The sequence below is a fragment of the Zingiber officinale genome, chromosome 2A, assembly GCF_018446385.1.
Source record: "Zingiber officinale cultivar Zhangliang chromosome 2A, Zo_v1.1, whole genome shotgun sequence".
NCBI classification, from domain to species: Eukaryota; Viridiplantae; Streptophyta; class Magnoliopsida; order Zingiberales; family Zingiberaceae; genus Zingiber; species Zingiber officinale.
Genome location: NC_055988.1, coordinates 120064895 through 120136983, shown reverse-complemented (window position 1 = coordinate 120136983; position 72089 = coordinate 120064895). Strand labels below are relative to the sequence as shown.

The window sequence follows — 72089 nt, the reverse complement described above, 5'->3', positions numbered from 1 at the left end:
ATTCTTGAAAAACAGCGAGCCGTTTACAACAAATCTGGACTTGGATTTAAAACTAAAAATAAAATACAAATCATATTTATCGCTAGTTAATAGAAATAATAGAAAAATTATCCAAGCATGGGTGCCAAAATCCAACTTGGTTAATCAAGTTGGAAATGGTCACTATTGGGTCCCCAAGGATCAAGTCTATTACCTTGATAGACCATATCTAGGCTATGATCCAGGGGGAGCTAATAGAAAAATAATATTAAGAACATAATTTAAATTCAAAATAAATTTAAAATTCAAAATTCAAAATAAATTTAAAATTCAAAATTCAAAATAAATCAAAATTCAAAATTCGAAATTAATCTAAAACTCAAAATTCAAAATTCAAAATTCGAAATTAATCTAAACTCAAAATTCAAAATTCGAAATCAATCCAAAACTTAAAATTCAAAATTCAAAATTAATCTAAAACTCAAATTTAAAAATTCGAAATAAATCTAAAACTCAAAATTCGGAATTAAAATTTAAAATTCAAAAATCAAATAGAAGGAGGGTCCAGAATAGCTGGCAACTCCGAAATCTATTTACCCGACAGGGTAACCTAACTTAATCTACCCAAAATGGGTAAACAAGAGTAGATTACCCTGATGGGTAAATAAGGATAGATTAAAAAAGGGTTAAATTTTAACTTGAAGCACAGTACTGGTGAAGTTTTTGGATGATAGTACGTTAGGGAAACTTGGGCATCGCATGTCTAGGAAGATATGGCTTCGACCTGGTGCATTTGGCCAAGTGGAACTGACTGAAGCTACCCTTAAATGGATCCTAACTAGTTAGACCAAGGTTTAGTATTAAATTCAATGGGTAGGACTATTTGGAAAACCTCGAAGACATGGTTACTTTAATGAGTTCCTTGTGACTCACCATAGCCCAGAAGTTTATCCAAAGAATGCTTACTTGTTGAACCCAAAGCTAAACCTGAATCTAACACAAAGTTAAACATAATCCTAAAATTGAACCTCAATTCATCTCACAAAAACCTAGGTTTACCTTGATTGTGTTTGTAAAACATAGAACGGTGTGAGATGCATAGGGTACAGCCTGGACTCGAGAATGCTTATTTCTGTGCATCAATATGAGTCTGGGCGTTAAATACGTGATTAAAAGTAATCAAATCAAGTCTTCCAACCTTAGTCAAATCTAACTGGATCAATTGACTTGACTTGACTAACCAAGTGAACACTGTTGCCCTCTAGGCAATCAGCAAGTAGCTAAACGGTTAGACAGTTGGTGAATGAAATAATAAGTTTAAGCATGTCTGTACTTAAGGGATCTGATACCTGATCAAAACAAATCTTGACTCATGCTTGGACTTTAGGGCTCTGATACCTTACTAAAATAAATGGCAAGCTATTAAAAAATAAGGTTATCGCTTCTCCTTTGCCTTAAGTATTCTTGAAATTCATTTCAAAAACATGCCTTAAGCGGCTTTCTCAAAAACTTTCTCCAAATTTAAAACTTTCAAATGTCCTCTACTTTGAAAATTTTTATTCTTGTTAGAAAGGTATTTAAGCTGAAACTTTTTCGAAAATTCGTTAAGTTAAAAACTTTGAAATTTTTTTAAGTTAAAAATTTTCCTTGGAAATTTTCTTTAAAAATCTGAAAATTTTGTTTGAAAATTTCTGAAGTTGAAAATTTTGTTAGAAAATTTCTAAAATTGAAAATTTTATTAGAAAATTTCTGAAGTTGAAAAATTTCTAAGTTGAAAATTTTGCTTGAAAATTTCTGAAGTTGAAAATTTTGTTTGAAAATTTCTGAAGTTGAAAATTGTGTTTTGAAAATTTTCCTGTGAAAATTTTGGAAACTCCTCAAAATACACTAAGTTAAAAAGTGCTCCTTTTGCTATATCTCTTCAAGCAAAATCAATTCTAAGGTGTTGCCCTTCACTTGCTCCTTGCCTAAGTTAAAATGTTTTCTGCTAAATTCTGTCTTGAAAAGTTAAATTTTTCAAAACTAGCTCATTTTTTATATATGGCAAAGGGGGGGAGTAGAGAAATTCAAAGAAATATTTTAAAGGGAACTTATATTAAGGGGGAGCTATTGGCTATTAGTAAAAAATTCAAAGAGAATAACTTATATTAAGGGGGAGCTATGTTTATCTGAACTTGTATTAAGGGGGAGCTATTGGCTATTAGTAAAAAATTCAAAGAGAATAACTTATATTAAGGGGGAGCTATGTTTATCTGACTATCACGCTTATCTTGGTTCTTGTGCTTATACATAACTACATTTTTTTACTTAACATTGAATTTCGGTTGCCATTATCAAAAAGGGGGAGATTGTTGGTGCGGGAAGCATCCGACAATCGAACCTTAGTTTTGATAATGGCAAAGGATTCAAAGTTAAGTTAGTGTGTGATCTAACATGTCTGAATGAGTGTTTCAGGAAAGTCCTAGCTGCGGTTAGGCAGGAGAAAAACCCTAAGGGGTGATAACCTTAGGTCCTAGGGGGCGGTAACCCTAGGTGGAGGAAAACCCTAAGGGGCGGTAACCTTAGGTCCTAGGGGGCGGTAACCCTAGGTGGAGGAAAACCCTAAGGGGCGGTAACCCTAGGTGGAGAAAAACCCTAGGGGGCGGTAACCCTAGGTCCTAGGGGTGGTAACCCTAGGCGGAAAGTCCAATCGGTCTGGAGGACCGGACTGGCATCAGGTAATCTCTCCTGAGGGGAGTAGGTGAGGACGCGTTCCCCGTAGAGGGAACAGTAGGCGTCGGGTCGACCTAGGGTTTCCGGTTGGGAATTCGAAGTCAGAGTCGGGCAGTCCGAAGACTGTCAGTTATTCCTTACTATGTTTTATCAGATTCTAACACTGTCTTGCAGGGTATATTGCTCGGACTAACCTTTGTTTGCAGGTAAGGAACCTGTTGGAAAAAGGTGGTCCGGGCGCCCGGGATGGATCCGGGCGCCCGGAGGTCCGAGCGCCCGGAACAGGTCCGGGCGCCCGGGATGGATCCGGGCGCCCGGAGGTCCGAGCGCCCGGAACAGGTCCGGGCGCCCGGGACCAACTTTTATCCCCTGCGCGACTTCGCGACGTGGAGCAACCTGGTTGGCTGGCCACGTCACACTCAAGGCGCCCGGAAAGGTCCCAGGCGCCCTGAACCTCATATAAAAGGAGAGTTGAGGAGCAGCTTCAAAGTACAACGAATTCTAAGCTTTCTTCTGTGAAGTGTTGCCAACGAGACGACCTTGAAGTGCTACTACTCGACGTCGACAACCCAAAGCTCAGACTCTTCGATCTTTTGTTGTCGGTATTAGTTTACTTATTGCATTAATTGTAATTCAAATTGTAATCTTTCCGATATATAGTTGTTGCCCACCGAAAGCGGTCAAGGACCGCGGGCCTTCGAGTAGGAGTCGCCATAGGCTCCGAACGAAGTAAAACACCTGCGTCTTTGTGTGTTTGAGTTTACTTTCCGCTGCGTTTCTATTCTGTGTTATAAATCGTTAAAATAGCCATGAGCACTATTCACCCCCCTCTAGCGCTTTCGATCCATCAGTTACATCCCAACAACTCGATACCAGTCGACTGTTAAAAGTACCAGTCGACTGCTTCACACTGGTCGAGCGAACAAAAGCATTCTATTTGCTCCCAGTCGACTACACCAGTCAACTGTATTTTTACTAGTCGATTGCTACAGTAACTGCTATAGTAAAACCCTAACCCTAGGATTTTACCCTGAGCACAATCTCTCATGCACTCGTACTCTCACGACTCACTTGGCGCTTCATTGCAGCCTTGACCTCTAGCCTTCAAGCCTACTTCCTTTAACTCTTGTCCCTCGGATGCATCCAATCCCGTGGCTCGCCCCCAATGTCATCCTTCACGTATGCCTCGAAGTCGCTTCCCTCGACCCTTATCCTTGCTGCCTTGTCCACGATCCCTCGGATGCTCCATCCTTCACCAGACCCGAAGCCATCAAGCTGAGTCATATCTATATCTTGTAAACCTGCACACTCACATACGTATATCAAATAATAAGAATGAACCTAACTTAAATCCTTTGCCCAAACACCAAAACACATGGTCACACAAACCATTGGGATTGCTCCAACAATGATGTCCTTGAACTGTTCTACCGTCTGTGTAAGTGTAAAGCACCAAATTTCCTCAATTAGAGTCCTAAAAGTAATTTAAAAATATTTAAAAATACAATAGAAATATTCTAGGGATTTTTAGAAATTTTTAGAGTATTTTTATGTAATTTTTGGAGGTCGTTTGGTATTTTTACTAAACTAAGGAAGTTTCGACAAAAAATATCCAAGCCGAGAATTGAACCCACGACCTTTAACTCGGTCAAAACCCAGCTGACCAGGTGTGCAAACGGATTTTTCTATTTAGAAAAGGTAGCGAATTTATTTAAGATAGTTAACAGAATATTAGATTATAAAAGGAATAAGTTGATCTTGGATTTGTCTGTTTAGAAAAGGTAGCGAATTTATTTAAGATAGTTAACAGAATATTATAAAAGGGATAAGTTGATGTTGGATTTGTCTTTTTAGAAAAAGTAGCAAATTTATTTAAGATAGTTAACAGAATATTGGATTATAAAAGGGATAAGTTGATGTTGGATTTGTCTGTTTAGAAAAGGTAGCGAATTTATTTAAGGAGTTAACAGAAATATTAAGTTATAAAAAGGAATAAGTTGATGCTCTGTTTTCCCGTGACTTAAATCATTCTCTCCTTCTCTTCTACGTACGATGGCGGAGCTCGGGCAAAAAACGAAAGGGAGTTAGGGCATCATCTCCGGTGGCCGGCCAAGGTCCTAGAAGCCCTTTTTGTTCGGTTGTGAGTCCAAGAAGCAAGGTAAGTGCTTCTCACCTGCAGTAGGAGTAGTTTCGGACCTTTGTTCTTCTTGAATTCGAAGCATAAGAAGCGCTTATAGTGCAGATTTTTAATTAAGCCTATAGTGCAGATTTTAATTAAGCTTATAATGCAGATTTTTATGTAGAGCTTATATTGCAGATTTTAATTAAGCGCTAATAGTGCAGATTTTTAATTAAGCCTATAGTACAAATTTTAATTAAGCTTATAATGCAGATTTTTATGTAGGCTTATAGTGTAGATTTTAATTAAGCTTATAGTGCAGATTTTTAATTAAGCCTATAGTGCAGATTTTAATTAAGCTAATAATGCAGATTTTTATGTAAGCTTATAGTGCAGATTTTAATTATGCCTATAGTGTAGATTTTAATTAAGCTTATAGTGCAGATTTTTAATTAAGCTTATAGTGCAGATTTTAATTAAGTTTATAGGTGCAGATTTTAATTAAGCCTATAGTGTAGATTTTAATTAAGCTTATAATGCAGATTTTTATGTAGAGCTTATATTGCATATTTTAATTAAGCGCTTATAGTGTAGATTTTTAATTAAGCCTATAGTACAGATTTTAATTAAGATTATAGTGCAGATTTTTATGTAGGCTTATAGTGCAGATTTTAATTAAGCTTATAGTGCAGATTTTATGTTTGCATAGTATGCAGAAATAGTGTAGCATAGAATGCAAAATCTTGATTAGAATAGTATGCAGAATTTTGATTAGCATAATATGCAGATTTTTGTTTATGCATTTCAAAGTTAGAATTTGTTTAAACATTTCAGTTTTTAAAGAAGCATTCTTTTATTAGAGGTATTAACAAGTATAAGAAAGATAAAGAAAAGAAAGAAAAAGGCCAAGGCCTTAAGTAGATCCCAAAGTCAAGACTTTAGGGATTTTGGCACACAAGGTGCTCGTTAAAATGTCGAGGCATTATATATTAGAAGTATTAAAAGATAACAAGTATTTTACTTTTATCAGTGGCACTGTGCTGGACTCTCAGTTGTCCTTGGGTTGGGCTCCCATAGTCATTCCTAGGTTTAGATAACCTAGTAGTAACAGCACGGCCGACGGTCGACGATCCGAGGGTCGCCAAATGGGCCGCCAAATGGGTCGGGTCGTTACAATAGTAAACTCTACTAGATTCGGGACCAGCTATCTCGGGTCTAGTTAGGGATGCGCACATAGAAAATACAGTTGTCGGGCCCAAGAGAAGTTGATTATTATTTTGAAGTATTAAAGTATAAGTTTTCAAACAAAAGAAATAAGCTTCAGATAAGTTTAAAATTCAGCAAGTTTAGTTTTCTTATATACTGACATGTTGTTTAGATTTGCTTACATGTTTAGTATTTTAGTATGCTATGTTTCGTTTGCTATTAGATGAGCATTCAGTTTCTAGATTTCTTTCAGCTTACATGCATACTCGAGTTTTGTGAGTTAGATAGCGCTTACTAAGCAATTTTGCTTATAGATGCATTTCCTCTTACTGCAGATAAAGGAAAGGAAAAGCTATAGTAAAGGAAGGCGACAATGAGGTGCGGATGGATGTGTGATGCCTGGACTATAGAAGCCTTGGGATTTAGCATAAGAATTTATTAACAAAGAGTTGAGTAGAATGTATTAGATGAGTCATTTAGTCTTTCATTGTTAGTTAATTGTATGTTTTGAGTTCTCCGAGAGTTTTAGGAATTACTATCAACATGTGTGCAATGTTAGTTAAGTAAAGTTAGTAGTCCAGTAGCGCTCCGCCCAGTAGCGCTCCGCCCTCACAGTCCAGTAGTGAGGAGGGTGGAGTGTTACAGTAAGCATTGACAAATCTCACCCAAGACTCTCCCTGAAACAACTCAGTTCTCATGAGTGTGTTCATTATTAGCCCTGAACATGCGTGGTTCTATGAGAAGTTCTAAGAATTATGCCTTCAATTCTCTTAGAAGCGGCCCCACTTCTTTCTCACATAGATGATCCCTCAAGAGTAACCAACTACTCTTCTTGATCATTAAATGTTCATCGGCTTACCTTGGTCCGGTCACTGTTTCATTGGGTTATCCCTATTGGTTGGTCCTAGGAAGATCGTACCGGTTCCACTGTACAAAAATTTTGTACAAGTGTCGAACCTTTCCTAAACAACCTATCGTGTTCTTTAGAAATTAAATTAGGAATCGCAAACGGAACTTAATATTATTGATTCCAAATTTAACTTATCTGTTCTTAATGGTTTAGATTTGGATCGCAAGCGGAACTTAACACTATTGATCCAAATCCACCTATGTTATAAAGTTGATTAAATATTTATTCTAAAATCAGCTCCCAGGTCAAACATGGCGAGGCACTAGGCCTTCTTGGATATGGGATCATCCACCACTGCCTCGACAAAGCCTTTAATAGAAATTCAATATTTAATTTCCTAAAATAACATTAGGTTTAACCAAAATGAATAATCAAATCATAAATTTGAAAAAATTTTAAAAACACAACTTCGAATATCTAATTCGAAAATCTAGAATCATATGTTTCTTGTATTTGGAATTCATACAAAGAAAAAACTATCATGATGCGGAAAATAATTACTAGTTATACCTTTCTTTTTATGCAACGACCTCTTGATCTTCTACCATATTCCTCTTCTTATCTCGGACGTCGTGTGGACGATGATCTACCGAGACAAGAACCACCCAAGCTCCTTCTTCTCCAAGCTAGTTTCGACCACCACAAAAACTCCAAGAGATGTGAGGTTCGACCACCACCACCAAGCTCCAAGGGATACTAGAAACAAAGTCTCCTATCTCTCCTTCTTCTCCAAGCAAAATCCAGCCACCAAGCTTTCTTCAAGAGGATGATGCCACCGGCCACTTGAGAGGAAGAATAGGGGAAGAGGAGAAAAGAAATCCGGCCACATCATGGAAGAGAGGAGAAGAGAAGAATAGAATAGAGTTCATAGCCATGAAGACACCCCTACCCCCTCTTTTATAATCCTTGGTCTTGACAAATAAGAAAATTTTAAATAAAAACTTCCTTATTACTTTGACATGAAAAGGAAATTTTAATTTGATTTAAAATCAAAATCCTTTTCTTAAACTATATGGCCGGCCACTCTAAAACTCCAAACAAGGAAAATTTTAATCACGCGAATTAAAACTTCCTAATTTTTTCCGGAAATTTTAAATAAAAATTTCTCTAACAATTTTTTCCCTTCATGGTTGGTTATAAAAGGAAATTTTATTAATTAAAAACTTTCTTTTAAACATGTGGTTGATTTCGAAAAAGGAAAGTTATCGCTAAAATTAAAATCTCCTTTCAATCTACAAATAAGGAAAGATATCTAATCTTTCTCTTAATCTTTTATAGAAGACTATAAAGGAAATATTTAATTTTAAAACTCTCTTTTTAAATCATGAACATGGTTACAAAAAAGGAAAGTTTATCAAAATTAAAATCTTCCTATCAATCTACAAATAAGGAAAGATATTGAATCTCTTCTTAATCTTTTGTAGAAAGCTATAAAAGGAAATATTTAAATTTTAAACTTTCTTTTAAAACCATGGAATCCACATAAGAAAAATTTTTAAAATAAAAATCCTTTTATTTTTCTTAGGGTCGGCCACATCATGCTTGGGCTCCAAGCATTGGTCGGCCCCTAACTTGACTCATCCTTTCTTCTTTAGTTGGCCCAAGCTTGGGTTCCAAGCTTGCTTGGCCGGCCCCATTAGGATGGGTAAGAAAGTGGGTAAGGGTGGGTATAATACTTTATAAATAAGAGGCTACGATAGGGACCGAGAGGAGGAATTGGTTTTGGTCTCTCGATGAAATTAAGCTTCCCATGTTCGCCCCGAACACCCAACTTAATTTCATCAATAATAATTCATTCCACTAAAGAATTATTATTGAACTACCGTACCAATCCCAAATTACATTTTGGGCTCCTTCTTATTATGAGTGTGTTAGTCTCCCTGTGTTTAAGATGCTGAATGTCCACTAATTAAATGAGTTACTGACAACTATTTTTAATTAATATCTTAGTCCAAGAGTAGTACCACTCAACCTTATCGTCATGTCGGACTAAGTCCACCTGTAGGGTTTAACATGACAATCCTTATGAGCTCCGCTTGGGGACATTATCAACCTAGATTACTAGGACATAGTTTCCTTCTATAATCAACAACACACACTATAAGTAATATCATTTTCCAACTTATCGGACCTTTTGATTTATCGAGCTAAATCTCACCCTTTGATAAGTCAAAGAAATAAATACTAAATATATATACTTGTTATTATATTAGGATTAAGAGCACACACTTCCATAATAACTAAGGTCTTGTTCTTTTATTAAGTTAGTATAAAAAAAAACTTGCCTTAAATGGTTCTGCTCAATACACTCAGAGTGTACTAGTGTAATTTATCAATCAAGATAAACTAACACGTAATTACACTACGACTATTCCAATGGTTTATTCCTTTCCATCTTAGTCGCGAGCTACTGTTTATAATTTATAAAGAACCGATAACATGATCTTTTGTGTGTGACACCACACACCATGTTATCTACAATATAAATTAATTGAACAACTACACTTAACATAAATGTAGATATTTTTGACCAATGTGATTCTTTATTTCAAAATAAATGTTTACAAAAGCTAGACTTTTAATATACACTCTAACAATCCCCCAAAGTGTATCTAGTTAGTCTAAATTAGTTGTCCCTTTAAACCTAGTTCTTGGGATCTCCAGTTAGTATAGGTTGAGCATCCTCTCCACTGATCACTGACAACGGCATCAAACTCATTCCTCGTGATGAGCTTGCAACTAACTCTCGATTTAATCCTTTGGTTACTGAATTTGCTAAGTTATCCTTTGACTTCATATAGTCAACAGTGATAACTCCCGTTAAGAGTAGTTGTTTAATGGTATTATGTCTACGATGTATATGTCTAGACTTACTATTATACATATGACTCTGTGCCTGACTAATTGATGATTGACTATCGCAATGTATACAAATTACCGACATAGGTTTTGACTATCTCGAAATATCTTCTAAGAATTGTTGTAGTCATTCAGCCTCTTCACTATATTTATCAAGAGCTATAAACTTAGATTTCCTCATGGATCTAGTTATTGTTAGGACCAAAAGTAGCTAGAGGGGGGGTGAATAGCTCGTCGCGTGCTCGTTGCTCGGCGTTGCTTGGCGTTGCTTGTTTCTTCAAGAATATGCAGCGGAAAATACAGAAACAAATGCAACAACGCTAACACTAGGATTTTACATGGTATCCACCTCACAAGAGGTGACTAATCCAAGGATCCACACCAACGCACACACCCTCCACTATGAATAACACTCCTTTATGGTAACTACCAAAGGCAGAGAAGCCCTACAACACTCTCAATACAAGAAGAAGAAAGGGAAATACAAGTTAAGCAAAAGCTTACAAGATGTGCCGTAAAAACCCTAACCCTAACTTCTTCCTCTTGCAATAGATCCGCCTCTTGACTTGGAAAGCCTCCAAGAACCTTCAAGAACTGGCGATCACGTGCTTGTAGAGAGCTGTGGAGGAGCTGGAATGAATCTGAGAAGAGCTCGTAAAGAGATGCCGAAGACCACGCTCGCCTGCGGCTTTAAACCCGACGCAACGGTCGGATCCCGATCGATTCGAATGTTCCCAATCGATCGGGGAGGCTTTGGATCGATCCACGGATCGATCCAGAGCGCCTCTGTGCTCGATCGATCCAGCGCTTATCGCGCGAAGCAGCCGCGTCCCAATCGATCCACTGATCGATTGGGACCTCTGGATCGATCCACGGATCGATCCAGAAGCTTTCTGTTCGCTGGGACAGGTCTGGATCGATCCACTGATCGATCCAGAGCCTGGATCGATCCACGGATCGATCCAGCACTTGGTTTTTGTCCAAAACCAAGTCCCAAACATCCCTAACCAACATTCGGTCAACCTTAACCTGTTGGTATGTCATGCCTAGCATCTAGTCACTCCCTTGACCTGCTAGGACTCCCTTACCAAGTGTCCGGTCAATCCCTTTGACCCACTTGGACTTTTCTCTGTGCCAAGTATCCGGTCAATCCCTTTGACCTACTTGGACTTTTCTTTCATGCCAAGTATCCAGTCAATCCTTTGACCTACTTGGACTTCCCAGCACCAGATGTCCGATCATCCTTGATCCATCTGGATTTTCCCTTGCCTGGCTTCACTCACCAGGGCTTTCACCTAGCTTCACTCACTAGGGTTTTCCATCTGCCTAGCTTCACTCACTAGGACTTCCTTCTGCCTGGCTTCACTCACCAGGACTTTCACCTGGCTTCACTCACCAGGATTTCCATCTGCCTAGCTTCACTCACTAGGACTTCCTTCTGCCTGGCTTCACTCACCAGGACTTTCTTCTGCCTGGCTTCACTCACCAGGATTTCCATCTTCTGCCTGGCTTCACTCACCAGGACTTTCATTTTGCCTAACATCCCAGTTAGGACTTCCCAGTCAAGTATCCAGTCAACCTTGACCTACTTGACTCTTCTTCAATCAATATCTTATTGTCAAACATCTAAACCCAAACCAAGACTCAGCTTGGTTACCCAGGTCAACCTTGACCTGAGGGATATTGCACCAACAGTTATTACCGTTTGCTTAGAAGATTTCTAGAAAATGGCTGCACCTCCTAGAGTGAATACATATCCACTCGTAGACTTAGAGTCTTTTATGTCAGATATCCAACTCACATCGCTATATCCTTTGATCATAGTAGGATATCTCATATAGTGTAATCCATATTCACGAGTATACCTCAAGTACCTCAGTACTCTTGTTATCTCTTTCCAATACTCAATACTGGGATTACTCGTGTATCTACTCAGTTTACTTACTGCGTAGGCCAAGTCTGATCGTGTACAACTCATCAGGTATATCAGACTTCCAATCACTCGGGAGTACTTTATCTGAGAGATACTTTTATCTCAATTTTTCGATAGATATTGACTCATATCTATCGGCGTTCGTGCCAACATAGTATCACCCTTGGTGAATTTCACAATAATTTTGTCTATATAATGGGACTGACTAAGAACAAGTCCTTCTATCATTTTAAGAACTTTGATTCCTAGAATCACATCATCTAGGCTAATGTCTTTCATGTCAAATATTGAGTTCAATATATCTTTAGTGGATTTGATTATCTTATCATTACACCCAATAATAAGTATGTGAACAAGATGACATAGTTATTTTCTGTGGCTTTCATGTAGACACATTTATCATACTCATTGATCTTGAATCCATATTCCTTCATGGCATTATCAAATTTCTCATGTCACTGCTTTGATGCTTGTTTTAAGTCATATAATGACTTAACCAATCTACAAACCTTGTTTTCCTATCCTAGCACAGAAAACCCTTCAGGTTGCTCCATATAGATTTTCTCTTCTAAATCTCTATGTAGAAAAACTATTTTTACATCCATCTGATATATTTCATGATTTCATAGAGCGGCTATAGCCAACAATACTATAATGGAATTTATTTTCGATACCAGAGAATATATATCAAAGTAATCAAGGTATCCTTTGATTGCTAATCTAGCCTTATACTTATCAATTATGTCATCTGACTTCATTTTCTTCTTGAATATCCACTTGCAACCTAGTGGTTTACTTTCGGGAGAAAGATCCATAAGTTCCTAAGTGTGATTTTGCAAGATAGATTCTATCTCAGATGTAATTGCCTCTCTCCAGTGAGGCTCGTCAGAAGAGCTTACAGCTTCAGGGTAACTTCAGAGTTCACTTTCCAACATGAAAGTGATAAAATCTGATCCGTAGGATTTTCCCACCCGAGCTCTTTTGCTCCGTCTAAGCTCAACCTTGATTGTTTCATCAACATCTTCTTCGCCTTGTGGTTCATATGTCCATTTTAAGGAGCTTTCATCCTCTTGGGTCTTATACAGAAACACATGCTCGAAGAACGAGACATTTTTTGATTTTATTATCGAGTTCTTATGTATATCTAGTATTTGTGACTCAAACATAAAAAATTGATACACACTACTATTATGTGCATATCCAATAAATATGCAATCAACAATCTTTTGTCCTATCTTAATCTTTTTCAGATTAGCCACTAACACTTTGGTAAGGCACCCCCACATTCGTAAATATTTGTAGGATGGTTGTCTTCCATTCCACAACTCATAAGGACTCTTATCTATCTTCTTCCAAGTACCTTATTTAAAAGGTAATTAGCTGTTAACACAGCTTCCTCCCACATGAACTTTGACAGTCCAGAGCTCAATAAAAGAACATTCATCATCTCCTTTAGAGTTTGATTCTTCTGCTCAGCAACTCCATTTTACTGAGGAGTATAAGGAACTGTTATTTTGTATCTAATCCCATATTCAACACACAACTCAACGAATGGTGATACATATTCATCACCTCGGTCACTTTGAACCACCTTAATCTTCTTATTAACATGGTTTTCAACCTCATTCTTATATAGAGCAAATTTCTCTATAGTTTCATCCTTACTTTTGAGAAGATACACATAACAATATTTTGTGTTATCATCTATAAAAATGATAAAGTATTTATTTCCATCACGTGTTGGTGTACCTTTGAGGTCACACACGTCTGTGTGAATTAGCCCAAGTGATTCGTTGCTTCTCTCAACATGTTGAAAGGATGACATTGTCATTTTTGCTTCAACATAAATCTCACACTTATGTTTTGGGTCAAGGTGGAATGTAGGTATGCTTCACATATTTAGTAATCTACATAACATATCATAGTTAACATATCCTAGTCTACCATGTCACAAATATGAAGACTCAAGCATATAAGTGGAAGAACTTTCATCTTTATTTATCTTAGGCCTAATAGACATTACATTGAGCTTGAACAACTCATCAGATACATAGCCCCTTCATACAAACATTTTATTCTTTGACAGTACAACTCTGTATGACTCAAAAATAATGTGAAAGTCATACTTACTTAACAGTGATCTAGACACAAGATTCTTCCGAATCTCCGGAACATACAACACATTGTTCAGAGTAAGGTCATTGTCCGAGGTCATCTTCAGCACCACTTTTCCTTAGCCCATGATGTCTGAGATTGTTGAGTTCCCCATGAACAACTTATCTCCATTGAATTCTTCAAATTTGTGGAGCAACTTCTTATTATAGCAGACATGTCTGGTGGCTCCAATATCGATTCACCATCGCTGTGAGTTTGAACTGATCAGGTTCAGTTCGGAGACCACAACACAAAGGTCGTCTATTTCTAGTCCCTTGTTCAGGTTGTCCTCTTGCTTCTTCTTGGCTTTTTGCATTTCAAAGATTTGTGACCATCTCGACCACAGTTGAAGCACTTCTCAGAGAATTTCTTAATGCCTCATCTTGGTCCCATCTTGGAAATCTTTGGGTTCTTCTGCTTTGAGTTTTAACCATGCTCAACCACGTTGGCTTTCACAGTAGCCTTAGAGAATAACTTTCTCTCTGAACTCTTGTTGTTTTCTTCGATGTAAAGTCTAACAATGAGTTCTTCGACATTCATCTCCTTCCACTTGTGCTTCAGGGAGTTCTTGAAGTCCTTCCAGCCCGGAGGCAACTTCTCAATAATAGCAGTCACCTGGAAGGTTTCACTCAGAACCCTCCTTTCTGAGTAGATCTCGTGTAAGATCACCTGAAGCTCCTGGACTTGGTTGATTACCGTCTTGGAGTCAATCATCTTGTAGTCCAGGAATCGACCCATGATGAAATTCTTGACCCCTGCATCCTCCGTCTTGTACTTCTTATCCAGGAACTCTCACAGCTCCTTATCAATTTTATTTATGCTATACACAGCTTACAATGAGTCGGCAAGGCAGTTGATGATGTAGTTTTGACAAAGGAACTCAGAATGAGTTCATGCCTCCACTACACTGATAGTCTGTGCATCATCATCCTCAGCACGCTTGGGAGGATCCTCGGTCAAGAATTGAGCCAAATTGAGCATGGTCAACTAAAAGAGCATCTTCTGCTTCCACCTCTTGAAGTTCACTCCAGTGAACTTCTCTGGCATTTCCCCATGGTTGATTGACATAGTTCCAATTGGGGTGGAGGGGGCCTTATGGTGTTGAGTCTGTTGCACCTCAGCACTTTGTTTAGTAGCACCTATACTTATTAGGTAGGAGACTCTTCTCTCAATGGCAACTCGGCGACTAATATCTCCAAATGGTCACTCGATCGATATCTCTAAATGGCCACACAGTCAGTTATTCCAAATTCACTCGGACATGACTCCCTGCTCGGCAAATCCTTTTGGCATCTCCTTTCAGGATAAATTTCAATCTACCGTCCACTTGGTAGCTCATCCATCCCTACTTAACAGATTGAGATTATCCACTCAAGTCAGCTCAACAAATAAATCTAAAATTTAAAGTATATCCCTATTTTTAGCAAAACAAGAAATCCACTCTCCAAGGCATTCGAGTCATACATTGTACCTTCATTCTCCAAGGCATTCAGGTCATACACTATGCCTCTGCTCTCCAAGGCATTTGGGTCACATACCATGCCTGCATTTTCCAAGGCATTTAAGTCATATACTGTGCCTCCGCTCCCCAAGACATCCAAGTTATACATCATGCCTAAGTCTAGACTCTTATGCCGCTCAGTCAAGTTATAAGCGAGTCTGCCCTCACGCCTATTCCAGACTCTCGTGTCGCTTAGCCAAGTTATAAGAAAATCTACCATCGCGCCTAAGTCCTAGACTCTCATGCCGCCCAACCAAGTTATAAACGAGGTTGTCCTCAAGCCTGTTTCAGACTCTCATGTCGCTCGACCGAGCTATAAGCGAGCATGTTCTCTCACCTAAGTCTCAAACTCTAGTGTTGCTCAATCGAGTTATAAGCGAGATTGTCCTTGCGCCTGTCCTAGACTCTCGTGCCGCCCGATTGAGTTATAAGCAAGCCTGCCCTTGTGCTTAGGTTCCAAACTCTCATACTGCTTGGCTGAGTTATAAGCGAGTTTGCTCTCACGCCTAAGTCCTAGACTCTCGTGTCATTCAATCGAGTTATAAGCAAGCCTACCCTTGTGCCTTTTCCAGACTCTCGTGTTGCCTAACCGAGTTATATACGAGTCTTCCCTTGCACCTCGCATCTAAGTTCCAGACTCTTATGCTTCTCGACCAAGTTATAAGCATGTCTGCCCTCGTGCCTAAGTTCTAGACTCTCGTACCGCTCGACCAAGTTATAAGAGAGTCTACCCTCGTGCCTAAGTCCTAAACTCTTGTGTCGCTCATCTGAGTTATAAGCGAGCCTACTCTTGCGCTTAAGTCCCAGACTCTCATGCCGTTCAGCCGAGTTATAAAAGAGTCTGCCCTCGTGTTTGTCCCAAAGTCTTGTGCCACCTGACGGAGTTATAAGTGGGCCTGCCCTCATGCCTAAGTTCTAGACTTTTGTGCTGCTACGCCGAGTTATAAGTGAGCTTGCCCTCGCGCCTATTCCAGACTCTCATGTTGCTCAATTGAGTTATAAGTGAGTTTGCCCTCATGCCTGCCCCAAACTCTTGTGCCACTTGACAAAGTTATAAGTGAGCCTTCCCTTGCATCTAAGTCCTAGATTCTCGTGTCACCCGACCAAGTTATAAGTGAGCATTCTCTCGTGCATATATTCTAGACTCGTATGATGTCTGACCGAGTCATAATCGAGCATGTCCTCATATCTTTGTTCTTGACTCTTACCACATCTACAGATTATTCAAATGGGTAAAGTTCCTAGTAAAAACTTGAATGGCGGAATCAAGATCGGGCGTCCAATCGGATAACAAAAGAAACAAGAAAACACGAGTGTCTAGTTAGTCAGACTTGCAGCCTCCTTTGACTAGACTTGAAGGGGAGGCTAGTGATACAATATATTGTGAACGAACCTAGAGATAATGTGAAATCTATGGCCAAGATGATTTTTGGTGCAGGAAGCATCCGACGATTGAACTTGAATTTTGATAATGGCAAAGGATTCAAAGTTAAGATTATTTGTGATCTAATATGCTAAATGAGCTTGCAGGAAAAGTCCTAAGGTATCTTAGGCAAAAGTCCTAACTGCGGTTAGGCAGACAGGAAAACCCTAGGGGGTGGTAACCCTAGGCGAAAAGCCTTGGCGGGTCGAGGTCTTCGAGTAAAAGTCCTAGAGTCGGATACTTTAGGTGGAAAGTCTGGACGGGTCGTGGAGCGGACGTCCAATAGAAAGCCCTAAAGACTCAAGCGCTAAGCAAAAGTCCAGTTGATCTGGAGGACCGGACTGGCAACAAGTATACTCTCCTGAGTGGATTAGGTGAGGACGTGTTCCCCGCTGAGGGAACAGTAGGCGTCGGTTCGACCTAGGGTTTCCGATAGGAAATCCGAAGTCAGAATCGGACAGTTCGGTGACTGTCAGACTTTCATATTCATGTTATTATATGATAACTTTGTGTTGCAGGGTATTTTTGGGACTAACATTTATCTTGCAGGGACAAAGGAGCAAGCTTTACCTTGGATGAACAGTATCCAAGGCGCCCTCCATGGAGCTTGGAGGCTCCTCGGGTGCAAAGGCTAAGGAGTGCGTGCAGCGAAGCTGGAGGCTCCCTCATGGAGTGTTGAGGTGCCTCAAACGACGTTGAAGGCGCCCTCCAGGAGGTTGGAGACGCCCTCAAGTGGATAGATGAAGACTGTTTCAGAGCTGATCTATGCTACGAATCCGATGGTGATGGAGGCGCCCTCAAGGGGCTTGAAGGCGCCCTCAACATCCTTTATAAGGTAGTCTCGACTAGCAGCTAGAAGCATCACATTCTGAGCCATCTTTCAGCTACGCACTACCAACGAGATGATCTGGCTGAGCTACAACAAGACTCTGATGACCCGAAGTTACGAAGTTTCATTTCTTTGTTGTCGGTATAGTTTTTCTATTACTGTTATTGTAATAACTTTTGTAATACTTGCCCGATTATAGTGATTGCCCAAAGTAAACGCTCAACAAGCATGGGCCTTGGAGTAGGAGTCGCCCCAGGCTCCGAACCAAGTAAAAACACTTGGTGTCCTTCTGTGTTGTGTTTTAATTTCCGCTGCATTTACTCGATAGTTTTTCGAATACAAAAAGTGAAAGCCACGAGCGCTATTCACCCCCCCCCTCCTCTAGCGCGTCTCGATCCAACAATTAGTATCAAAGTGGGGTCATTTTGATTTGGTACAACCACTAATCAAACAATTTTTTCATGGTGATTTTTAGTTTTTTGGAGCCGATCGAAATCGATATTCTTGCCGCCCTCCGATTTTTTTTCGTAATCAAATTTTTCTCGAAATTGGTGCAACACCACTCGAGATCACGTGTTAGTTTTTCTTTTAACCCACACTACTAATCCAGGATCAAGTCCTGGGACAAGTTTCTTTTGGTGTTTTTCTTGTGCAAGTTCTATGACTCTTTAAGAAGGCTACAGTATAGCCCAACCTCCGCTCTTCATTGGAGAAGACTTTGGCTATTGGAAGGGCCGAATGGAGGTGTACCTTCAAACACATTTTGAAGTCTGGATGATCGTCAAAACCGGTCTTGAACTCCCAATTGACAACGACGACAAGCTAATATCATGCGAGAACTGGGATGCATATCTGATAAAGAAGGTAGAAGCAAACGCCAAAGCAACTTGTACACTTTACTGTGACCTAACCAAGGAGGAACTAAACCGTGTCAGCCCCTTCTCGAGTGCCAAAGAATTGTGAAAAAATTGATTGAGCTACATGAGGGTACATCAGATACGAAGGTAAGTAAGAGAGATCTCATTCTTAATAAATTATATAATATAAAGTTGTAGGAAGGTGAAATGGCAAGCCAACTGCATGTACGCATCCAAGACCTCCTCAATGGTCTTCATGCAATCGGACAAAAGGTAGAAAATAGAGACATAATCTGGTATTCACTTAATGCTTTCCCGAGGAATACCTTGTGGGCATCAATGGTAGATGCTTACAAGGTATCCAAGGATCTCTCTTCAATTAAATTAGACAAATTGTTTGCTGAATTTGAATTGCATGAACAAATTAACACTCGATTGGTCGAGAAAGGTATTGCTTTCATTGTAGGTACAAGTAGAACCCGTGAACCAAAAGAAAGACGCAGAACCGAACTGGAGTCAGAAGAAGAACCAGACTCGAACGATGACGACAATAAGATCACAGCTAAACTTGTAAATCTGGTGAGAAAGCTCTACAAAAAGAAAAAGGGCTTCAACAAGAAGGATGTCAAGAAGGTGATCCAGTCCAAGGAGGTTCAACCAAGTTCCAAGATGAAGTTTGAAGTAACCTGCTACGGCTGCAACCAAAAGAGACATATCAAAGCCAACTGTCCTAATCAAAAGGATACAAAGAAGCAAAGAAAGAAGAAAGCTCTGAAGGCAACCTGGGACGAGTCCTCATCAGAAGAGTTCGATGAAGAGCTCAAACAGACGAGCTACCTTACATTGACGGCCCAAGACCAAGTCAACGAATCTGAAAGCGAGGACGAATCTGAAAGTGAGTCCGAAAGAAGCCACGGATCCGTATCTATTTCCGAATGACCGAACCCCACTGTAAATATTTCTTAGTTGTATAACTTAGTTAATTACCTTATGCATAAATTAGCTAAGTCCAATGTTCGGATCAAATCACTTCTAAAGGAGGTAACATTCCTTAAAGAAGTGACTAACTCTGAATCCTTGACTGACCCTATTCAGACTAAAACCTCAACTCAAGTTCAAAAGCTTGAGGAAGAGAATTCCAGCCTGAAAACTCAAGTCAAGGATTTGAAGATCACATTGGAATAGTTTACACTGGGTTCCAAGAATCTTGATTTGATTCTTGGAAAACAGAAGGCTATATACAATAGATTTATATTAGGATTTAAGACTAAAAGGAAATACCGTTCATATCTATCACTTGTTAACAGACCAAATCGAAAGGTAGTCCAAGCATGGGTACCTAAGTCTAACTTGGTCAATCACATTGGACTAGGTCATTATTGGGTCCCCAAGGATCAAATACATTACCTTGATAGACCATATCGAGACTATGATCCAGGGGGAGCCAATAGAAAAACTATCTTTATAAATAAATCGAATTGTTTGATGATTATTATTTTCTTTTCTTTATAATATGCATGCTTAGATTAGGATAGATTAAGGACCTAGGCGTAATTTACACTTGATTGGTTAGTCTTAGGAATTTCAAAAGGAAAATTAAATATATAATTTCTTTGAAAGACTCTGTCTAGAAGTGGTGGATGATCTCATATCCAAGAAGGTCTAGTGCCTCGCCACAGTTTGGGAGTCGATCCTTGAAATGTGTATTTAATTGACTAATTGAAAAACCTAAGTCTAACTCAAATGTAAGTTAATCCTTAGACATAATCTAAATTAAAAGATAACCATCTCACAAAACTACATAGAGTTTCCTGATTGATAACTTAGAATTGGGTGAGATGGATCTAGGATGAACTTAGTCAAATTTAATTAAACCTAATTCAATTCAATTTAAACCTTCAATTTAATACAATTTAAATCTTAATTTAATTAACGTAATTAAACATAACTTAATTAATAACTTAACTAAAATTATTTTACAACTAATTAACTTAACTATTAACTTAATCAAATTAATTAACTTAACTATTAACTTAATCAAATTAATTAACTTAACTATTAACTTAATTATTAACTTAATCAAATTAATTAACTTAACTATTAACTTAATCAAATTAACCTATTTAATCAAATTAACCTAATTAATTAACTTAATCAAATTAAATAACCTAATCTAATCAATTAACTAAATCTAATTCATAACTTAATAAGCCATCTCACAATCACCTATAGGAATATCATGTTTGATCATCTAGATTGGGTGAGATGGAACATTAAGAAGTTAATTTCAATCAAACTATCTATTGAATCCATTAAATTGACCCAAATCAAATACTTTATGTGTAGGAACATAAAGATTTGGATCAATGGATGCTAGATAGTGGATGCTCCAGGCATATGACTGGAGATAGATTGAAATTCACTAAGCTGAAACTCAAGAACCTAGGGTCAATTACATTCGGCAACGACGGGACCCTTAAGGTAATCGGAACATGTAATATCCAATTAAGTTCCGATTTCTATATTCGAAAGGTTCTACTGGTTGATCAATTCAATTTTAATTTACTTAGTATTAGTCAGTTGTGTGACTCAGGATACTTAGTCACATTTTCAAAATCTGAGTGCTTAATTAAAAACATTGAAAATCCTGAAATCACACTTAAGAAAATTAGGAAAAAGAATATTTATACAATTGACCTACCATCCTCTTCACTAAAGTGTCTATTGATACAACAAGATGAAACTAAGTTATGGTACAGAAGACTGGGTCACACTCATAGTAGACTCATTTCAAAAATGAGTCAAAATGGCTTGGTTAGAGGTCTGCCCAAACTAAAATTTATATAAAGCTCAATTTGTAATGCTTGTCAACAGGGTAAACAAACCAAGTCAACCCACAAGTTAACCAACTTAAATAGAACTAATTCAATACTTGAGCTCCTACACTTAGACCTGTTTGATTCATATGGAGCCAAGTCACTAAGCAAAAACTAATATTGCTTAGTGATAATCGATGACTACTCAAGATTTACTTGGGTAAAATTTCTAAAAACTAAAGGTGAAACCTACGAAGTCTTTAAAATCTTTTATAAATTAATAGAAAATGAAAAAGACACTCAAATAAAAAGAATTAGAATTGGCCATAGGGGATAATTTAAAAACCATAAATTTATTGAATTTTGTGAAATAAACGGATATAAACACGAATATTCATGCCCTAGAACCCCCCCTAACAAAATGGTCTAGTAAAACGTAAAAATAGAACCCTACAAGAAGCTGCTAGAACCATGTTAAATGAATATAATTTATCTAATCAATTATGGGCTGAAGCAATTAATACAGCCTGTTATATACAAAATAGAATTTTAATTAATAAAATTCAAAATAAAACATCATATGAAATTTATTATAATAAAATTCCCAACTTAATCTATTTAAAAGTATTTGGATGTAAAGTACACATACTTAATACCAAAAACTACTTAGGCAAATTCATATCAAAATCAACCCCAGGAATTTTTTTAGGGTACTCCACAACTAGTAGAGCTTACCGAGTCTATAACAAAGAGACCCTAAAAGTTAAAGAAACAACTAATGTGATTTTTGATGAAGGAGATAAAATGCCTAACCTATTAAATGAAAATATTAATACAAAAAATATTAACTCAAGAAATATAGAAGATGATGAAGAAATTCAACTTAAACCTAGTGAATCACAAGAACCAGTTACTGACCCAAATATAAGACCAACAAGAACAAGTACCAATCACCCATCTGACCAAATTTTGGGTGACCCAACTCTAGGAGTCAGAACTAGATCATCTTATAGAAACCTAAGTCAAATAGCCCTTATTTTCAAAATTGGACCCAAAACTATAGACGAAGCTTTGCCAGACCCAGACTGGATATTAGCAATGCAAGAAGAGTTAGCTCAATTCGAAAGAAACCAGGTCTGGGAACTAGTACGTAAACCTATTAATAAAACTATAATTGACACTAAATGGGTATTTTAAAATAAATTGGATAATCAAGGTGAGATAGTAAGGAACAAAGTCAGATTAGTAGCAAAAGGGTTCAGCCAAGTAGAAGGGTTAGACTATGATGAAACCTATGCACCTTTAGCCAGACTTGAATCTATTAGGATGCTGCTGGCCTATGCAGCACACAAAGGATTCAAGTTATACCAAATGGATGTGAAATTCGCATTCTTAAATAGGTTCATCAAGGAAGAAGTCTATGTAAGTCAACCCCCAAGATTTGAGGATTTGAACCATCCAAACCATGTCTTTAGGTTAAGGAAAGCCTTATATGGACTAAAACAAGCACCTAGGGCATGATATGAACGACTATCAAATCATCTAATATCTAAAGGGTTTAACTAAGGTCAAATAGATCCAACCGTATTTGTAAAAATCTTAGAAAAAGATATTTTTATAGCCTAAATTTATGTAGACGATATAATTTTTGGTTCAACCAACACTAAATTTTTAAAAGAATTTACCAAGTTAATGAAAAATGAATTTAAAATGAGCCTGGTAAGAGAACTCAATTTTTTCTTAGGCCTACAAATTAAACAAACCAAAGATGGTATTTATATTTTCCAAACAAAATATGCTAAGGAATTAATTAGGAAATTTGGAATGGAAGATTCAAAAAATATAAATACTCCAATGGCTACTAACATTAAGATTGACTCTGACTTAGAAGGAAAATCAGTAGACTTGAAGCACTACCGAAGTGCGATAGGGAGTCTACTATACCTAACTGCAAGTCGATCTGACATCCTTTTTGCAGTAGGTATGTGTGCAAGATACCAATCTTGTGCAAAAGAGTCACACTTAACAAACGTTAAAAGAATACTTAGATATATTAAGGGAACCCTAAATGTAGAACTCGGTCAGTGCCTAGTAAGTTGGTCAAGCAGAAAACAACACTGTGTTGGATGATGCATACCCTAAAAGACTATCAACTAGAATATCAAAATACGAAAATTTCAATTGATAACATAAGTTCAATCAATCTAACCAAGAACCCAATTCACCACTCAAGGACTAAACATATAGAAGTAAAACACCACTTTGTAAGGGATCACGTAGCTAAGGGTGATATTGTGCTTAACTATGTTGAGTCCAAATTAAACCTAGCGGACATATTCATAAAGCCCTTACCTAAACTTGAGTTTAGTGCACTTAGAAGACAAATAGAAATGTGCATGGTAGAATAGAACTTACTTCTGCTTTATGAAAAATTATGTTTTTAAAATCAGTTTAATTTTAAAAATTGTCTTTAAAAATTCTAGGAAAAATAGTTTTCAAAATCCCAATTTTGTTAGTTTTCAAAAATTTAGACTTAACCTAAGAATTTACCCCCTAGAAATCATGTACCCCTTGTTTCAACGAGAGCACCTCACAAGCACACTAGGTTTAACTTGCTTGTGTATGAAAACACTTAGAATGGTGTGAGATGCATAGGGTACTGCCTGGACTTAAGAATGCTTATGTCTGTGCATCGACATAAGTCTGGACAATAAATATCAATTTATATTAATCAAGTTAAGTCATCCTGTCTTAGTCAAATCTAACTGGATCATTGACTTAACTTGACTAACCAAGTGAAAGCTATTATCTTTTAGGTAAGCGACTAGTAGCTAATGGTTAGACATTTGGATAAGGAAATTTAGTTTTAATTACTCACGCTTGGACTTTAGGACTTCTGGAAAAGAGAACTAAATTTTTTAAATTTAACTTACTTGTTTTTTTTTCTAAGTGAAAGTAGCCTTAGCTAAAGTTTTACAAGCTGATACTATTTAAGCTAAGTATTTTTCAAATTTAACCAAGTAAAATTACTTTTTGAAACTCTAAATTTTTTTCTTTAAAGTAATCAAAGATTTTTCGCTCTTTTTAAACTAAAATTTTTGTTAAGTTACTTTTTCAACAAACTATACCTTAGCTAAAAACTTCTTTCCAAACCTTGTTTCTGAAAAGGTTTTTGTAAATCTAAGTAATTTCTCAAAAATCATATTATTTTTAGGAACTAAGCTCCCTACTTAACTTTTGATAAAGGTTGTTTCATTTGCTTAGCTAAAAAGTCTACAAGAAAATTTATTCTAAAAGCTAAGTTTTTATCAAAATATTTTATATTAAATTTTATTCTAAAAACTAAGTTTTTTCTAAGACTAAATTTTTAAAAATTAAGTTTTAAAAAAAAATTTAAGCTAAGTTTTATCAAAACCTTCTGAAAAGCTAGGTTTTAAAAGCTAAAACCAAGTTATTAGCTGTGTACTTTTAAAGCTAAATTCTTAAACCAAGGCCTACGATCCCCTTCTTAACTTTTTATACCTTCCTTTTGTTGTTTTTTGATATATGGCAAAGGGGGAGAGTATATTCAAAAATTCAAATATTCAAAAAAGATGAGTTTTAATTAAGGGGGAGTTTTCCACTTAAGATTTAATTAAGGGGGAGCTTTACATTTAAATTTTTGCTTGTGCTATCATTGAAATTCTTTACAGCATTATTTCTTTCGTTATGTCTTTTTACTTAACTTTGAATTTATGTTGCCATAATCAAAAAAGGGAGATTGTTGGTGTGGGAAGCATCCGACGATTGAACCTGAATTTTGATAATGGCAAAGGATTCAAAGTTAAGATTATTTGTGATCTAATGTGCTGAATGAGCTTGCAGGAAAAGTCCTAAGGTATCTTAGGCAAAAGTCCTAGCTGCGGTTAGGCAGACAGGAAAATCCTAAGGGGTGGTAACCCTAGGTCCTAGGGGTGGTAACCCTAGGTGGAAAGCCTTGGCGGGTCGAGGTCTTCGGGCAAAAGTCCTAGAGTTGGATACTCTAGGTGGAAAATCCAGGTGTCACGAACCAAGTGGAAAGTCTGGACGGGTCGTGGAGCGGGCATCCAGTGGAAAGACCTGAAGACTCGGCCATTGAGCAAAAGTCCAGTCGGTCTGGAGGACCGGACTGGCAACAGGTATACTCTCCTGAGTGGAGTAGGTGATGACCTATTCCCTGTTGAGAGAACAGTAGGCGTCAGTTCGACCTAGGGTTTTCGGTAGGAAATTCAAAGTCAGAACCGAACAGTCTGGTGACTGTCAGACTTTTATATTCATGTTATTATATGCTAACTTTGTGTTGCAGGGTATTTTTGGGACTAACATATCTTGCAGGGACAAAGGAGCAAGTTTTGCCTAAGATGAACAGTACCTGAGGCACCCTCCATGGAGTTTGGAGGCGCCTTGGGTGCAAAGGATGAGGACTGAGCACAGCGAAGCTGGAGATGCCCTCATGGAGTGCTAAGGCACCTCGGACGATGTTGAAGGCGCCCTCCAGGAGATTGGAGGTGCCCTCAAGTGGATAGACGAAGACTGTTTCAGAGCTGATCCACGCTGCAGATCCGGCGGTGATGGAGGCGCCCTCAAGGGGCTTGAAGGTGACCTCAACAGTACTCTTTATAAGGTAGTCTCGACCAACAGCTAGAAGCATCACATTCTGAGCCATCTTTCATCTGCGCACTTCCAACGAGACAATCCGGCTGAGCTACAACAAGACCTCGATGACCCAAACTACGAAGTTTCATTTCTTTGTTGTCGGCATAGTTTTTCTATTACTGTTATTGTAATAACTTTTGTAATACTTGCGCGATTATAGTGATTGCCCAAAGTAAACGCTCAACGAGCGTGGACCTTGGAGTAGGAGTCGCCCCAGGCTTCGAACTAAGTAAAAAACACTTAATGTCCTTCTATGTTGTGTTTTAATTTTCGCTGCATTTACTCAATAGTTTTTCAAATACGAAAAGTGAAAGCCACGAGTGTTATTCACCCCCCCCCCCCTCTAGCGCGTCTCGATCCAACAAGATGATGTGACAGTTAAAGTTGGGATGAGCTGACGGTTAAAGTCAAGAGTATATACAATTGAACGAGTCACTCTCGCCGGGGCTTGACTCCCCACTCCTCAGTGCCAAGATACATAGAATAAACCCTGTCGACCCTAGCATCGATTGGGCATACAGGACCTAGCTCCCCATTTTTAACAATACAACTCTCAGTTATAGTCGATCGACCTAAAATTTAGTCAAACTTATGAGATATAGCTCCCCACTTCTCATGCGCAAGTCTCCCATCATACATCCAGTTGGATACATGACACGTCAGACTGCCTCTAGGGAACAGTATTGTTAGGAAATTACAATAACCTGTCAAAATATAATAACTACCCGCTAAGGAATATTTCAATACTCTGACATATACATGTAATGGAACCTTCTTATAGGGGTGGATGTACATCTTCCATTACCAGATATCAGGCATTCTCAACCACATTATTGTGGAGGTTATAAAAGATGGTTTATATACATATAGCATAAGCTTCTTTGGAGGATGACTGTATATCTTTCATCCCCAGATACATTCTGACACCAAATATTCTTTGTCACCTCATTAATTACGGAGGTTATGAGAGACGGTATAAAAATTCATTGGCTAGGTACACTCACTTACACGTGCACATATATACATCCATACTATATTGTTCATCTTTTTTGACCCTTTTTGCTGGTGCTACTATTTTGATTTGAGCGTCGGAGTACCTGTGCCAAGGACCCCTTCATTAGTTCTCGCACTAACGTTCCTCTTTTTTCTCTCTTTAGTGTGTGCAGAGAGTATCGCCCAACACTATCTTCCAGCTCAAATTATATTCTTCTCCCAGTCAACATCAAAGCTACTTACCTAGTGGGTCATCTCCCCCGATTTCAAACAAGATCATAATATTTTCTCATTCTACAAAAAGGTGAAAGGTTTTGATGGATCATGTGATGGTAAAAGGTTTAACTCTCAAGCTATTCTCAATCACTTAATGGGAAAGATGTATTGAAAGTGTGAAAGAAGTGTACTTCAAGCTCAACAAATTAGAGAAGTTTTACTTCAATTTACAGAAGAAAAAGACACCGACTCTATAGCTACAACCTTTACTCCATTGCCAACTCACAAATTTAATTCTTCCTTCCAGTCTTCTGCTATTCCTTAGCCTCTACACATCATTACATATATGTGAATCACATCCTCTATCCAATATATAGGTATCAGAGGAAATAATATGACACTCAATAACAAAGATACCTGAACCAGATGAGCATTAGATGACTTCTTCTTCTTTGTGGACTTAAGATAGATCTTACAGTTTCTTCACTAGTGTCGCATCTTGCTATAATGGTGACATGGGTCCTTTGGAGCTAGTTCAACTATCTTGGCCTTCTTCTTCCCTTTGGTTTGATGCTTTGACTTACTCTTGGAACCTTTCTTCGAGAAGTCAACTAACATCAGTGCTTATAATCCTTCTTAATAGATGACTCTACTTCTTTGAGCATGTTGATCAACTCTAGAATTGTATATTCAATATGGTTCATTCGATAGTTTATAACAAACTGTGAATAACGATCATAAACTATGGTAAACTATATAGAATTAAGTTAATACTTAATTCATGAACAATCACAAATCTAAGTGATCCCAAGTGCTCAATGTAGTCGTTCATCTTCAGTACATGTTGCATTGTGAATGAACGCTCCTCATCTTTGAGCTAAAGAGAAGCTTGGTGACCTCGAACCTTTCAAATCTAGCTTGCTCATTAAACATCTCATGAAGATGAAAAACAATCATATCAGCATTCATATGCTCATGTTGTTTTTTTAGTTTAGGAGACATCGAGGCTAGCACGATACAACTAGCAAACTCAGAATCAATTGTATACTTTTGATGGGCTAACATTTGGTCCGATGTTGCATCATCCGCTAGACTTATGGGAAGTGGCTCTTCGAGGACATATGCTAGTTTTTTAGCCTTGAGAACGATTCTCAGGTTTCAAAACTAGTTCAAAAAGTTCAGTCTAATCAGTTTATTTGTGACAAAAATTGAGCGTAAATTCAAAAATATTTTATGTAATCTAATAACCTAGAAAATACAAAATCAAGAAATTATGAGGGAAATCATTTTATAATGTAAACAATTTACATATGTGCAGGAATTCTAGTTATTTATCGAATTCAAAAGCCCTTATGTGTTAATATCCACCATAGATAAGAACAACCTTGGAGTGAATCTAATAAGTCATTCTTAGTTATAGTGGTAGGTATCACATATACCGATTATGTGTTATATCATATTATGCTAAATATTGAGTTGTTAACTCATCAACAAGTACACATCATATCTATATCACCCAACTTTACCTCATATCCATATTAACTTTCTGAGTGAGTCCAACAAGCTAATGTTTCAAGTTAAATCTGACCCGATAATCATGAGATTATATCTTAATGGTTTGAACATATCTAATTTCAGATTGATCTTGTAGTGAGTTCAACAACTCAAATAAAAAATTAAACTATGGTTCTCACCATATTAACGGATGGTGTAGACTTTAATTTTTGACATAAGAGACTTAGGTCTCATCGTTATCATGTAAATGTACTATCTATATGACATCCTACACATGACATAAATAATGACATGACATATCATATGCATGACATAATGTATAATATAATAAATGCATCTACATGACATATATTGTGACATGAACATGACATTAATAATGTCATAGTTGTCATAATTTTATTGAAAATAAAATGTTTTAAAGATTTGATTTTCATAAATAAAAAACCTTTAATTAGATTAGGAAACAATTTCCAAATCTAATCACATATCTTATTAAAAATTAATTCCTTAATTAAATTAGGAACCAATTCTAAATCTAATTTCTTTAACAATTTAAGAAATCTTTTTTAAAATTAGAATCTCCTAATAAATTAAGAAATTTTTAAAAATTTAGAACTTCCTAATAAATTAGAATTTTCCCCCCAAAATTAGAATTTGTCAATATTTTTGGAAACTCTAAAATTAAAAAAAATCTAACAATTTAGAAAACTTTTCAAAATTAAAATGTTAGATTAAATAGAAAATATTTCAAAAATAATTAATGACGATTATGACTCGTAAAACTATTTTACGATCATATCGAAGCACGATCAGACTCTGATACGACTGTTAGGTAGCCTGATGGGATGCATGCTAAAATACATTTCACAAACCTACACAGCGAAAGATAAAAATAGTATAATAATTCTAAATTATTACATCACACGCACCGCACGCATATGAGAATACATCTATGCAAACATGATCATAAAATAAAATTTTATGAAAATAAATTTAAACTAGTTATACTTGATTAATGATGTGGAGTGGAAAGGGCATCAACCAAGCAATGCTATCGAAGCCTTGCCTCTATTCGTGTCCACACCAAACATTTTTTAAGACGACTTCAGAAGTCATAAGTTTTGTCTTCGTGAAAAGTACTAGCCTTGCGTGCGAAGATGAAGTTTGGTGCCCGGTGGCATATGCAACCAGTTGACACCAAACAGAGAGAGGCCCCGACAAAAGAGATGCCGAAGATGACACCTAGAACTAGCAACAACCTTTGTTGTTCCATTAGTGTGGGGATACTATCGGCGACCTCTTGACCGACAGCAGGTGGGTTGGGCTAGAAAAAGGGCTGGCGACACAACCACAGCCAGCAGAGTCGGTTGTTGAGTAGTGACCCATAGAGATAGCTAGGGCAGCAGCTCCTTGGGCAGTTGTAGTGGCTTCCAGTGGGGTCACAACCTCGCCGGATTGTGGTGGTAGTCAAGAGACCCAACGGCAAGGTTGCCGGTGTCAGGGCTGGGCGGCGGCAGAACAAAGGGGCTATCTCCTTTATTTGGTCGACGACAAAGTGAGAAAAGGGAGAGGGAATAAAACCTAATAATTAAGTTTTAATCAAAAGCGAGTTAATTTTCTCTCCTCGCTAATCTTACTTATAGATCTCTTATCAGGTTAAATGAGCAAGTTCAAAACCCATATCCATTAACCTGTAACCCATACTAATAGCCTTAAGTTTAGTTCAAAACCAAACAAGGTTTGGTTCAAAATCAAAACCTTTAGTTTTTGGTTCAATAACCAAACTCTCTTTTAATTAAAATTAAGTTAATTTTATATATAATTAAACCAAAAAGGATCCATCTTGTCCTCAAAAGACATGACCCATTTGAGCTTCTGTTGTGCCAAGCCCTTTTTTTCATATTTTCCCTTCTCTGGTCCAACCAGACTCAATCTCTCTTGATCTAAGAATCCAATTCTCAAACTCATTTTAAGTTTTTCGGATAAACTCATAGTGCATGTGACCCAATAGATTCCCGGTTATGTTGATCATTCATAATTAACCATTTAATTATGAATAGATCATGAATGACAAATAATAGTACATTATGATCCTCAATTGACTGAAAAAATCAATGGTTGATTCCAGAATCACTTCTAAAATCTTTCAGGAGCTACAGTGAGTTGTATCTCATTTCTTTCACTCATCTTATATTCACTTGGTTCAGAATATGATCTATGTGCCAATTTCCACTAGGTTGACTATATCACATCTAGCCCAAGTTATAATACTTTTTCTTCCTTTGAATTCAAATTACTTAGACATGTGTCCAAAAGTACAATACTCTTAACATGTATTGTTCTGGCCAAAAACTTTGAATAATAATTTTGACAAGTGATCATAGGGTATACGTCTCATATCAAGGAACGATGAATCCTCTGTAGACTATCCAAATACCTTTGAGCACTTCAACTTATACCTAATCATCCCAGGTCTACACCTCCTAAGAGATGTTTACTTAAGATGTCAAAGTATAAGTCTCCATGACTATGATAACTTGAATACCTCAAGTCGAAGGAAACTTGCACTCGAACTGCAGTCAAAACTTCATTGACATATTCATATATGTAGAGAACTATATAGAGTTTTACAACAGATCACTCCAATGACTAGTTACAATAAATAACATCCACGTTTAACTCTCAACATCCCAATGTCTCTAACCAGTGAGGAGCAGCTGTTTGGTTAGACCAAGTAGTATAACCTGTGCTAATCTCATAGAATCAATGATGTCCGAACACATCAATTCGTTGACTAAGGAAGAATTCAATATATTCATAATTGCACATATAGAGATGCTCACTAGTCGTGAACTAATAACAAATTCTCTCATACTATGAATCGTATTGTGGGCATTCAGTAAGTGAGTTTAAGATTCAATTATATACATAAAATATGTACACTCAAATAGTAAATTTTTATTTATTTAATAAATAAGATATACTTTAAGGCGATTGTCTTAGAACATCTCTAAGATATAACAAAAACATGCTTATTGACATTGTTATGACTAAGGGGTTAATTGCTTTTTTTTTGAAGAGTACAAAGAATCTAGATTTAGACAAGTTATCAAAACAACAAAAGAACTTACTTCAACAATAGAGATTAATTCTGTTTTTCTTGAAAATAAATGGATATATAGAAAAAGACATTTTGATGAAGTTACATGTGAAACTTCTAAAATACCTTAAGAATCTGCCGAGATAGCTTTTAGATTTCATTATTTCTTGTATATAGTAGATTATATAATTGGGTCATTAAAGAAAATATTTGAGTAATATGAGAAATATGAAGATCTTTTTAGATTCCTTTTCATAGTTAAAAAGTTGAGTTCATTGATTGATGAGGACTTGAAAACGTATTGCAAGAATTTTAAAAGGAAACTACAAAGAAAAGAGGATACAAGACAAGATATTTTAGATTTGGATAGAGATGACTTATATTAAGAACTGAAAATCATACAACATATTTTACCAAAGAAAATAAAAACAATAGTGAAATACTATTTTTTTTTTGCAAAGAATGATTTTTTCCCCTAAATTCATGCATTGCATATAAGGTATTATTGACTATTTCGGTGACTATTGTATCTGCAGAAAGAAGTTTTCTAAATTTAAATTGTTGAAATCTTGTTTGAGATCAACCATGTCTCAAACAAGATTGAATGCCTTAGCATAATTTCAATTGAGAGTGAATTTCTAGAAAAAATTAATTATGAAAGATTGATTGATGACTTTGCAGATAAAAATGGAAGAAGGCCAGTATTTCGTAGTTAATTATAATAGTTTTTTGTTTTCCATTTTCTATGATGTAATGATACTTGATAAGGGGAGTAATAGGGGACTTCTATGTGTACTGAGGAAGTCAGGGGGAAGGTTAACAATCTTGCTGAGGTGGAAGTCTGAGTTAAGGGGATCGTTATGATCATCTCCATTCAACTTATATCCACCATCTCAACAACCCCTAACTCAATGGTTTAGTTAGGTCAAGGTGCACTCCATTCAGCTTAACACCCTTCTATTACGATTTAGAGGCTCAGCTACCCCAGACTCATCACTCCACTTAACTAGTTCTCATCCGACTCTTCTAGTCGGTTTGCCTGACTCCAAGGGACTCAGCTCCCCTAGACTCATCGCTCCGCTCAGCCAGTTCTCCTCCGACTCTTGCTGTCATCCCACCTGACTCCAACGGGCTCAACTCCTTAGACTTATCTGCCCACCTAATGTAGCTCTCCTCCAATTCTTCCAGTTGGTCCATCCGACTCCAAGGGGCTGTTGGTTGCTACTCGGAAAACCTAGAGGTTCCACTGTACAAAAATTTTGTACAAAGGTCTGAACCTTTTCCTAGCTACAATGTGTTCTTTTAAATTAAATTTTGAATCGCCTGCGGAACTTAACACGTTTGATCCAAAACTTAATCTATTCGTTCTTTTAGGTTTTGACTTGGGTCTCCTGTGGAACTTAACACGTTCAACCCAAATCACCTTAAGTTATTAATTCCATTAAATATTAATTTTCATAATTGGTTCCCAGTACTGACGTGGCGAGGCACATGACCTTCTTGGATATGGGAGCAACCACCACCGACTAGACAAAACCTTTTATGGAAAGCTAATATTTAATTTCCTAAAATAACTTTAGGTTAACCGAAAAGAACAATCAAATCATAAGGATAAATAAAACAAAAGAACACAACATCGAAAAACATATTCAAAATACTAGAATCGTAAGCCTCTTGTATTTGGTATTATTTCCAAAAATAACTAGTATGATGCGGAAAGAAAAATTACTAGTTATACCTTTTAGAAAGACCTCTTGATCTTCTACCGTATTCCTCTTCTAACCTCGGACGTTGTGTGGGCAACGATCTTCCGAGATGAGAAACCACCAACCACCTTCTTCTCCTCCTAGCTAGGTTCGGCCAACAATAAGGAAGCTTCACCAAGGAAGAAGATCAAAACACCAACCAAGCTCCAAGAGATGCTAGCTTTCTTTCCTTCTTCTTCTTCTTCTCCAAGTAGTATCCGGCCACCACAAGAGCTCCAAGGGGAGAGAGAGGTTCGGCCACCACAAGAGGAAGAGAGAGAGAGGATGATGGCCGGCCACACCAAGGAACAAAAGAGGGAGAGAAATAATAGAGGTTGTATCTCATGAAGGCACCCTCACCCCTTCTTTTATATTCCTTGGCCTAAGCAAATTAGGAAATTTAATTACAATAAAATTTCCTTAATTTCCTTGACATGATTTAATTGAGAAAAATAAAATAAAATTTCCCCAATTAAATTCTAATGGCCGGCCACATCATGAAATCAAATTAGACAAGTTTCAATCAACAATTAAAACTTCCTAATTTGTTTCCGGAAATTTTTAAAATTAAAATTTCTCTTCAAAATCTCTTCATGGTTGATAAAAAGAAATTTCTATAATTTTAATTTTACAACATGTGAATAATTTTTAAAGAGAAAATAAAATATCTCACCAATCTACAAATAAGGAAAGAGATCTAATCACTTTCTTTAATCTTTTGTAGATCTTTTACAAGAGAGATAATTTAATTTTAATTTTCTTTAATAAATTATATCTTCCACATAATAAAAATTAAAATTAAAATTCTTTTTTAATTTAATTTGGCCGGCCCCTCTAGCTTGGGTTCAAGCTAGGGCCGGCCACCCCAATTTATACCTAGGTCGGCCCTAGCTTGGTTCCCAAGCTAGCTTGGCCGGCCCCCTTTAGGTGGGTATAGAAAGTGGGTATAGGTGGGTATAGTACTCTATAAATAAGAGGCTACGATAGGGACCGAGAGGAGGAATTGGTTTTGGTCTCCCGATAAAATTAAGCATCCCGTGTTCGCCCCGAACACACAACTTAATTTTATCAATAATAATTCATTCCACTAGAGAACTATTATTGAACTACCGCACCAATCCCAAATTACATTTTTGGGCTCCTTCTTATTATGAGTGTGTTAGTCTCCCTGTGTTTAAGATATCGAATGTCCACTAATTAAGTAAGTTACTGACAACTCATTTAATTAATATCTTAGTTCAAGAGTAGTACCACTCAACCTTATCATCATGTCGGACTAGGTCCACCTGCAGGGTTTAACATGACAATCCTTATGAGCTCCTCTTGAGGACATTATCAACCTAGTATCTCTAGGACACAGTTTCCTTCTATAATCAACAACACATACTATAAGTGATGTTATTTCCCAACTTATCGGGCTTATTGATTCATCGAACTAAATCTCACCATTGATAAATTAAAGAAATAAATATCAAATATATGTGCTTGTTATTATATTAGGATTAAGAGCACACACTTCCATAATAACCGAAGTCTTTATTTCTTTATAAAGTCAGTATAAAAGAAACGACCTCAACTGGTCCTACTCAATACACTCTAAGTGTACTAGTGTAATTATACAGTCAAGATAAACTGATACCTAATTACACTACGACCTTCTAATGGTTTGTTCCTTTCCATTTTGGTCGTGAGCTATTGTTTATAATTTATAAGGTACTGATAACATCATCTTCTGCATGTGGCACCACATACTATGTTATCTACAGTATAAATTAATTGAACAACTACATTTATCACAAATGTAGACATTTGACCAATGTGATTCTTATTTCTAGATAAATATTTTATACCAAAAGCTAGGCTTTTAGTATACATTCTAACAATCTCCCACTTATACTAAAAGACTAAGATGCCATATCTGCTGCCATACATCTGATTCTCATGCCTTTCAAAAAGCTCTTTCCTTAAGGACCTTAGGTTATCATCTGATGCAATCTAGGCGGCAACAACTTCTCCTCGTTATACAATTTCTCGTATTGGGTAGTACTTGTGCTCTATTGTGTTTACTTGCCTTATAGACTCATGGTTTCTTCGAGTTTGCTACTGCACCATTATTATTACAATAAATTGTAATAATCTTTGGACAAACTAGAAATCATATCTAAGTCTACCTTGAGGTTATTAAGTCATTCAGCTTTTATGGCTACCTCAGAGGCTTGCCATATACTCAGCTTCTATGGTGGAGTCCAGAAAAACACCTATGCTTATCACTCTTCCATAGTTATGACTTTTCCTCCTAAAGTAAACACAAAACCCTGATGTTGACTTATTATTGTTCCTATCCGATTAGAATTCAAAATCCATGCAACCCACAAGAACCAAGTTAACTGCCTTGTGAGCTAGCATATAATCTCTAGTGCCTCTAAGGTACTTCAATATATGCTTTACTGCAGTCCACTGTCCTTATCTAAGGTTACTTTGATATCTGCTAACTATGCCCTTGGCAAAACAGATTTCTGATCTCGTGCATAGCATACATTAGGCTTCCGACAGCCGAAGCATAAAGAACTGCCTTTATTTCCTTTATCTCCTTTGATGTCTATAGAGACATATCTTTAGATAAAGTTACTCCATCCTGAAAATGTAAGAAACCTTTCTTGGAGTTTTGCATGCTTAAAACGAGCAAGGATTTTTCCGATGTATGAAGCTTGGGATAAGTAAAATATTCTTTTCTTGTGATCCCTTATTACTTTGATCTCAAGAATATATACATTCTCCCAAGTCCTTTATATCGAATTATTTGGACAACCATACCCCTACTTCTGACAACATTTTGATATTGTTTCCAACTACCAAAAATGTTATCTGCGTGTGCAAGAAATACCACCACGTTTCCATCATACCTTTTATATACACAAGACTTATCTGTTTACTCAATAAATCCATAGGTTTGGATTACTTTGATAAATCGGATATTCCAAGACCTTGAAGCTTTGCCTCAGTCCATAGACTGACTGAGCTTGCACACAAGATGCTCTTAGCCCTTTGCAATGAACCCTTCTGGTTGCTTTATATGGATGCTTTCATCAAGACTTCTATTAAGGAATGTTATCTTGACATCCACTTGCCAAATAAATAAAAGAATCTGGATAGACTTAAGCATAGCTACCAGTGAAAAAGTTTCCTTTTTCATCAAGCCTTTCTTTGAAAGTTACTACCTTCCTTTCTATCCCTCTTTTCCTATTATAGACCTTTTAACACCCAAAGGCTTTTATACCATTTGGTGGTTCTACAAGCTTCCAGATTTTATTAGAATACATATATTCTAATTCTGTTATTCATTACTCTTTGCCAAGATGTTGCATCTTTATCTTGGAGTGTTTCGTCATATGTCCGGAGATCAGGTTCATGTCCTCCAGGGATCGAGTCCAAAAACTCTCCCAAAACATGAATCTTTTTAGGTTGCCTAACAACCCTCCCACTACGACAAGACACTTTCTGCAATTGTGTATCATTTGTGATTATGTGTTGCAGTTTCCTTGTGGTATCTCATCTTGTACAGTTGGTACTAGATTAGACATGTCTTTTATTATTTCCTTAAGAACAAATTTTCTTATGGGCACATGGTTTATTACATAGTCATTTTCTAAAAATCGGTCATTGATGCTAACAATGACCTTCTAATTTTTAAGACTATAAACCTACTTTCATTTCTCTAGGATAACCCACAAACAAGTGAATTCCTGTCCAACTTATCATTGTCTCTCTTTTGCATATGTGCTGGACTACCCGAATCCGAATATGCTTCGAAATAGGCTTACGCCTATTCAGCAATTCTATATGAGTAGAGAGTTCTGTCTTTGGAAGATACTATATTCATTTCTGTTTCCAGAGTATATCCTTAAAATGATTTTGGTAATATTCTAAATAACTCATCAATCTACTTATTTCCATAAGAGTCCTATACCTTCCTTTTTCTACACCATTCTGTTGGGGTATACCAGGTGCAGTTAGTTGGGATTGAATCCCTACTTCTGATAAGTGACTCCTAAATTCTCCCAAGAGGTACTTGCCACTACGATCTTACCATAGTGACTTTTACTTTAACATTTCTCCGCATCAGCCTTGTACTCTTTGAACTAATCAAAGTACTTAGTCTTGCGGTACATTAAGTAAATTTATTTATATCTTGAATAGTTGTCTATAAAATAGACGAAATATTCAATATTACCTCTTGTCTGGATAGTCATAGGATCACACAAATCAGAATGAACCAATTTCAACATATCTTTGACTCCATACCCCTTAGACTTAAAAGCTTCTTGGTTATTTTTCCTTCCAAGTAAGACTCGTAGGTTGGAAAGATTTCCACTACTAATGAACCCAAAAGTACATCAGCTACCAATGAATCCTACTCAAGTTAATATAACCTAGCCTTAGAAGTCAAAGATATAATTGGTTCATTTTCAAAGGTTACTTTCTCTTAAAGTTAGAAGATGTGTTACTAATTACATTTGTTGCATCGTGAGAGTTATTGGATTTATAAATTGCCAACCAACGTACCAGAACAGATAACTTCACTCTTTTTCTTAATAACAACTTTGTTATTAAAAGAGGCAGAATATCAAGTTCTTTGAATAGTTTAGAAATTGAAAACTAGTTCTTTCTAAACTTGGTGCGTAAAGACAATTACTCAAAAATCCATGTTTTATTCTTATCAAAAGATAAACATCTCCCACTGCAACAGCTACCATTTTTACAGTAGTGCTCATGTAGACAGTGTTTTAATTTTCATTTAGTTGTCGGGTTTCCTGGAACCCTGCAATGAATTGCAGACATGATTAATGGCATCTGTATCTACACTCAAGGTTCTGGTAGATAACACCACTAAACATGTTTCAACTAATGAATTAAATACACCTATATTGTTCTTAGTTCTAAGAAGACAGTTTACCTTAATGTCCAAGTCCTATTTCCAATCATTACAATTGGGATTACTAAGTCTTTCTTATAGTATGACTACTAGGGGATTGACAAACATTTTAAATCGTAAGAATCACAAAAATACTTGGTCAAGATCAACTCCTTAAAAATCCCCATGAATTTTGTATGTCACGATAGTGTGGACGTATACAAAATCGAAGAGAAGATTTTATTCATTAATTTTATTATCTCGTCAACTTTACTTTATGACAAATAAAATTAATAGTTGATCTGTCTTTGATCAAATATTTGGTCAAAAACTTTTGAATTTAAAAAATATTGATTCCTCAAATAATATTATTTAAATTCACCAACACCTCAAACACCGTGAATTTTGTATGCCACGTTAGTGTGGACGTATACAAATTCAACATTTGTAAAAGGAGGGTTTAAACCCATTAATTTTATTATCTTGTCAACCTAACTTTTTGACAAATAAAATTAATAGTTGGTATCATTTGGTCACACAAATAATAGCAGTGACTCCGATGGGGAGGATACTATTAGATGTGTCTAAGTGTATACCATTACTTGACACTAAGTCCATTAATAAGATTATGCCCCTTCCGTTGGGGAAGATCACACGCTCTTAATTAACTTCCTATAGTCATCCAAAAATGGAAGTCTATTCTAGTGATCCACAAACAAGCTCATCCGTTATGGAGGAAGGCACTCAGAGCCAACGCGCAAGCTTGTTTGCATCACTTACAAACCAGTAATGGAGACCATGGGATTTACTTAAAAATCCCTCTCCCACTTAGTTATTTATAAATGAGGAATTTTAACTATGCTAGCCTACTAAATATGTAAACTAACATGCACACACAGCACAATATAAAAGCAATAAATAGAAAATCTAATTTTCAACTATTATGGCTTTTATCTCTTATTGTCCTCCATGTGTTGTCATCCCAAGCTGCTGCCATATTTGGCCACTGCCACCTCATCCATCTTGCTCCTAGTTCCGTTGTGCCTCTGGTCCTTAGAAGGTTCCACGCTTTGCAAGATTCGATCCGCGACATAAATAGAATTTTACATTTTGATCCTATATTCCTCGAAGGAATGTACATGTAAACTAGATCGAACATAAAATAAAATTTACATCCATCGATCCTATATTCCATAAAAGGAATGTACATATAACTAGATCAAAAATAAAATCCTAATAAAACTAAATACAGCTCCTGCTGTATTTTATAATACAATCATGCACACACAATAAAATGCCCTTGACATGTCCAAGGGTCCAATCACACACATAATAACTATAAGCCATAATAGTTGGATCCTGCATCCACAAAGTTAGCACATCCTACTATTAACCTGCCTAAATTATGTATGACATGTGCATAATTAAACTAATACCAAATACACAGAGGTAAAACCCTAGCTCTGATACCAATTGTTGGTTGCTACTCGGAAAACCTAGAGGTTCCACTGTACAAAAATTTTGTACAAAGGTCTGAACCTTTTCCTAGCTACCATGTGTTCTTTTAAATTAAATTTTGAATCGCCTGCGGAACTTAACACGTTTGATCCAAAACTTAATCTATTCGTTCTTTTAGGTTTTGACTTGGGTCTCCTGCGGAACTTAACACGTTCAACCCAAATCACCTTAAGTTATTAATTCCATTAAATATTAATTTCTATAATTGGTTCTCAGTACTGATGTGGCGAGGCACATGGCCTTCTTGGATATGGGAGCAACCACCACCGACTAGACAAAACCTTTTATGGAAAGCTAATATTTAATTTCCTAAAATAACTTTAGGTTAACCGAAAAGAACAATCAAATCACAAGGATAAATAAAACAAAAGAACACAACATCGAAAAACATATTCGAAATACTAGAATCGTAAGCCTCTTGTATTTGGTATTATTTCCAAAAATAACTAGTATGATGCGGAAAGAAAAATTACTAGTTATACCTTTTAGAAAGACCTCTTGATCTTCTACCGTATTCCTCTTCTAACCTCGGACGTTGTGTGGGCAACGATCTTCCGAGATGAGAAACCACCAACCACCTTCTTCTCCTCCTAGCTAGGTTCGGCCAACAATAAGGAAGCTTCACCAAGGAAGAAGATCAAAACACCAACCAAGCTCCAAGAGATGCTAGCTTTCTCTCCTTCTTCTTCTTCTTCTCCAAGTAGTATCCGGCCACCACAAGAGCTCCAAGGGAGAGAGATTCGGCCACCACAAGAGGAAGAGAGAGAGGATGATGGCCGACCACAACAAAGAGGGAGAGAAATAATAGAGGTTGTATCTCATGAAGGCACCCTCACCCCTTCTTTTATATTCCTTGGCTTAAGCAAATTAGGAAATTTAATTACAATAAAATTTCCTTAATTTCCTTGACATGATTTAATTGAGAAAAATAAAATAAAATTTCCCCAATTAAATTCTAATGGTCGGCCACATCATGAAATCAAATTAGACAAGTTTCAATCAACAATTAAAACTTCCTAATTTGTTTCCGGAAATTTTTAAAATTAAAATTTCTCTTCAAAATCTCTTCATGGTTGATAAAAAGAAATTTCTATAATTTTAATTTTACAACATGTGAATAATTTTTAAAGAGAAAATAAAATATCTCACCAATCTACAAATAAGGAATGAGATCTAATCTCTTTCTTTAATCTTTTGTAGATCTTTTACAAGAGAGATAATTTAATTTTAATTCTCTTTAATAAATTATATCTTCCACATAATAAAAATTAAAATTAAAATTCTTTTTTAATTTAATTTGGTCGGCCCCTCTAGCTTGGGTTCAAGCTAAGGCCGGCCACCCCAATTTATACCTAGGCCGGCCCTAGCTTGGTTCCCAAGCTAGCTTGGCCTGCCCCCTTTAGGTGGGTATAGAAAGTGGGTATAGGTGGATATAGTACTCTATAAATAAGAGGCTACGATAGGGACCGAGAGGAGGAATTGGTTTTGGTCTCCCGATAAAATTAAGCATCCCGTGTTCGCCCCGAACACACAACTTAATTTTATCAATAATAACTCATTCCACTAGAGAACTATTATTGAACTACCACATCAATCCCAAATTACATTTTTGGGCTCCTTCTTATTATGAGTGTGTTAGTCTCCCTGTGTTTAAGATATCGAATGTCCACTAATTAAGTAAGTTACTAACAACTCATTTAATTAATATCTTAGTCCAAGAGTAGTACCACTCAACCTTATCATCATGTCGGACTAGGTCCACCTGCAGGGTTTAATATGACAATCCTTATGAGCTCCTCTGGAGGACATTATCAGCCTAATATCTCTAGGACACAATTTCCTTCTATAATCAACAACACACACTATAAGTGATGTCATTTCCCAACTTATCGGGCTTATTGATTCATCGAACTAAATCTCACCCATTGATAAATTAAAGAAATAAATATCAAATATATGTGCTTGTTATTATATTAGGATTAAGAGCACACACTTCCATAATAACCGAGGTCTTTGTTTCTTTATAAAGTCAGTATAAAAGAAACGACCTCAACTGGTCCTACTCAATACACTCTAAGTGTACTAGTGTAATTATACAGTCAAGATAAACTGATACATAATTACACTACGACCTTCTAATGGTTTGTTCCTTTCCATTTTGGTCGTGAACTACTATTTATAATTTATAAGGTACTGATAACATCATCTTCTGCATGTGACACCACATACTATGTTATCTACAGTATAAATTAATTGAACAACTACATTTATCACAAATGTAGACATTTGACCAATGTGATTCTTATTTCTAGATAAATGTTTTATACCAAAAGCTAGGCTTTTAGTATACATTCTAACAGGGGCTTAGCTCTCCTGACAACATGCAACACCCTAGTTAATCTTCCGTTAATGGGTCAGGTCGTTAGGCCCAATGGACTCCTATGCATGGGTTGATGCCATAAATGCTACAATACGTGGATTGTCAGAGCATGTGAAACGGTATGATTATACAAGTTACGGAGCTTGGATGTTCACATACAACGAAGAGTGATAAGACATTTTCTTTATTGTGACATAACATCTAATTAATAAAGAGAGAATATTATTTCAGCGGTGTTATACAAGGAGCCCACATCTATGGGTGAAGGTATATTTTACATATGCATGAACTAATACATATATTTTCTTCTTTTATTCATCTCTTCTATTTCTCTCCCATCTAAAATTGACTTGAGCGTCAAAGTGATTGAGTCAGGGCACCCCCTCACTTCCATTCTAACTCTCATTCTCTCAAGCTTTGCAGGCGCCTCTGGTGGTTTGGCTCTCCCTCTCTTCATCTTCCTCATCATATAGCGACAATTCACCGGTGGCTCATCAGTTGATGATCTCAAATAAAAACAATACTGATTATTCGTAATATGAAATATAATATTTTTCAGTATTATAAATCTGAATTTACGAATGAAATTATTTTTATAGTATTAATTTTATTAAATTTTTCTATAGGAATACAAGATTTTTTTTTTTCACCTGACCTTTAAAAGTCGTCCCTGCTCGAACTCCTTATACATTTAGATTGGGCCACGACTAGACATGGGCCAAGCATATATACTCACCCAGTAAGATAGGACTGTGGTAGGATTTAATTTGGAGAGCCCCTGACTATTATTGATCAATGCCCCATCGTCTTAGAGTTTCCTATATACCTTAGTCGAATTAAAAAGTAAGGCAAGTTTCCTAGTTTACTCAGAATCACTTAAGCATCGAAGAGAAAGTTTTGTTATTGATCCATACAGATTCGTTTATGCTATTGGAGGAAGCTTTATTAGAGACGTACAACAATTAGACATAATTTTTTAAAAATATTTTTATGATATGAATTTATTTTATGAAGAATTAATGATAAATTACTTTTAAATGAGCAATTTTTATAAAAAGAAATTATACCAGCGCTTTACTTAGGAAGAATATTTTCCTTATAAATTATTTTATTCCCCTTTGATTTTATCTCATCAATCAAACGTTGCCAAAGAAAAATGTCTACGTGTCCATGCAACACTGACGTGGCGACGACTCATTGCCAACGCAGCATTCCGTCACGAAAATCTGGTTCTTCTCACAGCCTTCCGATAAAAAATAAACGGTCTCTGTTTCACCCGCTCGCTGGATATCCGTGGCATACGCATTATATACCGTATACAAGAATTCAAGAGATTTACAAATACCCACATGGGTCCCAAAGATTCTGACTTGCTATTTGCGGGTAAGAGAGAGGGAATGCTAAAGACGTGCGCTTCAAATTTTTTAAGCACCGCAACGCTGCCATCACGAAATGCCTATTTTGCCCTCAGTATTGCCTACGCCCTAAGGTTATAATCGTGATACTGACTCTATAAATTATTCCGCTAGGGTTTCGTGCTCTTTCTTCATCGAGTCGAAGAGGCCAGGAAGTAGCCGCTCTCCTTGCTTCTCGTTTTCGGTATGAGATTTTTTATCCTTGATCGCCTTCGATTGTGTGTTTCATTCCTAGTTCTGTTGATGATTGAGCTATTGGAGTTGATGTATTCGGTTTTCTGGATGGCCTTTTTGTTTCCGGTTTTATGGATGCGGTCAATGTTATTCGATCTGCAAGTATTCGTAACTTAGATAATGAGTTTGTTCGATCTACGAATTTCCTTAATTCAGATGGTTAGTTTGTCGTTATTGCGTTGCTGTTTGTTAGTTTGCCTCCTGAAACATCTGATTGCAACAATTAACTGTGTTATGCCTGTCGATACTAGATCGTGTGTTGACATCTTTGGATTTAGTTGGATCATTTGGATAAACCTAATGAGGATCATCTTAATTGTCAGACGATTGATTTGATCTTTACTCGTGCTAGCAAAATCTTTTTCTGATATCCTTGTCCCTTTATATACTTTTGGATCCTCTATTTAGCAATTAAATCGTAGTTCTTCTGCATTACTTGTTTTTTTGTGTTTCTTGACTATGGAAGTGTTTTTTTTGTCCTTGTAATCATCTGATCTAAATTTCTGTATTTCTTTTTTTTGGAGCTGACATCACCTTATAAGGATAAAATTAAAGCTAATTGTTTTTTTAAATATCTTTCAATTAAGAATCATCTTATTTTACCTAAAATATTAATTTAAAACATTGAAGATCTATCTGTTAGTTTCAGACACTTCAAGTGATATCTTGTGCTAGTAATATGTTGATAGATTATATCACTACACTTTCTAGTCATAGTGGTAAATCAATGCCACCATATATCTTTCTGAATATCAAAGTTTGGTTTTTTGGTTTGACATGTAAGTAAAACTACTCGAAGGTTTATGCTATGTTGTTAGCTATTAAATCAGCCTATAATTTTTAATGATAAATGTGTTTTTTTTTTGCATTTAGTTGACCATAACAATGATCCTGCAAAATTATAACACATCTAAACACCTAGTAATGAGTAGATTTCTCATCAGTATGCTGTTTCATTGATTTTGTTTATCACATCCATACAAGAATCTTTAGATGATTACTGTGAAATATCTGTTTAGCCTTGTTTTCTGGTTAGAAATATTCACTAGAGTGAGAGGTGCTTTGGGCATTTTTAGAATCTAGTTCTTTTGTTTCTTTGCTCACTTACTAGCTGTTATTAGTTTTAGGAATGTTGTCAGTGAGTGGATTAGCTTTAAAAGGGTTCTTTATTATCTCACGAAATAATCAAATATCTTTTTTAATGTTTAGTGGGTGATTTGAAATCTGATCTTAAAGAGTAGTAGCAATGATTATAGTTATCCTATGCATTTCATTTGTTTTGTGCCTTTAATTAATGCAAATTATGTATATTGTGAATATTTTTAGATGAATTCTTCATGATAATTTACTCAAATTTGTAAGCTTGCAATCAATTTAGTGTTAACACTAAAATATTGCTTCTCTTGGATTCTATTGTGTAGTGGGCTTAATATTCTGACTCAAGTGGTTTCTTATATATCTTGAAAGTATTGTCGATTAAGTGCTTGTTTATTTTTTATATGAAGCAATTTCTACTTCCAATTCCTTGTTCAAACAGTTTGAAAGTTATCTGCAAGTCTATTAGAATTAGAATGGAAAATTTTAGAAAATTATTTAATATAATTGATCATCTTTAATTCTCTCACTTTTTTAATTGAATAAACTTAAATTATTACTGTATTGATGTTGATTGTTATGGCTTTTCATTGGATTTTTTTTTTCACGTCCTTGTTGCCATAGTTTGATTTAGATGATTTTTCAATGTCCTAGTTTGATTCTAGTTTTTTTTTCTATTTGTTTAATTTGTGTGTATAACTGTGCTACGAATTTGATTTTACTTGCCTTTTTTTGATCTTCTGCTAGAAATAAGCCATGGGTAAGGAGAAGGTTCACATTAGCATTGTGGTCATTGGCCATGTTGATTCTGGGAAATCTACAACCACTGGACATCTCATCTACAAGCTGGGGGGTATTGATAAGCGTGTTATTGAGAGATTTGAGAAGGAAGCAGCTGAGATGAACAAGCGTTCATTTAAGTATGCCTGGGTGCTTGACAAGCTGAAAGCTGAGAGAGAGCGTGGTATCACCATTGATATTGCTCTGTGGAAATTTGAGACAACAAAGTACTACTGCACAGTTATTGATGCCCCAGGCCATCGTGATTTCATCAAGAACATGATCACTGGAACTTCTCAGGCTGACTGTGCTGTTCTCATCATTGATTCGACAACTGGTGGTTTTGAGGCTGGTATTTCAAAGGATGGGCAGACTCGTGAACATGCACTCCTTGCTTTCACTCTTGGTGTCAAGCAAATGATTTGTTGCTGCAACAAGGTAGCGTTGAGATGCTATGTTACATAGTAGAAAAGCTTTTTAAGTTGCTAACTAACAACTTATCATTTTCATTTCTAATAGATGGATGCCACTACTCCAAAGTACTCAAAGTCACGATATGATGAAATTGTGAAGGAAGTCTCTTCTTACTTGAAGAAAGTTGGTTACAACCCTGATAAGATTCCTTTTGTTCCAATCTCTGGTTTTGAAGGGGATAACATGATTGAGAGATCCACAAATCTTGACTGGTACAAGGGCCCAACACTTCTTGAAGCCCTTGACTTGATCAATGAGCCCAAGCGTCCAACAGACAAGCCCCTCCGTCTTCCTTTGCAGGATGTTTACAAGATTGGTGGCATTGGAACTGTCCCTGTTGGTCGGGTTGAGACTGGAATCTTGAAGCCTGGTATTCTTGTGACTTTTGGTCCTTCAGGACTGACAACTGAAGTCAAGTCCGTGGAGATGCACCATGAGGCACTCCAGGAGGCTCTACCAGGTGATAATGTTGGCTTCAACGTTAAGAATGTCGCTGTGAAGGATTTGAAGAGAGGTTTTGTTGCCTCTAACTCCAAGGATGACCCTGCAAAGGAGGCTGCTAACTTCACCTCACAAGTTATCATCATGAACCATCCTGGACAAATTGGCAATGGTTATGCTCCAGTCTTGGATTGTCACACCTCTCACATTGCTGTCAAATTTGCCGAGTTGCTTACCAAGATTGATAGGCGATCTGGCAAGGAGATTGAGAAGGAGCCTAAGTTCCTCAAGAACGGTGATGCTGGTTTTGTGAAGATGATTCCCACCAAGCCAATGGTGGTCGAAACATTCGCTGAGTATCCTCCTCTCGGTAGGTTTGCTGTCAGGGACATGAGGCAGACAGTTGCAGTTGGTGTCATCAAGAGCGTGGAGAAGAAGGATCCAACTGGTGCCAAGGTCACCAAAGCAGCCCTGAAGAAGAAATGAACTGAGGATTGCAAGTCAGAGTTGTCTGGAGTCGTCGGTATTTGTCGTGTCATTCCCTTCCATCGGCTTAATGAGTTTGCAGGCATGCTATCCGGTGTCTGGATGCAGAACTGGGTGCTCGATAGGCGGTGGCGGGCTTTAAGCTCTATTTATGTTTTCTATTTGTAAAAACCAATCGGATTTTTACAAGTCTCTGAGTGTCTTCTATTCCTGTGCTTTGCAAAACGGTACTGGTCTCTGTTTAATTTCTGCATGAATAAATTGACATTTATATATGTCTTAGTGGGTTAATCTTGTTTGTGTTTTGAATTAGTTGCATAGTTAATGAATCTGATTGGCTATTATGAGACATTATCTAGCCAACAATAATTTGCCCAGAAAGGCATAACAAAATACTGATACAGACGAGGATAAAAGGTCAGTCAGATTCCATTAATCAGTGTATTATTGGGTGTCTATAAGGAGCTAATATCCTCTTGTACATAATTCTTGTACCTTTTATCTCCTCCGTGTTAGTTTTGGGATGGGTGCGCTGAGGGACGAGCGTATTCGTCTTTTGTCACAATTGATCTCTTTCGTAATTTGTACATAGGAGGATTGCAGTTAGAATCCGGTTAAAATTGACTGGGATCTCCTCTGAATTAATCTTCCCACTTAAGTTATAATTTTGGGTCAAGCGGTGGACGGACCATTCTTTGCTCGACACCATACAGTTTGTCTATTACGGAGGCCGTCTGGCTCGATCCAACATAATAACCTAGGTGGAAAGATAAATCTAGAAAAGAACCTAGGTGGAAAGATAAATCTAGAAAAGATTATGATCAATTTTAGCTGCATTATAATCACAATTTGACGTGTAAATTACAAAAGAGATTAGAAATTATGAATAAAGAATCTGGATTCCGATCTGACGTGTAAATTACAAAAGAGAACAGGAATTATCTACAAATGGTTCAAAAGGATCAAGCACTATAATTTACACCACAAAGGTACTGGATGAGAGGGCTGTACTGCTGTGGTCATTTTTATAATAGAGTGAAAGCGATGATCTATCGAAATACAATCAGATAAATGTGCTGTCTAAATTAGGTTGAGACTGAGTGGGGGGGGGGGGGGTTTATGGCATTTCGCAAAGTTGTTGAATTCGACCGTGGAGTGCACTTTGGTTGATGTGGATGCAGTTTCTTAAGGAAGAGGCTAACGAGCCTGAGGTGGTTCGAGGCAAATGTGGTTGCCAAGGTGTTGAGCTTGGCTTGTTAACGGACTTCAATGTACTTAGCTTGGCTGCCAAGGTGTTTGTGTTATGGACTGGATACCTTGTAAGGAATTCCAATAATTGTCTAAATAATACTTCAACTAACCTTATCTTCTTTTGATTAACTAATAGATATCCATGTAGGATCTTTCACAAAGCCGGTGCGACTTTGCCACTAAAGAAGGCACACTTGGTCGGCACGCAATTGGATAAAGAGTTGTAAAGGTGGAGCAATTTCCATGGCACTCACAAAAGCCAAAGGTGAAAAAAAACAAAGGATTTCTCCATGAACACCTCTCTTTCTTACCTCTTATGCTCCTTCTTTAAGCCTAAGTTGGACAATTGTCCTACATATTTTCATTGGTGCCACAGCGTTGGGAAGCACTTGTCTCAGATTTTATGACTGCTGAACAAAATACTAATGATTCATGGAATGAAAGCACCAGCCATTTGCATCAAGCTTTACCTACAAACAAATAACAAAGTGTCTTTTTCCTTTCCTTTCTCCGCTATTTATGCCTGGCAATTGCTGCAATAGTAAACTCCTCGTAAGCTTCTCTCAGTCAACTTACACTTAAGGGATGCAGTTGAAAGTTTTAGCTCTGGTAAATCTCTGTTCTTTTGTATTTCCTTTTCTTCTTTTAGATTAAGAAGATATGAATCATATCTGAAAGTTATAAAATTTTCTTTTAATAACAGATGAAGCTGTAGAAGCAATCTGGAGTGTGATGGAGCTTTACCAGGACTGTCTTGAAGACACCTTCCATCAACTCACTCTTAGGTAAGAGTTGTCTGTGTTGATTGTTGATGGTGTGTTTTTTCAGTACAGAAATACTTTCATAAACCATATTGCATATTTACTTGTATGATGAAAACTGAACCTCTGTTTTTCTCAATCGTTTTTCATAATTGTAATTTAATAATAAGAAAAAAAAATTTTAAAAAAATGAAGTGGATCAAGATCGCGCATAGTAGTTATATTGCATCCAAGTGAAGTTTAAAAAGAAATATGAAAATATTCAGGTAGTAAATTGGTAATTTTAATGCTGTGTGGGGTAAAATGAAAATTTTTCGAGATAAAGAGTGGGGGCGGTAAGCTGACTGATCGGTCGGACGACACTTACCTAACAAACGGAATGAGCACTGACATCACGATGAAGTGGCAGACTAACGTGCGCCGACGGCGAAGCGCAACGGAGGCCAGTTCTCCTTCGTTCCCGACGTCACGAAGTAACGTTGACTTGGACGTTAAGGCGGAGTATTAATTATTGTGTCCAATAGAATAAAATAAAATGGAAATGGCGAAGGAGAACGGAGGAAAAGAGGCGGCGGTCGTTTTCGAAGGTTTCGACCTCCGCTTCGAGCTCGTGCCTTTGTCCTCCGCTCTCGCTTCTTTTTTTTTTTTGGTTTTTACTTCTCTCTCCTTCTCCGGCAAGCAAGCAATCGCAGTCGGCTATGAGGGCTCGGAGTTAGGGTTCCACAGCGCCGGCTCCGGGCTCGATGCTTTTAGCCTCGCTGAGAGAAGCTCTCGCCGCATTTAGGTATCAAAATTCCCCACCTTTCCCCTTTTCGGTCTTTTATTTGATGGTCTTGCCCGTGTTTGGATGTTTGGACATTTATGACACAGAAAGATAGTCGTTGGTGAGGGTAGAATATTTGCAACTTTTCTTTGTTCTAATTGGATCCAGTGGTGGACGGTTGGTTTTAGTTTGATTTGGAAAAAATCATTTATTTTTTTTTGCTTCTTTCTTGCTTTTTGGGTTACCGATTCTAGCAAAGCTGGGATCTTTGGGCTTAGCAGATCCTACCTACTTACTGTCGTTTGTCTAGTGTTTAAGATCAACAAGAGGATCATATTCGTTTCCTTGGGATAAGATTTGGACAAAAGCAGGAAGCTCAGCAGGGTTCACATGTCGCGCGTTAAGAAGCTGATAAATAGCTTGAGGCAATTTTGAGATTTCTGGATGTACTCGACCATGAATTGTTGGGACCTCAAATCACAGCATGTTTGTCTGCATGGTGATTTCATGCATAGGTAGAAAGAAAGACGATGACATTTATTTTTTTTTTCTTGTTGTTGACTAGTTGGCCTCCTATATATATATTCTCTAATTACTTTAGGTCGATGATTATCTGGTTTTTCGCTGGTGATTCTCATTCCTTGAGATTGCCTGTGATTTTTCATTGCTCAAATTGGCAAATTAGTTAAGCCTATGATGAAGAAATTTTTCTAGGCCAGATGAATATCTTTGTTTTTAATTAATATAGTAGCCTAATTAGGGAAGGTGAATTGGGGGGCTTGCCAGATATTGCAATAGGCTTCTTCTCTTTTTTCCCCCTTCTATCATCATCAGAAATCAGTTATATGAATCTTATCCCTTTATTTAGCTCCGTGCAAGGATATATCATTCGTAATATTCAAATTAATTAAATTATTTGGGTGTCACATTGAGTAATATTTTCTATGACTCCATTTGCATCTTAGATCACTTGAAAATTCAACTTAACTATATCATGCTTTAAAATATTAGTATTTTCTCCACATATCCACTTCAGTATTCTAATCTATGCTACATTAATTTTTTGTACACCTTGCTTCTTAACAACTCAACAGTTAATTCATAGAATATGGCAGGTCATTCCATAGTTTATTAAAATTTTCCATTTAGCATAAGAGGAATATGACAATCATATAAGATAAACTTTCCTTTCCATTTTGACAACTCATTTTTATCCTATTTATGCATCTTTGATATCCCTTTCCTATTGAATAATGGATCCACGATATCTAAAATTCGAATTTTATGTCCATTCATCTTAACTGTTCCTTCATGGTACTAAAATTGCATTACATATATTCATCTTTTCTTCTCTATGACATTTCAAATGCTAACAAATTTACTAGGAGCAAAAATATAATGTTGGGCATTGTCTTTGCACAATATTTCGATCATGTGACATTATATGTTTGTTCAATCAATTGTATCTTAGCTTATTGTCTGGAATTAAGACATTGTCTAGGTTTTGTGCACACATCTATGTATCCATTTATTCCTCAATCATCAATTTTACAGATGTTCTAAGTTTAGTTTATGATGCCATGGCCTTTTTTTTTTTTTTTTGAAATTTCCACAGGGTATTCACCTTTTAGGGTAAACTGTGACATTTCTTTCACTCGCAGTTCAAGTAGGATGAGCTCTGCATTGTCTCAATTTGTGTCCCCTAGAAAGATGGTAAGATATGAACCAAATCACCAGATAATCATGTGGGAAAATTCCTTAAATGCTGACAACAGCCAAAATACAGCATCATCATCGATGGTGGAGACCAATGTCAAACTCGATAGTAGGGTAAGAGATGTGAAATCAGTTTATCTGGCGGCAACACTGTTAGTTGATTTACTTGACTTTTATATTGGCATTACAGTTAGAAGATGGTCCACATACCACAGTACGACAATCGAAAAAATATGACCAGGAAGCCAGGAAGCCTGCAGATAAGGTAGCTAACTTACCATACCATATTTATCCACACAATATGAAAAAGTTAATACCTCTTCTGCGGTGACAAATTTTTTTTATTCATTGTGTTCTAGTAATGAAGAACATATTTCATTGATTATTTGGAAGAGTCAGATGTTTTTTTTTTTTTAAAATTAGCAGAATGTCTTAAAAATGAGTAAAGGAAATTACACTGGAAACTAACTTGATTCGCAGAAAGCAACACTTGAAATTCATTTGAAATCTTTCATTATCATTTATGTTTTTTTTAATAATATAGTTTTATGGCTGAATCTGAAAAGAATGTTTTGATTTGAAGAAGAGTTATTGGGATCACTTCTTAGTTGTTCTCAGACTCAAACTAATGGATACACATATAGCTTCATTTTCTAGTAGAGGAAGGTTCTTGGGTACCCACAAGCTTCTTTCTCATTCAATTTTGCTGACAATATTTTTTCTTAAATTTGTTGGTTTTTACCTTAAAAGGATGGTTCACTGAATAGGGCTTTGTCCAGTTTTGAGCCGTTACCTTTACTACTAAGGAGGTTGCTATTACGACTTATGTCTTAGGTGGTGTTTGGTTTATGGGTTTGGGAATGAGGGAATGGATTCATTCCCAAACCTTGTGTTTGGTTGATGGAAATGGAATCAAGATTTTGGAATGAAACCCAAAAACTTGGGTATGGATGAAACCCACCTCCTCCCTTGGGTTTTGATGGAATAGAAATGTGAATTAAGGGGGCGTTTGGTTCTCTCCTAGGAATCGGAATGGGAATGAGTATCATAGTATTATAGAATGGGAATGGGTATGAGCTTGGATATCATTCTTAAAAATGATATTTGGTTAGTTAAATATTTTCAATCGGAATGAATCTAAATTTCCTTTTTTACCCTTTCAGGAAAATAAGAGAAAAAATTAGATGGGAGAGAAAGTTGAATGTGAGAGAAACATATGATGAGAGAAAAATGATGAGAGAGAAAGTGTGATGAGAGAGAAAATGTGTTGGGAAAAATGCAGAGAGAGAAAGTATTATGAGAGAAAATGAAAGAGAGAGGAGAGAGAAAGTACGATGAGAGAGAAAGTGGGTTGAGAGAGAAAGAGTGATGGGGAAAAATGAAGAGAAAGAAAGTATGATGCAAGAAAATGAGAGACTGAGGAGAGAGAAAGTATGCTGAGAGAGAAAAAGTGATAAAAAAATGAAGAGAGAGAAAGTATGATGAGAGAAAATGAGAAACTGAGGAGAGAGAAAGTATGCTGAGAGAGAAAGAGTGATGGAAAAAATGAAAAGAGAGAGTATAATGAGAGAAAATGAGAGATTGGAAAGAGAAAGTATGCTGAGAGAGAAAGAGTGATGGAAAAAATGAAGAGAGAGAAAGTATTATGAGAGGAAATGAAAAAGCGAGGAGAGAGAAAGTATGATGAGAGAGAAAGTAGGTTGAGAGAAAGTGATGGGAAAAAATGAAGAGAGCGAAAGTGTGATAAGAGAAAATAAGAGACTGGGGAGAGAGAAAGTATGATGAGAGAGAAAGTGTGTTGAAAGAGAAAGTGTGATTAGAGAAAATAAAGAGAGTGAGTGATGAGAGAGAATGAAGAGAGAGAGTATGCTAAGAGAGATTGAGGAGAGAGAAAGTACGATAAGAGAGAAAGTGTGATGAGAGAAAATGTATGATGAAAAAATAAGGAGAAAGTGTGTAATGGGAGAGAATTAAGAGAGAGAAAATGAGGAGACAGAGTGTATGATGGGAGAGAATATAGAGAGAAAATGGTAGAGAATGTGTGATGAGAAAAAATGAGGAGAGAGAAAGCATGATGTTAAAATAAGGAGAGAGAAAATATTATGAGAGAGAACAAGGAGATAGAATGTGAAATTAAAAAAAAAATTGAACAAATATACTAAGGGTATTTTTGTCTAAAACTTAGGTGGCGTTTGATTTATGGGTTTGGGAATGAGGGAATGAATTTATTCCCAAACCTTGCGTTTGGTTGATGGGAATGGAATCAAGATTTTGGAATGAAACCGAAAAACTTGGGTATGGATGAAACTCACCTCCTCCCTTGGGTTTTGATGAAATAGAAATGTGAATTAAGTTTTAGATAAAAATACCCTTAGTATATTTGTTCAATTTTTTTTTAATTTCACACTCTATCTCCTTATTCTCTCTCATAATATTTTCTCTCTCCTTATTTTATCATCATACTTTCTCTCTCAACATGCTTTCTCTCTCCTCATTCTTTATCATCACACATTCTCTACCATTTTCTCTCTATATTCTCTCCCATCATACACTTTGTCTCCTCATTTTCTCTCTCTTCATTCTCTCTCATTACACACTTTCTCCTTATTTTTTCATCATACATTCTCTCTCATCGCACTTTCTCTCTCATCATACTTTCTCTCTCCTCAATCTCTCTTAGCATACTCTCTCTTCTCATTTTCTCTCATCTTTCTCTCTCTTCATTCTCTCTCATCACTCACTCTCTTTATTTTCTCTAATCACACTTTCTCTTTCAGCACACTTTCTCTCTCATCATACTTTCTCTTTCCCCAGTCTCTTATTTTCTCTCATCACACTTTCGCTCTCTTCATTTTTTCCCATCACTTTCTCTCAACCTACTTTCTCTCTCATCATACTTTCTCTCTCATCATACTTTCTCTCTCCTCACTTTTTCATTTCCTCTCATAATACTTTCTCTCTCTTCATTTTTTCCATCACTCTTTCTCTCTCAGCATACTTTCTCTCTCCAGTCTCTCATTTTCTCTCATTATACTCTCTCTTTTCATTTTTTCTATCACTCTTTCTCTCTCAGCATACTTTCTCTCTCCTCAGTTTCTCATTTTCTCTCATCATATTTTCTCTCTCTTCATTTTTTTATCACTCTTTCTCTCTCAGCATACTTTCTCTCTCCGCAGTCTCTCATTTTCTTGCATCATACTTTCTTTCTCTTCATTTTTCCCCATCACTCTTTCTCTCTCAACCCGCTTTCTCTCTCATCGTACTTTCTCTCTCCTCTCTCTTTCATTTTCTCTCATAATACTTTCTCTCTCTCTGCATTTTTCCCAACACATTTTCTCTCTCATCACACTTTCTCTCTCATCATTTTCTCTCATCATATGTTTCTCTCACATTCAACTTTCTCTCCCATCTAATTTTTTCTCTTATTTTCCTCTAAGGGTAAAAAAGGAAAAAAGGAAATTTAGGTTTATTCCGATTGAAAATATTTAACTAACCAAATATCATTTTTAAGAATGATACCCAAGCTCATACCCATTCCCATTCCATAATACTATGATACTCATTCCCATTCCGATTCCTAGGAGAGAACCAAACGCCCCCTTAGTTCTCAATTCCTAGTCAATAATCACTCGTATTCATTATCACACATGTGATAAAGGAGCAGCCCTGCCATTGATCAAAAACTTCAACAAGGTTTATATATAGAGATGTGAACTCAGAGTTATTTAGTAACTTATATATTTCAACCTGTGAGATATTGGCTATGTAGAACTGTAATGTTCATGGATATGACTACTATTTGTATAGGTATCAAGACGACTGGCACAGAACAGAGAGGCTGCTCGAAAAAGTCGTCTAAGAAAAAAGGTACCTTTTATTGTGGTTGTCTGATTCTGATTACTAAAGTCTCACATGGTGGGCACCTAATATGTCAATCTTATATTATGCCCTTTTAGGCTTATGTTCAACAATTGGAATCAAGTCGTTTGAAACTAGCTCAGCTGGAGCAGGGGCTTGGTCGAGCTAGGCAGCAGGTATAAGGATGCTCTACAGGAAACATACAGGTGTTTATTCCGAAAAAACAATTTAGTTATTGCTCAATTGCAGGGTGCATACGTGGGTGGGAGTTTAGGAGAGTCAACTCTGAGCCTATCAGCCAGTGTTAACTCAGGTGAAGTACTCATTATATTTATTCACCTCTCTAATATCTTTATTAATGTCAAAACAATTTCTGTAACATAGTGCCAGTTGGAAGAGTTTCAATTGAACGTATTTCTAACAGCAAGAACCGATAGAATAAGGATAGATAATTTGCCCTTTTCCTTTTATCTTGTGAATCATTCTACAAATCAACACCGACAATTACTTGCATCAACACCAACAATTGCTTGCATTAGTAAGCCATACACAAAATAGAAGACTCAAACATATGACACGAGTAACAATTAGATAATTAGTAAATAAATGCATTAGCTGTTGAACTATAGCACCTTGTAGCATGAATACGAAACTGGAAGCCCCCGCGGGCTGGATCAACCAGTTAAGGCGTGGCATCCTTGCACAATGAGTCGTAGGGTCGAAGGTCCACGGACGCGCACTGGATGAATAATCTGGGCCGGCTGTGTTAAATTTCGGAGACACCACGCTTTACCCGGGCCAGCATTCACCGCTGATTTACCTCCTCCTAGGATCCCTGTGGGGCCAGGCCTAGGGGGCCGCTGGGCGGCGGGACCCGCCTTTTTTGCACAATGAATACGAAACTGGAAGAAACATGCATTAGCTTAATATACACCTAAATGAATTTTACTTTCGATCTGTATCAGGTGTTACTGCATTTGAGATGGAATATTCACACTGGGTAGATGAACAGAGCCGACAAACCAATGAACTTAGAGCTGCACTACAAGCACATGTATCCGATATAGAGCTTCGTATGCTCGTTGAGACTGGATTGAGTCACTATGACAATCTCTTTCGAATTAAAGCAATTGCTGTGAAATCTGATGTCTTCTATCTTATGTCTGGCATGTGGAAGACAGCTGCTGAACGATTTTTCCTATGGATTGGCGGTTTTCGCCCTTCAGAACTTCTGAAGGTACTGCTTTTTGTGGATTAATAATCAATTATCAATGCTATGCCATTTAGAGCATGTTTCAGTGACATAGTCTAGCATATTAACAAACATTAGGCTTCAAAACTTAAAGATGAAATTTCAATTGGTGCAGTTTAACATCGATTTGGTTCTTGGTTTTAGGTTCTCTTACCACAGCTAGATCCTCTGACCGAGCAGCAAATGCACGCGGTATATAACTTGCAGCAATCTTCTCAGCAAGCCGAGGATGCTCTTTCGCAAGGGATGGAGAAACTTCAACAGACTCTAGCTGAGATTTTAGCGTCCGATGCCTCTGGTTCTGATGGTGTTGCGAATTACATGGGACAGATGGTGAATGCTATGGGGAACCTGGAGGCTCTTGTAAATTTCGTGAGCCAGGTCCGAAGCCTTTTTGTTTTTTGTTTTTTGTTTTCCAGTTAGTCCTTGTTTCTCAAGAATGATTATCTATGTCTAATGTTGATCTTGGTTCAGGCGGATAACCTTCGGCAACAAGCCTTGCAGCAGATGTACAAGATTCTCACAATCCGACAAGCAGCAAGAGGTCTCCTTGCCCTCGGCGACTACTACCAACGCCTTCGTGCCCTTAGCTCGCTGTGGGCTGCTCGTCCCCGCGAACCAGCTTAGTGTGATCTATCATTGTAATAGGTTTTCCCTGCCCTTCTGTCGCTGTGGGCTCGTCGAGCCTACCATTTTGTAAACATAAGGTATTGACTAATTTGAAACATACAGACCAAGTAGCGTCAATATGTAAATATCTATGGCATCTCCAAGACATTGGTCCTCAAAATTGCTTTTTCAGGCAGCTGCTAAATCGCTCCAAGATCACCATTTCTTTTAGTTATGATCGTAACTTTCGTATTTTATCTTATTTTTTCCCTCTTTTTTTTTCTATGTATATTGTACAAATATATGATCCCACTTCCTCTACATTTAATTTTCTATACAGGGAAAATCATACGCATATACAATCCAGTACAACAAATCCTGCTCATATTATTTATTTTTTTATTTATTGATGAGATTAATACATATGCATGAGATCATGCAAATTATACACGTAATGCCTAAATATCAAGGACGCCTTGGACCCAGCCCCGGTCTTAACAATCAAGAGGCCCGGGGTGAAATAATTAAAATAGACCCTTAATTTTTTTTCATAAAGTAAAAATTATTTATAATGACTTCTTTTAGTTTTTCTAGATGTAAAATCATCTATAATATTATTAATTTCAAGATTTTCTAAAATCTCTTTTTCAATAGATAAAATTGTTAATCCATGCAATCTCTTTGTGATATTATTGATCTAATGTATATTCTTAACAATTTTAATTTCGAGAAACTCCTTTCAGTTGACATAGTTAACAATATTTTCTAAGGAATTGCAATATTTGGATAACAATCTATATTTTTCATAAAATTAAAAATATCAATTGCTGACATTATCTCATTTGGTAAAGTTACTTATAATATTTTTAATTCCGTAAACAAATCATCTAACTCAACATCTAATAAATTTTCATGCGTAAAAGTAGATGTTAATACAATATTTTCTCAACTCATTATTATCTAATGATTTTAATGTTTTCGAATCAAACAAAAAATCAAATATATTTTCAAATATTATCATTTCACCAAATGTTTTCATTACAATAATTGTAAAACTATAATTTAAATAAATTGAATAAAACTATAATTTAAATCAATTAAAATAATTATACATGGATGAAAAAGATGAGTAGATCTGTAGATGACAGTCCGCAACCGTCGCAACTCGCAAACCTCCGCACCGTAAGCTCAAAACCTCCAGGAGCAACGTGTCGGAGGTGGTGGTGCAGCTGTGTAAAGAAGTGGCAAAGTCACAGCCTCGCTGTGATGCCGTCGCGGTCTCATGGAGTCGCTAGTAGAAAAGAGAGCAAACAAAAATCAGACAACAGTTTACCAAATCTAATTCTTAAAACAATTTATATATATATATATATATAGATAATCATTTAAAAGTTAAAAGTTGTGGGCCCCTCCAAGAAGTTGAGGTTGTGCGACGGCGAAAATAAGGTGCAACAGTGAAAAATTATAAAACTTAATTTTCAAAATAATTATTTTATATATATATATATATATATATATATATATATATATATATATATATATATATATATATATATATATATAATATAAATATTTAATATTTATGGGCCCTCCCACATGGGCCCTCCCAAAGTTGGGGCCCTGGGCAATCGCCCAGGATGACCTTGCCTCTGGGCCGGGCCTGTTCGGATCGGGAGGAGGAGGAGGAACGGCACCACCGCCTCGCGGTGGCGGCGCTCCTGGGCCGGGAGGCAGTGGTGTCGGACCGGGATGTGACTTGTGGGGCGGAGGCGGCCCTCCTGGGCCTGGAGGCGGCTCATGCGGCGGTGGCGGCGGATGACCATCGTGAGTATCGGGATTGGGAGGACGCACATGCATCTTACCGTACCAGTTGCTGAAGGCAGCCGGTGGCTGGAGCTAATTAATTAGTGTAATTATAAATGGATGGGCATAACTACATTTCAAATCAAACCTACCGGTCAATACTACCTACCCTTCTACACGGCAAATTAAGGTTAAAAATAAAATAAAATAAAAGGAGTTTTTGTTTTTAGAAGTCGTAAACAAATATCCTCTTTTTCATTTATTATAAAAAACATCTCATTCCTTCTCCGTCTAGTTTTGTTGTAAAGTTACCATAATTATAATAATTATAATCTGGTACCAGAGACAATATAATATTTACCGTATTTATGAAAAATGAATTAAAAAATAAATTATCTATAATTTTTTTAATCTTGTCTGAGAGTCGATGCAATGGATATTGGAGACGTGACACTCTCGTTGACCGTTAGGTGGACTCCTCGTCAATGAAGCTTGCAATCACAACAACGTTAGTGCCGAGCCGGGGAGGGGTTCTCCGGCGATGACCCTCCAACGCTCAAGTCAAACATCGATAATGTAGAAAAAACGAGGAAGCAAAATGACAAAGTAACTGTAGCTATAATAGAGATTATGCATACCTCCGTTGAAACTTGAAACCCTTTATATAGGGTTCCGGGGAAGCGTGTGCACACTCCTCGAGACGTGCACGTTCCTCCAAGCATACCTTGAGAAGATATGTCAGAAAAGTGTCCCTAACACCATATTTTAACGGCCCGAGCATATCTCTGACAGGAAGGACAGTGGAAGTTTCCTTCGTACGATCCTCTGCCTGTCCATGCAGCTAATCATGTTGTCTGTCAGTGGCGCGAGTCCCTATGAGGATATCGGTTGATCCTCCCTTTGTCTGTTAGTGGGTCGAGCGGAATGACCGCTCGGCCAGCCCTTGGCCGTTCGGTGGGTCTTATCCTCGAGCCGAGAGGAATGGCCGCTTGGCCAACATCAAACTGTCCCGGCTCCATGTTATGTAGGTCGGAGATGTGTCTGAGTGTAGTCTGCTCGGTCGTCAATGTTTTGCCGATGTGAGTCTGAGCGGGCTCGCCGCTCGGCACATACCTCGTATGCTTGAGCGCCAGAAGCTCGGTACATGGCTGAGTTGTCCTAACGTCTGCCATGTAGGCTAGACGGTTCTTCCTCCCGGTAGAAAAAAGGGGGATACCCGATCGGACGATAATACCGGGGCGTTGACCAGCTTGATTTTGACCTCCGGCATGCCATTGACCACCCTGCTGACCGGGGTCCCTCCTTATCCTCAGATCACATGTCTCCCCCTCAAGTCTAGTCGAAGGAGGCTGCAAGTTCGACTGGTTGGACGAGCTAGTCTGAAGATCAGTTAGCCGATCGGCCATGATATTGGTTGGACCCCAATCGGCCTGCCCGAGGGTGTCGGGCAGCCCTGAGATTGCTTCTTGAGGCCGATCGGTACTTCTCTCATTCGCCCTTGGAGAAATTTGCAGTTTCTGTCCTTGGCCGAGAGCAGTCAATGCTGATATCATTCGAATCCCTTCGGAATTCGTGCAAATCATCTCCATTAAAATCGAGCACACGCCCATGCCTGTTAATGATGTTCATTAAATGCTGCCTTGTAAGCGTGTGCCACGTGTCACTGCCGTTGTCATCGCACACCCGAAGCGACAGATGTTGATGTGACGTTTGACGGTTTGAATTCAATTGATGGATCTGCGATCCGGCTTCCGTGACCTGGATCGGACGGCCTCGGTTGGCCGAGCTCAAGCTTTATAAGCTGCGGTGTCGGCTTCTCCCTCTCGTGTTTTCTGCGAAGGTTGTCAGAAATTCCTGTGCAGTTGGTGCTCCGGCGACGTTCTGCTCCTGTTTTCACCAACCGTCGAGTGGCGACGTTAAACCCCTGTCTTCACCAACCGTCGAGTGGCGACATTAAACCTCTGTCTTCACCAACCGTCGAGCGGCAACGTTAAACCCCTGTCTTCACCGAACCGTCAAGCGGCGACGTTAAACCTTTGTCTTCGTCAAATCGTCGAGCGACGACGTTAAACCCTTGTCTCCATCAGCGATCAAGCGGCGACCCTAAACCCACGACTTCATCAAATCGTCAAATGGCGATGATCGAGCGCGAGTCCTCATAAATGGTCGAGCGGCGACCTTAAACCCAGAAGAATGTATGAACCTCATTTGAATTCGTCAAATGACCGATCGACGACCCGCGAGTTGTCGGGATGGATCGAAGACAGGCCATGATTATAGTTGAGTGGAAAAATCGGTGCCAAGCATGAAAGCAAACAAATCATAAGGAAAAGCCCCGCTGAGCGACGAACCGTTCATTTCACAAAAGGGTACTGCCGAGCAGCAAGATTACGTTCAAGACTCAAAACTTTTATAGGACTCCAGCTCACTCTTTATAGTCAAATACATCGTCAGGCATGGAGTTGTTTAGCTGATTACGGTTGATAATGTTGTCCCTCAGGGCTTCGGGGAGATGATTGCCCGCCTTGAGCTGCTGGAGGGTCCCATCAACAGCTAGCTCGAACGCTCGGACGATCCGCCGGACAACTTTGTCAGTAAACTGGTCCGAGCGGAGATACTCTTGTTTCATCACCTCGAAGTGTAACACCCACGAAATGTTAAGCTATACCTATGAGTATTTTCTTCCTTTAGAATAAAAGAAAAAGAGAAATGGAAATAGAAATCAAAATAAAATAAAAAGAAAGTGAGGTTAAGGTTTGAACCTTGAACCTCCCACAAATAATAGAGTTAAATTGGTGTATGGTAACCACTAGAGTAATGAATAATAGATGAATAGAAAAGAATGGAAATTGTAGTTAAAAGTAAGAAGATAGTTAAGTAAAGGAACAAGAGAAAACCAAGTAGCTTACCTCCTCTTCCTCTTGGTTAAGGAAAGAAGCAAGCAAAAGCCAAGTTGCTTTCCTTCCTTCTTTTCCTCTAATTTCGTGGGAATTAAGAGAGGGTAGAGATAGAGGGGTTAAGGGGATGAATGAGGACATGCTTCATTTACATGAGGAATAAATAGGATTGAGAGAAGAAAATAGAAAGAAAAGTTGTTAATTCTTCCTCCTCCTTCTTTCTCCTTCTTCCTTCTCCACCGAGACATAGAGCTCTCTCTCCCTCATTTCTAAAATCCAAGCTAAGGTTTTCTCTCCAAGAAAACTAATTCCTAAGAAGGAGTCTCAAGGTTTACTCCTTACAAGAAAGAGAAAACAAAAGGGAGAACTAGGAAGAGAAGCTCCTTCTTCCTCCTCACAAGGGTACCACTTTCTTTAGGAACAACAAGCGAAAGGATGTAAGTATCCCCTCACCTGTGGTACAAGTTGTTTATGTTTTCCATAGGATTAGAATGCTTTAAACTTAATTTCATGCTCCTAAGGTGTTCGACCAAAACATGAATAAAAGGTTTAAGGAAGTTCAAGACCTAAATAAGCATGTTCATTATGTTCTTATGATAAGTATCCTAGTATAGGAAGCTAGGTAATGTTCTTATGTTGTATGCTTATTTAAAACCAAGATCTATAATTTTGAACTTTTGGCCAAGAGTAGATGAAAGACCTAGGAAAGCTTAAGACCTAAACTAACCATGTTCATGTTGGTGCAATATCCCTCAGGTCAAGGCTGACCTGGTTGACCAAGCTTGAGTCTTGGTTTGGGTTTCGATGTTTGACAATGCAGTTGTGCATTTGGGGAGATTGTTTGGTGCAATTCCCCTCTGATCAGGATTTGATCAGGTTGGCTGAAGAAGAGTCAAGTAGGTCAAGGTTGACCGGATACTTGGCATGATGAGGAAAAGTCCAAGTAGGTCAAAGGGATTGACCGGATACTTGGCATGATGAGGAAAAATCCAAGTAGGTCAAAGAGATTGACCGGATACTTGGCATGATAAGGAAAAGTCTAAGTGGGTCAAAGGGATTGACCGGACACTTGGTGAGGGAGTTCTAGCAGGTCAAGGATGACCGGATGCTAGGCATGATGAACCAACAGGTCATGGATTGACCGGATGTTGGTTTGGGGGCTTTGGGACTTGGTTTTGGACAAAAACCAGCAGCTGGATTGATCAGCCGATCGATTGGCTGGAGCCCAATCGATCGGTCGATCGATTGGGGTGTCCCCGCGAGAAGCCTTCGTCCCAACCGATCAGTGGATCGATCTGGAGGAAGTCGCGAGCGCACAGAACGCCTCTGGATCGATCAGCTGATCGATCCAGAGGTCCCAATCGATCAGTGGATCGATTGGGAAGGTGCGTCTTGTCGCGGTAAGCCCTGGATCGATCAGCCGATCGATCCAGGCAAGTTCCTAGAGCACAGAGGCGCTCTAGATCGATCCATGGATCGATCCAAAGCCTCCCCGATCGATTGGGAGCAATCCAATCGATCGGGATCCGACCGTTGGCATCGATTTAAGTCGTAGGCGTTCGTTTCCTTCGGTATTACTTCACCGTTTCATCTCAAGATCACTTCAGCACTTCCACAGCTTCTCCACAAAGATCAGATCGCCAGTTTTTGAAGGTTCTTGGAGGTTTTCCAAGTCAAGAGGCGGATCTACAGCTGAAGAAGAAAGCTAGGGTTAGGGTTTCTATACTCATTGTAAGCTTTTGCTTGTATTTGTGTATCCTTTCCCTTTCTTCTTGTAGTGTGAATTTGTAGGGCTTCTCCGCCTTCGATAGTTACCGAAAAGGAGTGTTTATTAGTGGAGATGTGTGTGTGTGCGTGGATCCTTGGACTAGTCACCTCTTGTGAGGTGGATACCAAGTAAAATCTCAAGTGTTAGCGTTGTATGTTTTTATTTCTTATATTTCCACTGCACATCTTCGAAGAAACAAGCAACGTCAAGCACCGAGCACGCGTCGAGCTATTCACACCCCCCCTCTAGCTACTTTTCGGTCCCAACAAGTGGTATCAGAGCGAGGCCGCTCTTCACCGGAATCATCGCCGGAAGGGGCAAACAAAACAAGCAAAGCTAGAGGGTGAAGAAGTTGAAGAAATTCTACAAGTCGAAGACTTCATCAAAAGGCTCAACTTCAAGATGTAATTCCAAGATGGACTTGGATTTGACACAAGGGTGGCTCCATCGTACACATCCACAAGCTTCGATTCTTGGAGATCAAGAATCGAAAATTTCTTGATGATGGAGATAGAGCAATGGTTTGCTCTCATGGAAGGATTTGAAGCTCCAACAAACTCCAAGGGCAAGCCTCTCAAGAAAAGCAAATGGAGTCAAGAGCAAGTTCAAAGGAGCAAGGCAAACGATAAAGTGACCAAGCTTTTGGTCAACTTATTGCCAAGCAATATTTTGGATCAAGTTGGAGAATTCAAGGATGCCAAGGAGCTTTGGAGCAAGTTGGCATCAATTCATGAGATCCCCTCCACTGTACCGAATCAAGAGGAATCCAAAGAGGGTGACTCATTGGAGCAAGATCAAGAGGAGGACTCTGAAGTTGAGAGATGCTCAACTTCCGAAGAAGAAGTCCAAGAAGAAGCTTCATCTTCGAGGGAATGCAATGAAGGGAACAAGGAGGGAGCATACTCCTTGTTCCATGTACAAGATGATGAAGCCTCCACCTCTAGGATTGAGGGGGAGTGTAGATCATTGACCTCGGAGCAAGAAGAAGCCTCCACATCCGGGTCAAGAGGAGAAGAGGATGAAGTAGCTTCCACCTCCACAAGTCAAGACAAATCTATTGGAGGAGTATCAAGTTCGGATCAAGAGGAAGCCTCTACATCCACATCACATGGAGGACCAAGTGTCATCCCTACATGTGAAGGTAAAAATATTTCAATTAATAATAAAAATCATATTATATGTTTTGAGTGTAGGGAACATGGGCATTACAAGAGCAAGTGCCCCAAATTGGCCAAGAAGAAGGGCCAAGTGGCACCCAAGGGCAAGGAGAAGCTCAAGGAGACCGTCCCCGGAACAAAGAAGAGCAAGGAACACATTGTGTGCTTCTTGTGCCAACAAAAAGGGCATTACCGAAGTGAATGCCCTAAGGGGAAGAAGGCGGTCAAGGCTCAAGGAGGAAGCTCAATTCAAGGGGGAGCCTTCAAGGTAAAAAGGAAGGTAACATTTATTGAGCCTACCCCTTTAAATTATGGTAAAAAGCATGCTAGTTCAAATTTATACCATTTTAATGCTATTTACCATAAGAATAGAAAGCATGATAGCTTTAAGGAAAATCATATAGCTTATCATGCGAAGACCTCTCAACCTAGTCCTAGAAAGGTAGATAGGAACTTAGGCAAGAACCCTAAGGATTCTAGGTATGTGTCTAAGAAGAAGAAAAATCATGATATTAGTGAAAAATCTATGGTCAAGGAATTATGGAAGGAAAATCAAGTTTTGAGGTCAAGACTTGATAAATTATAGAGGGTCCTTAGAAAAATCACAAATGGAACACAAGGGTCTAAGGGTAAAAATCTAGGGCTAGGAGTATCAAAGCCATCCAATGGCCATAGAGGTTTGAGATACAAACCAAATGTCAAGAAGGATGTACCTACTTATCATAGAGTTCCATATAGCTATGGAACAAACCCTAGGACTAGTGGGCAAGCCAAAAATACTAGGGAAGTCATCCCTAAGAGTATTTTTGCAACAAAAGTGACTAAGACTTCTAAGAAGTCTAAGAAAGTCACTTGACCTAGGAAGGTATCTAGGGAAGTTATCCCTAGTGAATACCTAGAGCATCCAAGGAGCACCAATAGGTTTTGGGTTCCTAGGAACATTTTCTCTACCCCATAGATGGGTAAGAGAGTGTCAACTCTAAGAAGAATGGTAGTTAACCCAACTTTGAAGAAATTGACACTCAAGGAGCATTTTCAAGGTTATTATTAACCTTTGAAAATAAAATGGATTTATGATTTACTCTTTAAAAGAGTAAAATGTGCCAAATTGGAGAAGTATTGATTTTATTTTAAATTGACACAATTTGAGAAAACATAAGAACTACCAAGTTGGGATTTTGGTAAGTTCTTAGGAAATTAAAGGCAAGCTAAGCCTTAATTTAAAGTGCTACTCTTGTGGAAAGATGAAATTTGCAAATATTTGAGGAATACGCTTAATTTCAATTGGCAAAAATTAATCAAGAGAATTAGAAATGCCAATATAGGTTTTGGCATTTTCTTGAAGCACTTTTGGGGCAATCTAGGTTTAATTTTTAAGTTAGCTATGATTAAGGATACTTAGATAGGTAATCTAGATAATTTTATTTATGTTAAACCTTGCCATGTTATGTTTGCCCATCACATGCCATGACACCATATTTAGTTTTATATTTTTCATTCATGACTTATTATGAAAAATATAAAAATATCATGTCATGTCATACATACATCATGTAATTATAGGAATCTTTCTTTTGAAAGCTATTTCATTTTGATGTATGCCATAACATTATCATGCATTATGTTTAATTCCTTAAAAGCAAGGACAAATGACATTTATCAACAAGTGTTGTCAACAAGTGGTATTAACAAGTAACATCCTAAGTGGATGTTCAATATCCACAAAATACCTAGATAGATATGCATGATCCCTAGATTAGGGCAAAACCAAACTTTACATCTCACAAAGACCAATAAGATGACTTGTATGTGTTTTAGTGCACATTAGATACAAGTGAGATGTTAGGATGATGAACAAAACTCAAGATGTTGATTTAGTGCATTTTTTTTTAGTTTTAAGTTCATCAAAACACATAGTTATGTGTTTTCCCATCATTGGGAAAGCTAATGTACAAGTCATGTGCATTAAGCCCAAGGAATATGGTGGGATATTGGTTTTGAAAATACTTTTAAAATAATTTTGGAAAACCTTGGTGAAGGCTATCTTTTGAGAGTAATCACCATTGAATAGTTAGACACAAACTTGAAGAAAACACTAAAGTTTTCGCAAGGTTTCAAGTTTATGTTAATCTTTGAAAATATGAAGTATTTTCTTAGAAAACTATTTTTCCTTGATAGTATATACCCTAAATAATGTCTACACAAATTTTTACGACTTTTGGAATTTTGTAGATTTTTCTAGGGGCTTCTGAAATTCATAGAAAGTGAATTTCAACAACTGTCAGACCTCAATCGATCACCTGATCAATTGAAGGGTCTCAATCGATAGGGCGATCGATTGAGAGCAAGCTTCTCGCGAATAGAAGCTTTCTGGATCGATCCACTGATCGATCCAGCCCTCCTGAATCGATCAGTGGATCGATTCAGCAAGGTTCAATCGATTGGAACCCAACTCCAATCGATCCAAGTTGCTGATTTTGGCTGGGAAGACCTGATTTCAGCATCTTTGAACCTATTTTAGTCTAGGTAACCATTCCAAACCCCTAAAATTATATTTGTATACATAAAAAGGGTGTTTTCATGTGGAAAACAAGGATGGATTGGTTAAGGAAGGCTAAGTTGAAGTTTAGGTTGAGGTTTATTTCAAATTTTGAATATTTGAACCTCAAAACTTCTAAAATTGGGTTTCCTAAAGTTTTAGGGATTCCAGGTCATTGTTGGTACAATGACAGAAGTTACCACCATGTCTTTAGGGGGAGGGACTCTTTAAAGACATGAAAATTATTTTTCATGAACCTTGGAAGGTGGTTAACCTTCCGTAAAGAACATGCTCAAGGTTGAGCGTTTGAACTTTAATGGGGAGTGGATATCCTCATTGTTCAAGTTGTTTCAAGTGGATAATGCTCAAGGACGGGCATTTGCCTACATTGGGGGAGAATGTAGGGTTAAGGATAATGAAGGGTATGGGACCTTCATTATCGTGTTGATCACAACGAGTGAAATTGTGAACAACGATGAGCAACTCTTCAGGGGGAGAGTTTTCAACAAATCGGGCATGGTTTGATGTGTGCCAATAGGGGGAGAATGAAGGGTTTAAGTTAGGACTTCATTACCTAGAGGGAGTTTGCCCTCTTAGGAAGAGAATGAAGGGTTTAACTTATGTCTTCATTACCTAGTGGCATGAAGGAGTTTGAGGTTATGGGATTAGCCTAACTTAAATGTGGTATTGTCAAACATCAAAAAGGGGAAGATTGTTGGTGCAATATCCCTCAGGTCAAGGCTGACCTGGTTGACCAAGCTTGAGTCTTGGTTTGGGTTTCGATGTTTGACAATGCAGTTGTGCATTTGGGGAGATTGTTTGGTGCAATTCCCCTCTGATCAGGATCTGATCAGGTTGGCCGAAGAAGAGTCAAGTAGGTCAAGGTTGACCGGATACTTGGCATGATGAGGAAAAGTCCAAGTAGGTCAAAGGGATTGACCGGATACTTGGCATGATGAGGAAAAGTCTAAGTGGGTCAAAGGGATTGACCGGGCACTTGGTGAGGGAGTTCTAGCAGGTCAAGGATGACCGGATGCTAGGCATGATGAATCAACAGGTCATGGATTGACCGGATGTTGGTTTGGGGGCTTTGGGACTTGGTTTTGGACAAAAACCAGCAGCTGGATCGATCAGCCGATTGATTGGTTGGAGCCCAATCGATCGGTCGATCGATTGGGGTGTCCCCGCGAGAAGCCTTCGTCGCAATCGATCAGTGGATCGATCGGGAGGAAGTCGCGAGCGCATAGAATGTTTCTGGATCGATCAGCTGATCGATCCAGAGGTCCCAATCGATCAGTGGATCGATTGGGAAGGTGCGTCTTGTCGCGGTAAGCCCTGGATCGATCAGCCGATCGATCCAGACAAATTCCTAGAGCACAGAGGCGCTCTGGATCGATCCATGGATCGATCCAAAGCCTCCCCGATCGATTGGGAGCAATCCAATCGATCGGGATCCGACCGTTGGCATCGATTTAAGCCGCAGGCGTTCGTTTCCTTCGGTATTACTTCACCATTTCATCTCAAGATCACTTCAGCGCTTCCACAGCTTCTCCACAAAGATCAGATCGCCAGTTCTTGAAGGTTCTTGGAGGTTTTCCAAGTCAAGAGGCGGATCTACAGCTGAAGAAGAAAGCTAGAGTTAGGGTTTCTATACTCATTGTAAGCTTTTGCTTGTATTTGTGTATCCTTTCCCTTTCTTCTTGTAGTGTGAATTTGTAGGGCTTCTCCGCCTTCGGTAGTTATCGAAAAGGAGTGTTTATTAGTGGAGGTGTGTGTGTGTGCGTGGATCCTTGGACTAGTCACCTCTTGTGAGGTGGATACCAAGTAAAAGCCCAAGTGTTAGTGTTGTATATTTTTGTTTCTTATATTTCCGCTCCACATCTTCGAAGAAACAAGCAACGTCAAGCAGCGAGCACGCGCCGAGCTATTCACCCCTCCCCCTCTAGCTACTTTTCGGTCCCAACAGTTCACTATGTCCTTATGATATGTATGCTATGATAAGAGATTGATTTGGTGTTCTTATGCTTGTATGTTGCTTAAAACTTAATGTCATACTCATAAAGTGTTCGGCCAAGACTTGAAATAATGGATTAAGAGAGGTTAAAAATTTAGGTTATTATGCTCATGATCTTCTTTATGAAATGGTATAAAAGATTCTAAGTATTTGCATGCTTGTATGTGTTTGAACCTAGTGGTAGTGCACTATAGGGTTTCAGTCATGATGTGAATGAAAGACCTAGGAGAGCTTAAAACTTAGTCTAACATGTTCATGACTCTCCTTAGGATATGGTATAAAGCTAACTTAGGGTTATCATGTTTTGATGTTGCTTGAAATCTAGACACATGGTTCTTTATGGTTCGGCCATGGAGAATTTTAGTGTCTAAGGAAGCTTTAAACTAAATCTAGCATGCTCATGATTTCCTTTATGATATGATATGGAGTTAGCTTGATATTCATGCTTGTATGTTGTTTAGAGTTTATTTTCCCCTTCATAAGACTTTCGGCCATGAACAAATTTTAGGGTTCAAGGAAGCTAAAAATTTAACCTAGCATGCTCATGAACCTCCTTATGATATGATATGAATTTAGCTAGATATTTATGCTTGCATTTTGCTTAGAGCTTGGTTTCCTCTTCATGAAGGTTTCGGCCATGAACAAATTTTAGGGTTCAAGGAAGCTAAAAATTTAACCTAGAATGCTCATGAACCTCCTTATGATATGATATGAATTTAGCTAGATATTTATGCTTGCATGTTGCTTAGAGCTTGGTTTCCTCTTCATGAAGGTTTCGACCATGAACAAATTTTAGGGTTCAAGGAAGCTAAAAATTAAATCTAGCATGCTCATGAATCTCCTTATGATATGATATGAAGTTAGATTGATATTCATGCTTATTTGTTGTTTGGAGTTTATTTTCCTTCTTCATGAACTTTCGGCCATGATAAGGATCAAGACCTAGGAAAGCTTAAAAATTTGATTAACATGCTTATGACCTTCCTTATGATATGATATGAAGTTAACATGAGATTCTTATGCTTGTATGTTGTTTAGAGTTTAAGTTCATACTCTTGAACTTTCGGCCATAATGGGTTTAGGAGCCTAGATGTGCCTCACATGCTACGTTATGAATTAAGAGATGTTATTTAATGATTCCATGCATGATTATGTCTTTTCTATGATAGGTGATGTGTTCATTTATGTATACCTATGAACCATGCATGATAATGTCTCTTATGATGTGCTATGTGCTCAAGTATGCATGCTTTATGATATGACAAATAATATGCTCATTTATGTATGCTTATGATTCATGCATAATAATGTCTCTTATGATGTGCTATGTGCCCAAATATGTATGCTTTATGATATGATAAGCAAAGGCCTAAGAGTTGCTTCCCTTTTTGTTGGGATTAAGAGCACTCTTTATGACATGATAAGTGAAGGCCTAAGAGTTGCTTCCCTTTGGGGACTAAGAGCACTCTTCATGATATGATAAGATATGATATGCTATGTTATGACATGAACCATGATATGCTATTTTACTTTGTATGGCTTGTACCAAGGGTGGGCTCCATAAGCGCCCCTAGGCCGACGGACTATGAACGGGTCTAGTAAAGGGATGAGCTCCTTAGTACGTCCCTAGGTCGACGGTCGTAGTACGGACCTAGATCCCTTGTAGGTTCGGGGCTAGCTACCCTGTCCTAGGGATTGCGCACATTTATGTATGTATGTGGTACAAGCCGGGCCCTCATGATGATATTATGTTCAAGTACTATATGATATGTTTTAAGACATCTTGTATATGACATGACACATGTTTTAAAAGACATCTTGCATGATATGATTTATATGACATGATGATTTATGATATGATATAGCATGATGTTCTTTATGAGATGATATGATATGATTTATGATATGACATGCTATGCCCCTATGATTTATATGACATGATGATTTATGATATGATATAGCATGATGTTCTTTATGAGATGATATGTTATGATTTATGATATGACATGCTATGCCCTTATGATTTATATGATATGATGATTTATGATATAACATGATATTCTTTATGAGATAATATGTTATGATGCTATGTATTCACCATATGATGTTAGATGATCATATTTCCATGGTTATATGCTTATGTGTTTATGCTTTGATATATGAATTTTGTGAGTAGGAAAGGATCTTACTAAGTCTGTGTGCTTATAACTTACTTTCCTTGTACCGCAGATAAAGGCAAAGAATGGATGACCTAGGGGAGCTGCAGGAGAGGCAAGGAAATGTGTGTGGTGGTGGCTCGGCTAAGACAAATAAAAGACCTGCTTATGTTATTTTGTTATGTTGACATGAACTAAGTGTATTATGTTATTGTCCCGCATGACTTCATGATATTTCTACTGTCTTACTTTCGACAGAAATTTTAATA

At 37.6% G+C, this 72089-nt stretch overlaps 2 protein-coding genes and 1 long non-coding RNA gene across 7 annotated transcripts; 2 read left to right on the top strand and 1 right to left on the bottom strand.

Moving 5' to 3' along the window:
* The first annotated feature begins 43838 nt into the window (after positions 1-43838).
* Positions 43839-47551, top strand: LOC122042109 (elongation factor 1-alpha-like). Its single transcript, XM_042602059.1, has 3 exons — positions 43839-43950; positions 45843-46313; positions 46395-47551. Exons 2-3 carry the CDS (start codon positions 45852-45854, stop codon positions 47274-47276), a joined length of 1344 nt encoding a protein of 447 aa, XP_042457993.1. The 5' UTR covers positions 43839-43950; positions 45843-45851; the 3' UTR covers positions 47277-47551.
* Positions 47552-48917: 1366 nt separating this feature from the next.
* LOC122042108 (transcription factor TGA4-like) lies at positions 48918-57717 on the top strand. 5 transcript variants are annotated; one of them, XM_042602055.1, is made up of 10 exons: positions 48918-49136; positions 49231-49312; positions 51713-51881; positions 51958-52032; positions 55575-55634; positions 55724-55801; positions 55875-55938; positions 56591-56862; positions 57022-57258; positions 57352-57717. In XM_042602055.1, exons 2-10 carry the CDS (start codon positions 49260-49262, stop codon positions 57502-57504), a joined length of 1161 nt encoding a protein of 386 aa, XP_042457989.1. In that variant the 5' UTR covers positions 48918-49136; positions 49231-49259; the 3' UTR covers positions 57505-57717. The 5 variants fall into 5 exon arrangements, with proteins under 5 accessions (XP_042457989.1, XP_042457991.1, XP_042457990.1 ...); XM_042602058.1 differs by lacking the exons at positions 48918-49136; positions 49231-49312 and adding an exon at positions 50419-50566 and having other exon boundaries at positions 56591-56698; positions 56807-56862; XM_042602057.1 differs by lacking the exons at positions 48918-49136; positions 49231-49312 and adding an exon at positions 49815-50072 and having other exon boundaries at positions 51667-51881.
* A 771-nt stretch (positions 57718-58488) lies between these two features.
* LOC122039955 lies at positions 58489-59368 on the bottom strand. The gene is made up of 2 exons (XR_006128452.1): positions 59232-59368; positions 58489-58777 (listed from the first exon to the last, which is right to left on the bottom strand). It is a non-coding gene; the product is annotated as an uncharacterized LOC122039955 (long non-coding RNA).
* Positions 59369-72089: the final 12721 nt, after the last annotated feature.

Bases quoted from the DNA above. Each gene is read 5' to 3' on its own strand.
- LOC122042109 (XM_042602059.1), top strand. From the start codon at position 45,852: ATGGGTAAGGAGAAGGTTCACATTAGCATTGTGGTCATTGGCCATGTT. The intron at 46,314-46,394 runs GTAGCGTTGAGA...CATTTCTAATAG, and splicing joins TGATTTGTTGCTGCAACAAG to ATGGATGCCACTACTCCAAA.
- LOC122042108 (XM_042602054.1), top strand. From the start codon at position 50,496: ATGTACTCGACCATGAATTGTTGGGACCTCAAATCACAGCATGTTTGT. The intron at 56,863-57,021 runs GTACTGCTTTTT...TCTTGGTTTTAG, and splicing joins GCCCTTCAGAACTTCTGAAG to GTTCTCTTACCACAGCTAGA. The intron at 57,259-57,351 runs GTCCGAAGCCTT...ATCTTGGTTCAG, and splicing joins TTGTAAATTTCGTGAGCCAG to GCGGATAACCTTCGGCAACA.